This window comes from Felis catus, chromosome B1, assembly GCF_018350175.1.
Source record: "Felis catus isolate Fca126 chromosome B1, F.catus_Fca126_mat1.0, whole genome shotgun sequence".
NCBI classification, from domain to species: Eukaryota; Metazoa; Chordata; class Mammalia; order Carnivora; family Felidae; genus Felis; species Felis catus.
In genome coordinates, this window is record NC_058371.1 from 72,086,005 (window position 1) to 72,158,093 (window position 72,089).

At 38.0% G+C, this 72,089-nt stretch overlaps 1 protein-coding gene and 1 long non-coding RNA gene across 6 annotated transcripts; both read left to right on the plus strand.

The window, feature by feature from the left end:
* Nucleotides 1-20,221: 20,221 nt before the first annotated feature.
* On the plus strand, nucleotides 20,222-58,373 carry MAP9 (microtubule associated protein 9). Of its 5 annotated transcripts, none has more exons than XM_023252747.2 (14): nucleotides 20,222-20,354; nucleotides 21,217-21,368; nucleotides 22,117-22,201; nucleotides 23,343-23,663; nucleotides 29,813-30,042; nucleotides 38,240-38,333; nucleotides 40,104-40,348; nucleotides 42,202-42,272; nucleotides 43,295-43,463; nucleotides 44,513-44,602; nucleotides 46,491-46,652; nucleotides 46,783-46,928; nucleotides 47,108-47,240; nucleotides 54,265-58,373. In XM_023252747.2, exons 2-14 carry the CDS (start codon nucleotides 21,294-21,296, stop codon nucleotides 54,385-54,387), a joined length of 1,944 nt encoding a protein of 647 aa, XP_023108515.1. In that variant the 5' UTR covers nucleotides 20,222-20,354; nucleotides 21,217-21,293; the 3' UTR covers nucleotides 54,388-58,373. The 5 variants fall into 5 exon arrangements, with proteins under 5 accessions (XP_023108515.1, XP_023108516.1, XP_023108517.1 ...); XM_023252748.2 differs by having other exon boundaries at nucleotides 40,179-40,348; XM_023252749.2 differs by having other exon boundaries at nucleotides 23,421-23,663.
* Nucleotides 58,374-64,412: 6,039 nt separating this feature from the next.
* LOC123385217 lies at nucleotides 64,413-66,621 on the plus strand. Its single transcript, XR_006597414.1, has 2 exons — nucleotides 64,413-64,881; nucleotides 66,367-66,621. It is a non-coding gene; the product is annotated as an uncharacterized LOC123385217 (long non-coding RNA).
* Nucleotides 66,622-72,089: the final 5,468 nt, after the last annotated feature.

Here is a 72,089-nt window from a genome sequence, read left to right on the forward strand (position 1 = left end):
AAAGACATTTCATGGTTGAAGTAATTCCTTTGGAGCATATTATTTGAAGTACCAGACAGTACGTGGAAAAGAACACTGCCTGCCTGACATGCTTTTGGGAACCTCCAGTGAATCAGCCATTATCAAGCTGTGGGCAGCACAGAGCATTCACAGTTGTTCCTGGTGATTCTCACACTACTTGATTTCCTTAACATTTATGGTAGCTTCCCTGCTCTTCTGGAACAAAGGTCTTTCTGTAGTTTTTAACCCCCTAATGGTCTATATTCCATCCCTTCTGGCTTTAAATACTTGGAACGGTTTCTACTCCTCTTACTGCACTCTGGCTGATGCAATTTTTGCTACCAGATATCGTTCTGGGCGCATCAGAGAGCTTCCATGACTACCCAAGAATATCTTCTCCCTCCTAGACTCCAGGCCACAGTCTGACTAAAGCAAATCTAAATTTTATCCTTCTACTTATAAAGACAGCTCAAACTGAATTATAGAGCTACTTGAATTCATAGTCTGAGCAGGTCTTCTTTATAAAAGTCAGGACATGGTTGAGAAAGTGTGAGTCCTAAAGGCTGGACTTGAGAAATATGGGGAGATTCGGAATAATCTAGTGACGTTTCTCCTTTAAATTCCACTGGGACTGTTCAGGAGCAAGCGCTTCATTTTCTTAGTCTCAGGGCATTAGATATCCTTTCTTGGAAATCCTTTATTACCTTTATTTGAGGTATTTTTCTTATTCCTCAAAATGTGTTCTCCATACTTCTTAATAGCTTTAGATCCATAACTAGAGTTGAGTCCTACATGCTCTATGTGAACAAATAAAAAGTATGGAAAAGGGAAAGGGAGCATGAAGACCAAAATAATCACAATATCTTTCTATGTATTTCAGCACAAACCTGGAGAATATTTATTAAAATAGATTCTATAGGTGTTAAACCAGGGAGGGACTAGACTAACACAGGTGTAATTTTTTGATTGCATATTTATCAGAGGGTCTTTATTTAATTTGCTGGCTCAAACCCTAGGAGTAGCTTTAATTGTTGGTTGTCTGATGGAAATCTAGACTCGGTGGTATTATATATTTAATGAACTTGAGATTCCAGAACTTTTTTGTGTGTAATCCCAAGAAGAAATATAAAGAATAAGAAGATGGAAATGTTGGAGTAGCTTTATTATGTGTAGCTGATTCAACCAGTCTCTACCAGATGCCTTGAAGAGCCCTGAAGGACACTCCTCTGAAGCATTGACATATGTCGGTGAGGGGACCTCCAGCATCCTTGAAGAGCTCTAATGCAGTTCTTTGTGGGCCAGAGTTGATGGTAGATATTATACCATGGAACATATTCCTTAATTTTACTGGGGAGGGAGTAAGATCTGAGAATGCTAGAAGCCAAGTAACAGCACTTAATTTCTAGTAATGAGGTGGGACTGATTCTGTAATAGGTAGGAACGCTGGAGCAGTAACGAGAATGAAGTAACCTGTAGAGATCTTTAGAGGCAGCTAATTGATGATGCCAATTAGACAGTTGGGCAGCCTACAGAAGTCTCACTTGATCTCTACAATTACAAAAAAAAAAACCATAAACATGCAGACCTCCAGGTTTTCGAAGATATGTCATTCCACAATATCCCCTAAGTCAATTCCCAGACCTGACTCAGTTCACGGATTCAAATTCACTTGAGGGGAAGACGAATATCGTTGTGGATCAGGCAAAAGGGTCACAAGTATGAACTCTAAATTTCCCTTTAATTTTAAGGGATCTATAGCCATTTTATGAGGCACTGGGGGAAGATAAACACAGAACACTGGCTCTGAGGTAAAGTTAAAATCTGGGGATCCAAAATGTCATGGTGTTCCATCAGTAAGAGAGGTTTGCTCTGTGAATATTTGTCAGCCTTTCTTTAGCTACCCCAGTGTATACTCAAAGCGGCATCTACAGCAAGGATGGAGGTTATACATGAGCTCAAAATAAATGAATGTTTTACCCAGGTCAGTTTTACTTTGGTCCATTTGGCTTGAGAATCAACCCTCCGCTAATTTGTGAATTGGCAATTGACATAGGCATTCCCTGCAACTTTTAGAAGCCACCTTGGCTCACTGAAACTAGCTTGTGGATGATTGTGGTAGGAAGGGTTAAGAGGTAACCCTGGAACAGATCTTCCTTTTCGAATAATACATTTAAAAAAAAAGTACCGCCTGGGGCGCCTGGGTGGCGCAGTCGGTTAAGCGTCCGACTTCAGCCAGGTCACGATCTCGCGGTCCGGAGTTCGAGCCCCGCGTCGGGCTCTGGGCTGATGGCTCGGAGCCTGGAGCCTGTTTCCAATTCTGTGTCTCCCTCTCTCTCTGCCCCTCCCCCGTTCATGCTCTGTCTCTCTCTGTCCCAAAAATAAATAAACATTGAAAAAAAAAAAAAAAATTTAAAAAAAAAAAAAAAAAAAGTACCGCCTATCTGAGGTGATTATAAATATCATGGCATCCCCCCAAGACTAGAAGGGTACAGGAGTAGTGAGTCCTGTTGAGTCTTCAGTTAACTCACCTATTAAGTCTGTGTGGAAGACAGATTTGTCTCAAAATAATAATAATAATAATAATAACAACAACAACAGTGGTCTATTATAGCTATATCAAGTGGTGACTCCAACTGCAGCTTCTGTTTCAGATGTGATCTCATTATAGACAGAAGTCCACAGAGCTCATGAGGCATTGTTTGAAGCTACTGAGTATCAAGAACCTTGTTTTAAAGATTTTTTTAAATGTTTATTTATTTTTGAGGGAGAGAGAAATGGAGCACTAGCAAAGGAAGGGGCAGAGAGAAATTGAGACAAAATATGAAGCAGGCTCCTGGCTCCAGCTGACAGCACAGAGCCTGATGCAGGGCTCAAACCCACAAACTGAGAGATCATGACCTGAGCCAAACATGACCGGACCCTTAACCAACTGACCCACCCAGATGCCCCTAGAACCCTTTTTTGTCTTTGAAAGGGAAAGAGAAAAATAAAGCGCATGTGTGAGTGGGGGAGGAGAAGGTGGGGGGAGAGAATCCTAAGCGGAATCCATGCTCAGCAGAATCCACCATGGGGCTCTAGCCCACGACCCCAGCATCATGACTTGAACCGAAATCAAGGGTCAGTCTCTCAACCGACTGAGTTACCCAGCTGCCCCACATTAAGAACCTTTTTAAAAATACATATTGTTTAGCAAAAACCACTGGGGAACACTAATTTGCACATGGTAGAGAGCACACCATGCCTTCTCTGTTTCAACTTAAGGATATATGATCTATTTCTGTCGTAATCTTGTCCTCAAAATAATTGATAGGCTTCCCTTCTTACAAATTATCCACTACTGTCCACCATATTGGTAAATCCATGCTGTTTGTACCTTGTGAACAGGAAGGGGCAAATATCCTAGATATCTTGGTAAGACTTGTGCATACAAGAGGATAAGTGGTAGGTCTCCAGGAATACCACTCTATCTCCATACATGCTAGACATATTGAGATGTTACCTTCAAACATAAAGATATGTTGCTGGATCCTGTAACCCTTACCACCAAAAAAAAAAAAAAAAAGGTATTGTTTGGTGGGTCTCTGTGTATTTTTGGAAGCAACGTGTGAAACAAGTGAGTTTGCTGCTCCAATCTGAGGCAAATAGATAGGTTATATGGAGCTTCTGGCAAGTCTTGATAAAGAACCCATGGCAAAGACCCCATAACCATGCTTACTTCTGCAAATAATTAATCTCTTTGAGAAAGAGCCCCTGACCTGGCTGCTGATCAAAACTTACCATCTTAGAAAACATGAATTGTTGTCAAAACTGCCAAGTTATGAAGTCGAAGCTACATAACAACACTCAATTATCAAGCGGAAGCAGTTCGTGCAAGATTGGGGCTCACGCAAGCCCTGAAGGCAGAAGTAAATTTACATAAGCTGCATATTTTTGTGGCATCTACTCCAACTGCATTTAACCTCGTCCTCAACCTAAACAAAAACCACTTGGGGAATTCCCTATGACCAGTTACTGAGAGAAAATAACCAGGCAATATGCCGATGTTGGTCAGCAGAAGACCTGCAGTATTATAGCTCCTGAAGGAGAGTGAGAGGAAAAAATCCTCCAGTGGGCAGAACTTGGGCAGTCAATCCACTTATTCACTTTTGGTGCAATAAAGGGGGGATGGCAATTCCACTACAAGGAGCTAATGAAATGCCTGATGATTTCTTGGAAATAAAAAAAATAGAGAATTGATGACAAGAAGGTTTGTGGATAGACCATTGGAATGGGACCCAATTTTTAGTATATTGTTCTTTTTTTTTTTTTAATTTTTTTTTCAACGTTTTTTATTTATTTTTGGGACAGAGAGAGACAGAGCATGAACGGGGGAGGGGCAGAGAGAGAGGGAGACACAGAATCGGAAACAGGCTCCAGGCTCTGAGCCATCAGCCCAGAGCCCGACGCAGGGCTCGAACTCACGGACCGCGAGATCGTGACCTGGCTGAAGTCGGACGCTTAACCGACTGCGCCACCCAGGCGCCCCAGTATATTGTTGTTCTAACAGAATGCTACAAATAAAGCCAGGAGGACTATATTAATAACCAGGTGGACAAGAATAGCTGATGTCCTGTGAATGTTAGTCAGCTTTCTTCAGCTATCCCAGTGCTCACTCAAAGTGGCATCCACACAATGATGGAGGTTATACATGAGCTCATCGAATTAAATTTATCCTCACCCAAGCTGATTTGACTACTGTTAATGTTGAATGCCTAACCTTCCAACAGGTGACACCAACTCAAGCCCCTGCTAGGGCACCATAGGCAGAGAGAACCAACCAGCCATTTTTATACAGTTTGATTCTATTAGACTGTACCTATCATGGAAGAGGTTGAGATCTGTGATCACTAAAATATACATAGTTACTCTGTATATGGCTTTGTTTTCTCTGTTTAGCTTGCCCTGCCAGAGACACCACCCAGAGGTTTATGGAATGCCGTATTTACCATCATAGTATCCATCAGAGCACTACATTTGACTGAAGAACACTTTTTACAGAAGACAGATGTGATGTGCTAGGCTGATCCCATGGGACCACTGATTGTATCATGTTTCTCACCCCCCCCCCCCCCCTTACTCAAAAGCGACTGGCCTCATATTATAGTTGAAAGGATTATTGAAGCCTCAGTTATTGTACTGGTCAGAATAGGATACTCTCCCACATGATGCAGTACATGAATTAAACTGATATAGATACTATGACTGGCTCTCCCATAGGTACCCAGTTTCAAGAACCAAGAGAGGAAGTAGAAAAGCCTTGTCTTACTATTATTCCTAATGAATTACCTGAAGACTCTGTGTTTCTCATCCCTGAAATGGTAGGTTCTTTTCGTTGTGAAGGTGTTGTTTCCCAAAAGATGAATGCTTCCATCAGGAGATGAAACAATGGTCTCATTTAGAAGTTGAGACTGTGGCCTGGCCATTTGTGGCTTCTTTTGCCACCACGCCAACATGAGAGTAATTGATCTTGATTATTAAGGAGCAGTTGGATTGTGTCTATAAAATAGGGACAGGAGGAGTTTATATGGAACATATAGCATGTATTATACAATACCTAATATGTGATGGAATATGTAATATAAAACACGGAAGGTTTATCACATACAAACATATATTCACAGCTCCGTTATTGACTTTTTACCATGTGCTAACATTAGGATAAAAGTATTACATGTTTATCTTTATTAATCTTCTCAATAGCAGTCAGAGATAGGTATTTCCATTTTTTTCTCTGTTTGCAGAGGACACTGAGACTTAGAAACATTGAGTAATTTACCCAAAGTCACAAAGTGATTAAGTGGAAGAGGCAAGATTTTAACACAGAGTTATGATTCCGAAGCCCAAACTCAATTGACACATTAAAACAAGCAAAATGCCACTATGCAAGACACATGAATGTAGTGCCCACTTGCAACATCTACTTTCAACATTTCCACTGAAATTGAAGATGTAAAGGAAAGTAAAAGCATGAAACAAATGTTTAACTAAAAAATCATAAAAAGAGAAAACAAAGAATACAGATTCAAATTTAATAAGCAAATGGAGGAAATTAATGAATAACGACACAAAAATGGCACATAAATCTAAGAGGTACTCATATGAATGACTAAAACGTGATAGGTTTATATCTAGTGTTAACAGGCATGGAGAATATTTATAAGATTGAAAAATTGATATACCCATTGATAAATTGACTGCCCATTGATAGACAAGAGTTGAGGAGCACAGTCACAGGTGCAAGTGTGGTTCTGTACAGCATTATTCTTGTTAATTAATCAACATTCTTGCCCCACTGAATTGATTTTCAACCTTGCCTATTACCTTGTTTCCGATCTTTTCCTGTCTAAAATATATTTTGATTCCTTTTTTCAAAGACTTATTTTCCTCTATTTACCTGCCATTTATACATATCCAATAACAAGAATATTCTAAACTTAAAGGAAACATCAGCAATTAACCCCATCCCTGAATCACAAATGTTCAATTTAGTCTTGTAAAACCTCTTGGCCTACTGAAAGAGTAATATTCCACCATAAATCAATAAGAAAAAGCCAGGGATAAGAAATAAGCAGAGGTGAGTTCACAGATTTATTCTAACACACACGTAAGCAATTGTTGAAACAGTCCTCTTTACTGTTTTTGAATATAATTTTTGCATGCACTTTTAATATACTACAAAGCTGTCTAAGTTTGCAGTATTTGAGGAGCATATTACGGCAGCTGATTCACGAAACAATATATTCTTCAGGACAAAATTAGCATCATTACTATCATTACCAGAATCTAAAAGTAGATAAGCTGTTATGTTTATTGCACTGTCCTTTCAAAAGACTGTTAAGCAAATTTCCTCCCTCTCCACTAAAAAATACAAAAATGGAAATTCATGCAACCCTTACCTGATGTAATATTTAACTAAAAAAAACCCTTATAATTGTATAAGATCCATATCATATCTACACACACACAGCACACAATATCCCTAACTTTGCATGTCTGTAAGTTACATACAAGAATCATTTTTACTTTATTCTGTAACTGCCCACATATAACAGAGATTAAATGATGGAATCTCTCTATTTTAACATCTGGCCAGTGAGGAATAAAGGTGAATACACAGGGAGAAATGATCACATTGCATTTGCTTAATTATGAAAGTTTTTGTGGAGGATGTAAATGTGGGAAAGAGTTTTGAATGATGGTACGTGGGAGGATCAGAAGAAAGGACATTTCTATTTAAAAGGTGGTTTCAAAACACAGTGTGTGTGTGTAACAATAAAACATAGGTTTGCCTGAATAGAGTGAGAAGGCAGGCTTGGAGGCAGGTGTACATTCATGGCATTCTGTATTTCTCTAACTTTTGTTCACATTTTTGTTGCTATTCATTATATCGACCCCTGCAAGATTATTTAGAGGGCTTAGTCCATTTCCAATTGTAAAGCTGTCATACAAGTTGGAGCTGTCTTCCAGTAATGGTGGATAAATTAAGTATTATGGTTTGGGAAACTGGTTTTCAGGTTGCACAAGAACTAGGAGATTCTTATCTTTCTCCTCCCTTCTCTTTCTTAAAATAGCAGTCTATATTCAGCACTTCAGTGGCTGTCAGAAATTTTTGCCACTACCTACTCTAAAAAAGATATTTTATTCTATAATCTCAACATATGTGTGTTTACAATATAAATATATTTATATCTTATGTAATATATTACACATATGTGTGATGTATTTCCCATATATAATTACTCATTATGTATATGGGAACACAGACTTTCTGAAATAGCACATACTTTTTCAGTTGGTAATGTCTGTGTATTTTTGTACCATTCTAGTCTAGTTTATGTCAGGAATTTCTTTGTAATCTTGATCACAGTCAAATTAATGCGATGACTCATTAAGTGGGTCACACTCACAGTTTGGAAAATGCGGCCCCTCCTCGCACACACTCAGGGATATAGCTTGAAGCAGTTCCTGCCCCGGGCACACCACCCACTCCTTCGTCCCGTCCTGTGCAGCGTTCCCTGGTTTTCATGTTCTTTCACTCCACATATATTCCTAGCACCTCCATTTTAGAAATGGACACAAATACGGTATCTGATTTGCAACTCCTTTGTTGAACCGGGGAGGTAAGTATCCGTTCCTGTGTATTGTTCCCTGCGCGGGCTCTCACCGCCCTGCGGGTTCCACCAGTTCTCTGTGAACTTCCTGCGGGTTCCACCAGTTCTCTGTGAACTTCCGGAGAGCTGTGGCGGCAACCGCCCTGGAGTCCTCCTTGCACGCCCCTCGACTCTATGCACACTGAAAATGGTAACATCATCATCATCATCATCATCATCATCATCATAATTAAAGCACCACTACAGTCCCTCTTTTTCAAGATTTACCCTTATACTGACATGGATACAGAAAGTAGGATTGAAATTTCATAGAAATAACTAAGGTGAGAGTGGTGTGATAGAAATAGGGCAAAATGTCGCTTGGGTGGCTCAGTGGGTTGAGCGTCTGACGGGGCTCAAGTCATGATCTCATCGGTCCTGAGTTTGAACCCCGAGTTGGGCAATGTGCTGACAGCTCAGAACATGGAGCCTGCTTGAGATTCTGTGTCTTCCTCTCTCTCTGCCCCTCCCCCTCTCACGCTCTGTCACTCTCAAAATGAATAAACATAGAAAGAAAGAAAGAAATTAAGAAAGAAAGAAATTAGAAAGAAAGAAAGAAAGAAAGAAAGAAAGAAAGAAAGAAAGAAAGAAAGAAATTAAGAAAGAAAAAGAAAAAGGAAGGAAGGAAGGAAGAGGGCAAAATCTACCTCCAAAACATAAAAACGATGCCCAAAGTGACAAAAGACCTTATTCAACAATCATTTGAATCCTATTCCAAAACTATGAAAGCCTGAATGTTTTTACGTGTGTATGCAACAAAAGTCTAACCATAAAATCAAGCAGAAATAGTCTCATCAATAATTCAATGTCTGAAATTAAAAATAAAATAAAATAAATGGAAGTATGTCTATTAATGTTTCCTGTAATAGAAATGTAGCTTATCCTAGGATTTTGGGTACTTCATATGTAAAACTCAAAAAAAATAAATAAATAAAAGAAGAAATTCTTCCATTTTTTAAATTTAGTCAGCCTAGTCTATCAAAGTCTCCTAATTAAGACTATTTCTCTTTTCACTTTGACTTTATGCTTGAATTCATTATTTGCTAAAATAAAAAGAAAATTATTAATATCTCTTTTGGTTTTTTTTTTAATGTTTATTTATTTATTTTGAGAGAGAGAGCACAAGCAGGAGAGGTGCAGAGAGAGGGGGAGAGAGAGAGAGAATCCCAAGCAGCTCTGGGCTGTCAGTGCAGATCCCAACATGGGGCTGGAACTCAGGACCCACAAAGTCATGACCCGATCTAAAATGAAAAGTCAAATGCTTAATCACCTGAGCCACCCAGGTGCCCCATAATATCTCTTTTAATATTTCAATACTTGAAGTGTCTGATAATAGTAATTTTTATAGTGTAATTCTGCCCCCCAAAACCATCTTAAGTTCAATATAATTTAATTATGCATAATTAAATTAATTAAGTATTGATTATTAATTATGTATATATTTATGTAAAATGTATAATTATATAACTATTATTATTTATTAAATATAATAGTGTTGAGGAGGTTTTTTCCTTCAAGCTTTTATTTATATTCCAGTTAGTTAACATAAGCATAATATTTGTTTCAGGTATACAGTATAGTGATTCAACACTTCCATACAATATCCAGTGCTCATCCCAACAAATGCCCTCCTTAGTTCCAATCAGCCATTTAACCCATGTCCCAGCCTACCTCTCCTCCAGCAACCCTCAGTTTGTTCTCTATAGTTGAGAGTCCGTTTTATGGTTTGCCTTTCTCTCCCTCGTTTTGTTTCCTCCATGTTATCGTTTTGTTTCTTAAATTCCACATATAAGTGAAATCACATGTGTTTATCTTTCTCTGACTGACTTATTTTGCTTAGATAATACTCCCTACCTCAATCCATGTCATTGCAAATAGCAAGATTTCATTTCCTTTTTGATGGCTGAGTAACATTCCATTGTATATATGTATATACCACATCTTCTTTATCCATTCATCAGTTGATGGACATTTGGACTCTTTCCATATTTTGGCTATTGTTTGTAAGACTGCTATAAATATTGGGGTGCATGTGCCCCTTCGAACCAGTACTTTTGTATCCTTTGGGTGGTAATTGCTAGATCTGAGGGTAGTTCTATTTTTAACTTTTTGAGGAACCTCCATACTGTTTTCCACAGTGGCTTCACCAGTTTGCATTCCCACCAACAGTGCAAGAGCGTCTCCCTTTTTCGGCATCCTTGCCAACAATGGTTTCCTGTGTTGTTAATTTTAGCCATTCTGACAAGTATGAGGTGATATCTCACTTTGGTTTTGATTTGTATTTCCTTGAAGATTAATGATGTTAAGCATCTTTTTCATACGTCTGTTTGCCATCTGTATGTCTTCTTTGGAAAAATATCTATTCATGTCTTCTGCCCCCTTTTGAACTGGATTATTTGGTTTTTTAGTGTTGACTTTGATAAGTTCTTTATAGATTTTGGATACTAACCCTTTATCAGCTATGTCACTGACAAACATCTTCTCCCATTCTGAAGGCTGCCTTTTAGTTTTGTTGATTGTTTCCTTCGCTGTGCAGAAGCTTTGTATCTTGAGAAAGTCCCGATAGTTTATTTTTGCTTTCGTTTCCCTTGTCTCAGGAGACAAAGCAAAAAAGAACATCCAATGGAAAAAAGGAGACCGCCAACAAATAGTGTTGAGAAAACTGGACAGCAACATCCAAAAGAATGAAAGTGAACCACAAATTCGGAATGTATGAAAAATCTAAATGTGAGACAGAAAACCATCAAAATCCTGGAGGACAACACAGGCAGTAACGTCTTTGACATCAGCCATAGCAACTTCTTACTACATAGTGTTGAGGAGTTTTTAGAAAGGAAAAGCAATTCTCAAGAAATCACAACACAAAGAAATAATAAACTACATGTTATAGTAAATACATGGGGCATTAATTTCTACTGGGGCTTCATTCAGTTAAACATTTATTGGACATTTATGATTTTCTATATAATGTTTTAGGTTTCAATCACATTGCTTGACTACTGAACCTATTAACAGACTATCACATAAATACTATAATGCTACTGAAGGACAAGAGAACCAAATGTAAGAGAGCTCTGATGTTGCTATTGCTGCCTTGGGAATGAGAAAGAAGATTGTGGCTCAGAAGTAGGTTCCGTTTCTCTAAACCACTGCCAAATGGGAAATAGCAAAATCTACTTGCATTAGCCCTGATTAAAAAGACATCCATGAGGGGCGCCTGGGTGGCGCAGTCGGTTAAGCGTCCGACTTCAGCCAGGTCACGATCCCACGGTCCTTGAGTTCGAGCCCCGCCTCAGGCTCTGGGCTGATGGCTCGGAGCCTGGAGCCTGTTTCCGATGCTGTGTCTCCCTCTCTCTCTGCCCCTCCCCCGTTCATGCTCTGTTTCTCTCTGTCCCAAAAATAAATAAAAAACGTTGAAAAAAAATTAAAAAAAAAAGACATCCATGAATATGGATAAATTAAATGTTCCAATGATATTTTTAATAATGACTTGTATGGACACGTGACATGTACATATCCTTATTAAATTGAAAGATAATACAGAAGTGAAAACTTGTATGCTGGGTGACAAAATAAGAACTCAAGAAATTTTCTATAGATTGAACGATTGAAAAAATATGCCCCAAACCAGACAATGTGATTTAACACATTAAAATATCAAATCCCACATTTAGGTTCAAAGAATCTTTTGAATCATATGGTATCTAGAAAACCACAGCATCTGGTTGAATACAAGTCTATAACATGTACCAATGTGGAACCCTGGAAAGATGTTAACGTAAGCTCAGACTGTTATGCAATGTTCAGACCTTAAAAAGGAATCATTTCTTTGCATAGGTTAAGCCACATCTATGTTATTCTGTTTATCTTTAGACACAACTCTTTTTTAAAAAAGAATTAATTTTTTTAAATTATTTTTGAGAGAGAGAGAGAGCACACTAGCAGGGGAGTGGCAGACAGAGAGAGAGAGACAGACTCTGAAGCATGCTCCAGGCTCTGAGCTGTTGGCAAAAAGCCCAACGTGGCACTTGAACTCATGAACCATGAGATTATGACCCGAGCCAAAGTCGGACACTTAACCGACTAAGCCACCCAGGAGCACCTGGACACAAGTCTTAATGGACAAAATTGAATTATATTGCCCAGAAAAGAACAACCAGGATGGTAATGGGTTTTTGCAACTACGGGAAATAGCAGTAAAGGGAAATGGAGAAGGGGGTGGGGGGGAGTATGCTAAATCTTTCCAACATGGAAGTTTTATCATATGAATGAAGGATTGTATTTATTCTCTGAAACTCTGCAGAATAGGACTAGAATCAATGTAAAGAAAGTGGGGAAGCACATTTTGATTAAGTATGAAGAATAAAATTGTGACAAAGCTGCCCAACAATGGAAAACACGTATCATATGTTGATGTATTTCACCTATGTCATTGGGAGTATTCCAGCAGCTGTTTTCCCTTAATATTGTCAAAGGCATTCATATAGCAAAATTATTTTATTATTTCTATGGCATTCTGGGATTCAAGTTCCATTCTTGCGGGATAGCACAGCTTCATTTAGAGACGAGAGCTCTCTAAGTGAGACATAATGTTCTTGAATTGCTTTGTCTAAAAGAATCTAAAACATACTCAAATATAAACTTTAAAACTGATGTTCATATAACCATATGCAAAATCATATCTGATTACTTTATTGTCTCACTCCATCTAAAACAGCAAGATTTCCTTTTTAAAAAGGTGAGTCCAAATTTGCAAAAGATTTAGATTTTGCAACATAAGCACTCAAACAAGAAAGAAAGAAAGAAAGAAAGAAAGAAAGAAAGAAAGAAGAAAAGAAAAATAAAAAGCACGAGAAAAAAAGAATCCAAAGTCTGTACTATCTGTAACTTTTCAGACATCACAAAATTTTACCAACCCCAAGCACACAACACTTGAAAATGCAAAACAATGGGGTGCCTGGATGGCTCAGTCAGTTAAGCTTCAGGTCATGAGCTCACAGTTTAGGAGTTTGAGCCCTGCATCAGGCTCTGTGCTGACAGCTCAGAGCCTGGAGCCTGCTTTGGATTCTGTGTCTCCCTCTCTCTCTGCCCCTCCCCAACTCATGCTCTGTCTCTCTCTGTCTCTCAAAAATGAATACAAATTTTTAAAAAATGTAAAATAAAACAAACACAATAAAAACAGAAAGAAAAAAAACAGATTCACTGACAAGCTAATACAGAAAATTTGTCTTATTAACAAGTATAGTACTGGCTTTTCTAAAAGGAAAATTTTGTGGGCCTTAATTATAGAAAGAAAAGCGACATTGTAATATATAATGCAGAAAAAAGAAGTCTGGGGGCACCCGGACTTTAAGCACACTTAAAATAAGAAAATGCCCCAGGGGTGCCTGGGTGGCTCATTTGGTTAAGCATCTGACTCTTGGTTTCCACTCAGGTCATGATCTCATGGTTCATGAGATCGAGCCTGGCATCAGGCTCCATGCTGACAGTGTGGAGCCTGCTTGGGATTCTCTCTCTCCCTCTCTCTGTGCCTCCCTTGCTTGCTTGCTCTCTCTGTTATTAAATAAATAAACATTTTATAAAAAAGAAGCCTGCACCAGATTTTTATAGAGTACATTCTTTATTCTTTCTACATAATAGAGAAAAAATCAGTTGATTATGCGTTGCATGGACATGCTGTTTAAAACAAAAAGTTGACATCTGGATCCAGCCCAAGGAATAAAAGCATCACCTTATATATTTACTCAGGAGTCACAAAAGTTCATTTTAAGGTTAAGAAACTTGCATAGTAGAAAGTTTTTATGAAAGTTTATTCTAAGTTTGGCTACAGCATATGTATATAAAATGCCTAAAACTGAATCCTTGATTGGGCAAATATAGTGCCTTTGAAGTTACATAAACTATTTAGTAATACCTTAGCATTCATCATTGCCTTTTTTAAACATGAAGAGATTTAATTTATGTTATTTTTAGTGCCTGTGACCTAATGGATTTCCTTAAGGGCACTATATTAAATAGTGCCTTCCTAATGCTAGGAATAATAGTTATAGAATTAAGGAAATTTGAAATGTTTTACTTTGACTCACATAAGAATATTTTTCCTTTTACATTTTAAAACAATTTCTCCTTTCTTTAACCCTTAATGTTTCTTTTTAAACACTGAAGAAAATATTTTATGTTCATGTTTTTACTGGATATGTAGTTTTTAAGTTTCTGCCAATATCTGAAATTTATTAAAAAAAAAGATACATGGATAAAGAAATTGTGGTTTATATACACAATGGAGTACTACATGGCAATGAGAAAGAACGAAATATGGCCCTTTGTAGCAACGTGGATGGAACTGGAGAGTGTGATGCTAAGTGAAATAAGCCATACAGAGAAAGACAGATACCATATGTTTTCACTCTTATGTGGATCCTGAGAAACTTAACAGAAACCCATGGAGGAGGGGAAGGAAAAAAAAAAGAGGTTAGAGTGAGAGAGAGCCAAAGCATAAGAGACTCTTAAAGACTGAGAACAAACTGAGGGTTGATGGGGGGTGGGAGGGAGGAGAGGGTGGGTGATGTGTATTGAGGAGGGCACCTTTTGGGATGAGCACTGGGTGTTGTATGGAAACCAATTTGACAATAAATTTCATATATTGAAAAAAAAAGATACAATAAAGTTGCACCGAATAAAATGAGAAGCAAAATTTAGCAAGCCAAATCGCATCTTATAAAGGAGCAATAAGGGTACCCAACTAATGAATAAATCTAGGTGAAAACTGTTCTTATGCCTTTATGTTTTTATACATATGCTGTAAAAACTTTTCTGGAAGGCATTTTGGCAATAACTACAAAGCCAGTTAAGGTACATATACTTTGAACCAGTGATTCCACCCCTAGGAGTTTACCCAAAGTAAATAACTAAGGGGGCGCCTAGGTGACTCAGTTGGCTGAGCGGCCAACTCTCGATTTCAGCTCAGTTCATGCTCCTAAGGTAGGGGGATGGAGCCCTGTGTCAGGCTCTGTGGTGAGTGTGGGGTCTGCTTAAGACTCTTTCTGTCTCTCTCTGCCCCTCTCTCCCGCTCGTGCTCTCGCTCTCTCTCTAACATAAATAAATAAATAAATAAATAAATAAGACCCAATGTTTATTCAAAGTTGCTCATAAAAATTGGGAACAGTCTAAAGGACTATCAGTAATAATTTTAGAATATACATAATTGTATAACTATAAAGTAATGCACAATTCAAATTGTAATTAACATGAAAGGATTTTCAAGTGAAAAGGTCAGGTTCTAGAAGCATACATGTAACCTGGACATTTTCATGTGAATAGAAAAAACAGTATGGAAAAGAAGGCTAACTATTAACAATGACCATGGCTGAGTTTGGGAGAGTCAGGAATAGTTTGGGGTATGAGCAGTTATGCAAAGTCTTTTAAAAATATTTATTAAAATTATATTTCTTGTCACATTAAACTACTAAATTTCTAACATTCTAATATAAGGAAAAAGCTGATCATTCAATAAGCCTCATGAAAATTATTTTAAAAGTGGTTTATTTTTCAATGTAATTTTTAATCACTCTAAGCAAAATAAAATAGCTCCAAAATATTAACGGTTATGTTCCTGTTGTATTCCCTGGTGCTAAATCCTTTGCTGCCATCTTTTGGAAGTAGGTTTCTAATGCATGCCATGGGATTTCTCTTCCCTTCTGGAAAAGACTTCCCAAAGGAGAAAAACAAAGAAAAATTACATTCTTGCAGGAGTGCAACGCTAAAGCAAAATTAGCTTTTCTGTATAGTGTGAAGAATTTGTCTTACATTATCCCCAGCTGGATTCTGGCCTCTCTTTCTTTGAAAATCCTGAAAGGGGTGATCTTTTACAAGGAGACTCTGACTGAGCAATGCCTGGGCTTTCCTCAATGCCGCGTCTTAATTCTACAAAAACTCACAAAATTTTTGTGCAAAATTTTTTTTGTCTTTTCTACCCCTAAACCAGATTTGTCTTAGAGAGAAGGTGCACAAAGCAGGAAGGTTTTGAGCAGTTCCGAAAACGTAGATGAAAAGGGAGCTACTGTTGGAAGATGACATGTAAAACTACCTTACACCTTGTGGGCTAACAGATCAGGAAAGAAGGAACATACTAGCTCAACTTCGGAAGTAGGAATAATTGAGTCCTGTCTTTGAAACGTTACCAAAACTGAAGATTTCTTAAAACTTCAGGAACATCGTAAGATGTATAAGTAAGTAAGATGTATAAGTAACATGGTAAGCATGTATAATGCTGGTATATTTGACTAAAAATGGCCAGCTTCCCTCACTCATCAGAAGCTGATAAGCACTTTTAATCAATTTTAATCACTTAAAATCACTTTTAATCAGCGTAAAAGTCTTGGCTGTCTTTCGTCAAGATTCGAATACTTCCCTTCTGTTAAGTTCTCACCCCACAAGCTGCATTTTGAGAAATGCACTTGTATCTGGGTGCTTCCTCTCATTCCTTTCTGCCCTGCGCACTCAGTGTTTAATGTAAATATAGTCTTTTATCAATTGACGTGGAAGGGGATTTGCTTTTTGTAGCACACTTCTCAGAATGCCAGACAGGTGCTTTATTTATTCACCCAGGGCCAGCTGTGAGTATACAAGATCCTTTGTCTCTTTCTAAGTTGTGCTGCTAGTCCCAAGACAATAAATAATTTGCCTGCTGAGGAGAGGGCAGGGAACTTTTGAAAAAAGAGTCACTCCTCAGATGCTTCTTGATTGAAATAGATCTCATTCTCTTTGTCACCCAAAAGGGGGCACACTATCACTTTGTTCAAACGCTTGAATCTACAATGAGATAGACTCCATATTCAGTGACCATTTCTTCTGCTTAAAATATACTTCTGATCCTTCCTTTTCTCCTAAACTCATTAATCAACTCACGCTTAATTTCTCTTTGAAAACTTTGTGTCTCCAGGAAGAATTCTTTGCTCTTTCCGGACAGCATCTCTCTTGGTACTTCTACAGAGAAATTAGCATGATGTAAAATCACCACTGTTTGCCCAACCTTCCAGCTATCTCTGGTCTGTAAGATCCCTAGGCAGAGCTCCAGTCTGGTTTACATTTGAACTTCCAAAATCTGACCAAGAATGTTATTGACATGGGTGTACCTACTGAATACATGAATGGATGAGTGAAGGCAAGGCTGAGCAATGAAAAGGGCATAAACTCAAAAAATATTTGCAAAGCAAATATGTCTGAGATCAAATGTATTTTGGAAAATGAAAAAAAATGTTACATGTGCTACGGAAGTTTTGTGTGTTGCAGTGCTGTATTTATTTTTTTTTAATTGAATATGTGATCTTGTTTTGGAATGCTTCAAAAATTATTTTATCTAACTGTGTTAGATAAAAATAATAGTATTAATTCAGGTATCATATGTTGTTATTAACATATTATACTGAAGCTACCTGAAAATATTGATAAAGTACATAATATTCTGCAGCTTAAGGTAATAGAAAAATACTGTCCTTTACGTCTTGTGTACAATAAGTTCAGGTTAACTGTCTTTGTTTGCTGTAGCTTTGTAAAGGATAGCTTAATATTGTTTATTAATTATTTTGTACTAAGTTGAAAATAAAAATCTAGTGGGTACTGTGGAAAGGATAGGATCTTTTCTTTTTTTTAAATTTTTTAAAACATTTATTTATTTTTTGAGAGACAGAGGAGACCGTGTTAGCGGGTGAGGGGCAGAGAAAGAGGGACTCACAGATTCTGAAACAGGTTGCAGGCTCTGAGCTGTCAGCACAGAGCCCGATGCGGGGCTCGAGCTCACGAACTGCAAGATCATGACCCGAGCCAAAGCCAAATGCATAACTGACTGAGCCACCCAGTAGCCCCAATGATCTTTTCTTAAAGGTTATTTTCACTAATATTTTTCATGAATTTTCTTTTCTTTTTCTTTTTTTAAGTTTATTTATTTATTTTTGAGGGGAGGGGAAGGGACAGAGAGAGAGGGAGAGAGAGAATCCCAGGCAGACTCTGTGCACAGAGCCTGATGCAGGGCTCTGATCCCACAAACAGTGAGATCATGACCTGAGCAGAAATCAAGAGTCAGATACTTAACCGACTGAGCCACCCAGGTGCCACATGAATTTTGTTTTCTTAAATTACATCTAAGTGAAAACTATACATTAGCTCAATGCATAAAAAATGAGCAGAGTTTTTTTGAATGAATATAAATATATAACATGAAAAATTAGGACTTTGCATAGTAGGACAGTGTGGACGCTGTCTTCTTACTATGGGCACGGGTACCATGATGGAATCATATTTGTTTATCCATAACTTCTATGAAATAGAAAGTTAACAGTAACTGGTAAGAATGGATAATATTTCTCTTATGCAAAGACACAAAAATGTTTGAAAACATCAAACTTAAAGAAATATTGATCAAACTGAGTTTTCCACACAAGTAGACTATGAACAGAGCACAATATTTTTAAAGTTGCGTTGTAAATATTGTTAAAAGTATAGTTTTTAAACTAAATTTCCTAGTTCTTGTGATGTACATTAAGCTTTCAATACATTAATTTATTAAATACATATCTGGGGGGCACCTGGGTGGTTCTGTCGGTTCAGCACCTGACTCTTGATTTCGGCTCAGGTCATGGTCCCAAGGTCATGGGATCAACCCCTGCCCACCCCTGTCATGCTCTGTACTGAGTGTAGAGCCTGCTTGGGATTTTCTCTCTCTTTCTCTGTCTGCTCTTCTCCCCCATTCTATCTAAGATAAATAAATAAATAAATAAATAAATAAATAAATAAATAAAATCTCAATGTGATTTATTTGTAAATAATTGTTGCATAAGTTAAAAATTAATAAACCTTAGAGATATGGGGAAAATACCAGGAACAAGTTTAATTTCTAGTCAGGGAATTCATTTGGACAATTTAGCAAGGACTAAGTCTTTTTTAAGTTAAAAATAGTAGAGGGGCGCCTAGGTCGCTCAGTCACTTAAGTGGCTGACTTTGGCTCAGGTCATGATCTCAATGGAAGAGTTGGAGCCCCAAGTCAGGCTCTTTGCTGCTGCTTCAGATTCTGTGTCTCCCTCACTCTCTGTCCCTACCCCCACTCACATTCTGTCTCTCTCAAAGATAAATAAACACTAAATATTTTTAAAAAAAATAAAAAATAGTAGAAATCATGTTGTTTCGAAGTCTTTAAAGAATTGCTTCTGTCTTTCGTTTGTTTAAGGATTTGCTGTACTAAGTGATGTCTATATTGGTTACTTCAGCAGAATGTGGTCCCCCAGTCCATGAGACTATTTTGTTCATTGTCTGGCTTGATTTTAACCAGATTATCCATCCATTTCGTATACAAAGGGGGGGAGGGACTTTCCATGAAAGAAACACTTGGAATGGGTTTTCAGCTGTGTGGACAAGGGACTTTGTGACTGTTGCATAAAAAGTGTATCTAATATTGACTGAAGGCCATCTCAGGCCTCTTGCAGGTGTTCCACCTACATTATTTCATTCAATACTCACAGCAACCCTCTAAAGTGGCTTTTTTTTTTTTTCAGAAGAGGAAACGGGGTGGGGGGGGGCGGCAAAATTTGCATGACATCTCACGGGTATAGAGAAGGAGTGCCAGGATTCAATGGGGGCAGTTGGTCTCAGTCTGCAAATGTCTCTCTGTAGCTATTCTGTCCCATCAGTACACTACTCCGATTCGCAAAACTTCAAATCCTAACTCTGACAAACCGGTGACTGTGCTTTGACTTAAACAGGTGGAGGTAAGGGCTCTCAGTCCTCTAGCAAGCGCAAGGCTTGGTCCCGGGTGGGAGCCTGGGGGTCCTGTCTCCTAGGCAACTGCAGTAGCACTGTAGGCTTTAATGCACCCTTTCCCCAGGACCCAAAGGGGTGACGTCATTTCCTCCGTCTGGGCGGTTGCCACAGCGACGCGTCAGGCGGAAGAGCGGTGTCGGGTACCCGAGAGACCTGGCGGTGAGGAAGTCACTTCCTCCCAGAGACGCTGTTTCCTAGCAACCTCCTCCCATCTCCGCTTTTAGTCCCTCCTCTTTGCTCAGACCTGTGACAGTCTCCTAGAGCCGGCAGGCCCAGGCCGTGGCGAGAGGCTCTTGCCCAAGGCCAGGCGCTCAGTCCCTAGGGTAGCGGGGAGCTCACCGCAGGATCGGCTGGGTGGGTACAGAACACGGGTCCCGGGGTCTCGGAGGAAGGGGACTGGGACAGCGTTCGGTGTGCACGGGCCGGTCGAGTGCTGGGACCTGGGCTGTCTGTCGGCGCGGTGCAGTGCGGAGCCGGCGGGGACCCGGGTGCCACCTGGCCTGGCAAGAGCGGTCCCCGGCCGCGCGCTGCAGTGGATGGCGGGGTGACGGAGGCCCGAACCTCCACTCCTAGCACGAGAAAGGTTCACGGGCCCACTTGTGCAGTGATTTTAATGCTGCCTATCACGGAGGCTTCGTTTTGTTTTTAGCTCGCCCTATTAGCACTTCTGTGGGAAGGAAGAGCGACTGGAAAAAAATATCGCTATGGCAGTTTAGCATTATGATCTTTGTCTTTCACTAGAACTGTACGCAAGGTTTTTTTGTTTTTGTTTTGTTTTGTTTTGCTTTTTTGGTAGCGCTCTTGGGTGTATCTGTTATGCTGCCAGTCTCCTTGGTAGTTTTCTAAATAAGGTATGGCTCTTTCTTGGACAATGTTATACTTTGGGGATGGAAGGGAGGTGAATAAGATACTGTATTTTAATTGGCAACATTTTATCATATTAACCTGTTGCAGTCATTTATTTGATCATCCTTAAGATAATTGCAAAACAATTTTAGGATAACTTCAATTTGACTTTTCTTTGATAACAAACTGGTGAGAATTTTATATTTCTTTAGAAGAACTCTACATATTTAAGTGATTATTAGCTTAATATTCATATGAGATGCTTTTCTCAATTGTTTTTTGTTGGCTCTTTTTTTCTCTTTACACTAAAGGGTAGTAATAGAAATTCTCAAATGTGCAAAAAAGTCTGATTTCTTTTTGTACATTTCAGGCACCATCAGAATTTGAATTATTTCCCTTGCCTATTAGCCATTTTATAAAGATTTAAAAAAGAAAAAAAGAAACACTATGTCTGATGAAGTTTTTAGCACAACTTTGGCTTATACAAAGAGTCCAAAAGTCACGAAAAGGACTACTTTCCAGGTAAAGTATTTCAAAACATTTTTATTTTGAGTGACTTGACAAGGTTAACTCTGTATTTGTAATGATGGACTCAAAATGATTCTAGGAATGACCCTGTAAAATGCAGGAGTAAATCCTACCTTCCTCTGGAGATTTTGCATTTCCTTTGGAGATCATATGTGGGCTCCAGTGTTACCAACTCTTCTGTGTGGCTTTCAGACTAGTACACTAGCTTTCGAAATTTTAAATCAGCTTTTAAAAGTTAAGTTATATAGCAACTTTAAATTTGCATGTAATTTTTTTTTTCTGTTGTGACATAACACCATTTCAGTTTTCTCTGTCTAGTCACTACAATTTTGAACTCAGCTTCTAAGTTTGCCGTATGGATTACATGTATTACCACAATATGCTAAAACAAAAGATCACAAAAAGGACCAGTTTCTTCCGAAATGCCAGTGTGTAATAAATCCTGTATAAATTGAGTCCTGCCTTGTTTATTATTCTCCCACCCTGATTACAGCCTGTAATTCATTTATTTGATATTGCCTGTTTCCTCCAATTCAACTGTAGGCTCCATGAGGAGAGGGATCTTGACGGTGGTGTTACAATGGAGTCTGAGGGTTTGGGTGCATGGCATAAGGATTATGTGTTATATGAGTGAACCCTGGGTTTGAAAGCAGTTAATCAAGCATTATTTGTTTAAAGAACTAATTCTAAATATGAGACCTCTCTGTTTGGGTGGAAATTAATCTTAATTGTCTCGTTTCAGGATGAGCTAATAAAAGCAATTACGGCCCGCTCAGCCAGGCAAAGAAGTTCTGAATACTCTGATGACTTTGACAGCGATGAGATTGGTATGTGTGAATATGGAAAAGTAAACCACTTGTCCTTTTTTTTGCTTCTTTAGGTGCATTTAGCCCATCCCTACAAAAACAATCACTTACGTTAAAATAATACCTACAAATACACTGGTTTTAAATTTCCAACTTTTTAATGAGTAAAAAGCCATTCATAACTTTTAAGAAGTTGTATGATTGTCTTTGTTTATTTCTGAGCGTGTATACTGAAAATGTAAATTAATTGATAGGTTTGCAGTGAAAGGATGTCTGTCAGTTGTAAACCATGTTGGACACAAGTGTCGACCCTATGAGACCCTCCAGCGAATTGAAAACTAGGGCCTGTGGAGCTAAACTTTGGTGCACATCAGAATCACTTTTGTAATGGTTTTTATAAGTCAGATTTTTTGGCTATAATAGGGGCTCCGTTTTAAAAGCCTAGCATATCGGCACTGGTATTTTAATTTGGTTCTTTGATCATATAAAAATATTAGCATTTTAGGTTTCAAGTGTAAAGACACATAATTCCAACCTCGCAAGTCAGTGTATTATACTTTAATATTCGGTGAATAGCTCTTGATATTGTCTTTAAAAATAATCAGAACAATAGTTAAATCATTGCTATATAGTTAAGTTAGCATTCTTTATCAACCTTCTCATAGTAGTAAAAGCTAATACTCTGGTATGCATGAAATTGTAGTTCTGAAATTTTTATGGAAAAAATATATAATTAGCAAATAACCAGTAAAATTCTTCCACTTATCGATGTTCTTGATTTTATATAATGAAGTCATTTGCAGATAAAAGCTTTACAGTCCAAAACCCAGCTTAAATATCCCATGTCATTGTTATTTTGCGGGACCTTTGGATGATTCTCAGAGCAAGTGTAGGGCTTGGCACACTCTTCATACTCAGTAAGTATGTTTTGAATAAATTAATGAAATTGAAATTTTTATTTCATAAATACCGACAAAAACTCCCTAAGTTAGCTGTGTCTTAGAACTGCAGACCTGTTGGTAAAACAGACTTGCATCCATTCTAGTTGTAAGTTCATTTTACAACCTTAAAGATCAGTTTTTAAGGTTGTCTTTTTGATTAATGTAAACTTCACAGCTTTAAAAAAGACTGTGGAAAACATTTTTTCTCTCCCATTTTTCAGTTTCCTTAGGTGATTTTTCTGATACCTCAGTAGATGAAAATTCAGATAAGAAAAAAATGAATGATTTCCATTTATCAGATGATGAAGAAAAGAATTCCCCAAAACTATCTTTTTTGAAAACCAAGAAATCAAACATTGACATGACAAAAGATGAGCCAGCTTTCTCTGCCAAAAATGATGAGGACGTGGCACCTGATGGTTGTGGACACGTGGTTGGAGCTCCCTTATCTGAATCTCAAAGTGAAGACCAGGAAATCGAAAAAGACAAAATTAAAATGAAACCTAAACCCAGGATTCTCCCAGTCAAAAGCACATCTTCAGGTAATTTGTTAGGTTGGTGTAATCGCAGTTCTTGTAAACTTATTTTCAGATAATCACAAAATATCTTTATATGGTAGCTAGTAAATATTTAAGAAATAGACTTACCTTTGTAATTTCAATTTTTTTTTTAACTTTCATTCAGTCTTGAGAGACAGAGAGACAGAGTATGAGCGGGGGAGGGACAGAGAGAGAGGGAGACACAGAATCCAAAACGGGCTCCAGGCTCTGAGCTGTCAGCATGGAGCCCAACGCAGGCCTGGAACTCACGAATGGTGGGATCATGACCTGAGCCGAAGTCAGTTGCATAACTGGCTGAGCCACCCAGGCTCTCCTGTAACTTTAGACTTATAAATCAAAGTAATGGATTTATAAAACACATAGTTCTGGCATCCAGTTGTATGTCAGTCTTGCATCTATGCTGGTGCCTTTTAGCAGGTCAGACAGAGTACCTTGTCATTCACAACGGTGGCTCCCAAAACTTCTCGAGCCTTGCGAGGCCTTTGGGCTTCAGTTTTGTTTTCAGGGGTGGACTGCAATGCAGTCCTTTCTAATCCATTTTACACTCCAGAAATTAGTATTACAGCAGCATTAGAACTAATCCTTCAAACAATCATTTCCATGCCATCATTTGCCAGAAGATTTTCTGACATTTGAGTATTTGAAGGGAGAGAGTTTTGTTGTTGGTGTTGTTATTTAAGCCTCCAACTTTCCTTCAGAAAAGAGAATCTCTATTTAGTTTCTCTGTTCCCTGGGAAAATCCACTGAAACTCAGTTTCCTGAAGGGAAGTTCCTGGTGCGATTGGGAATGTAGTAGTTTCTCCACAATTCTACTGAGCTCTAGGCACAGTGAAGTGAAGATGATGTGAAGCAAGAACCAGACTCTCTGAGGCCCCCTGAGCCACCACACAAAAATATGGGCATAGAAGATTAAGGCTTTGGTGTCAGTTATTTAGCCCTGTTTTCCTGTTTTATAGAAAAAATATTCGTTGATACTTAGCTTCATAAAAGTCTATTTCCTTTATATCATTAAATACTGTACTGGTAAATATTTCCTACTTCACCTGTTAGGTAACATCAGGCAGAACTTTATTTCAGACATATCCCATTAACCTTCAAATAAGAAGATATGAACAGAGCAGGAAAAAAGCCACCGTGTGTTAATTACAGGTGACCTTGGCAAATAGGGTAAGCCTTATTGTCTTTATGAGGAGGAGGATGAAACCTGTTCTTCTTGTTCTACAGAATCATTTTGAGACTCTATGGAAGTGTGTCTGAGAAACTATATAAGTCTACAAAAATATAAGCACAAGGCCTAATGAAACAGAATTAAAGTGCTGAAATGTACCTTCCCAGCGTACTGAATAGCACCAAAAATGAAGAGAAAGGGAACATAAGGGAACTTGGCAAATATCCAGTAGTTCACCATTTCCCAAAACACAGTCTACAGTTTGTTCATTTGTATCATTGGAAAAACACAGAAATATGGAAGTTTTAAAGTAATTTCTTTATGAGAGAACTTGTTGGAGCCATTCAGAAAGAAATATGCATGAGAGATCTTTAAGAAGGATAGAGTAGACAGTGTTTCCTAGTCCTAGTGAATTTGGAAGTCTATTTTTATGGATTATATTTATCCTATTTGTCTTGATTCTGCAAAGCTTTTCATTAGGTAAATAAGAAAGTATAAACACACAGAAGCTAAAATTTGGTCTGATGTAGATAGAAGCATATAATTAGAACTTTATGGTAGATAATCATCAATAATCCACCTATTTAATACCTTTTTTAAAAAACCTGTGACAAGCTAAAATGAATAAAGAAATACTTCTCTTAAACCACAAGATGGCACCAGGATTCTAAACACTATACACAAATGTGCAATACCTTATTTTTAAAGTCATTAGCCAGCCATTTGCAATTCACTACATGTAATGTAAAACTAGTTACCAAAAACAGGTAATCATTTACATTTAGTTATAAAAGAAAGCATTTTGAAAACGTATAGAAGTATTTTTTTCCTTCTGAATTGACAATACTTCTAGAAGTGGAATTGTGGTATAAAGTATATTAAAGTCATTCCTAGCCTCTTCAGATTGAAGAAAAAAATTGAGGCTAGTGGTCAGTGCCTGGCATATACAATTCAGTGAGTATTTTAACGTATAAATGAATAAATGAATGACTCATTCCTGAAAGAAAGAATGTGGTTCACGGGTTAAGCTTTATCCCTCTCTAAATTTTTAGACTCTTTTTCTTACAAATTTGGAACTTAATATTTAAAAAAAAATTTTTAACACTTCATTTTTGAGAAACAGAAAGAGACAGAGTGTGAGTGGGGGAGGGACAGAGAGAGAGAGGGAGACACAGAATCCAGAGGAGGCTCCAGGCTCTGAGCTGTCAGCACAGAGCCCGATGCGGGGCTTGAACTCCCGGACCACGAGATCATGACCTGAGCTGAAGTTGGACACTTAACCGACTGAGCCACCCAAGCACCCCTAGAGCTTAATATTTTTAATGTGGTGAGACATTGCTAAGTAGCAATTAATGCTTTATAAAAATATTAGAATCTGAAAGTTTCCTTTGCTCTTGCTTGGCTTTTGGAAAAAGTAGACTCTCATTTCTTCAAGCAAATGTCACATGGGCAGTGATTGTAGAAAGTAGTTTTTACAGGGTATGTTGTTTTTATTTTAACATTAAAATGTCTACAGGCATGAACTTCAGAGTCAGGGTACTCTTGCTTTAATCCCACAAGCTAGAGTTTATGATCATGGGTGTACAACCTCTTTGTTCCTCATTTATTTGTCTGTGAATTGGGCAGAATAGTTGAACCTGTGCTAGAGGTTTGAGACAATTAAGTGGGTTTATATTTTTGAAGTGTTTAGAACAATCTGGTGGAAATTCAGCACTTTTCTAAGTGCTTTTATTATTTATTTTATTATTTAGCATTTGCTCTTAAGCAGATCAATTTATTTCTCCACACATATTTATTGTAAATATAGTTTTATTTCCATAATGTTACAAGTGCTGTGATGATAACTGAGAATACGACATTATAAAGACCTAATACCAATCCTCCAAGACTGTCATAGTCCGTTTGGACCACTGTATCAAAGCACCATAGACTGGATGGGTTTTAAATGACAGAAACCTATTTCTCACAGTTCTGGAAGCTAGCAGTCTGAGATCACAGTACCAGCATGGTCAGATGAGACAGAGCCCTCTTCTGGGTCTCAGACTTCTGATCGTATCTCTGTGTGGTAGAAGGGGTGAGGGAGCTCTCTGGAGCCTCTTTTATAAGGGCACTAATCCCATTCATGAAAGTTCCACTCTCATGGTCTGATCACCTCCCAAAGGCCCCACCTCCTAATGCCATCAACTCTGTGGTTAGGATTTCAACCTAAGAATTTGAGGGGAGGGTGGAGACACAAACATTTAAGCCATAGCAAGGACTTTACAATTCAATGGCAAAGTATATAAAAGGTACCTAAGGAAAGTAAGCACCTAAGTTTACTTGAGGGCATCAGGGAAGTCTTCCTGAAAATGGCAATAATAGTAATAACTGACAAATAATAGTACCCATAGTCAGAAGTCTTGGTTGCAAATGACTCAGTTCAGACTTCAGTGGAAAGAGGAATTTATCACTTAATTGAGCGTGGATGTCAGAAGACCTCTCTTTAGGTGTGATTAAGTTTAGAGAGAGTCCTTTTATGTCATCTGGATTCTCTCCACTTCTGTCTTTCCTCCCTGACTCCGAGACCTTCTCACTCTCTCCTCCCACCCCTGTCACTGGCCCAGTTACTCCATCCCTTGGTCCAATTGTTTTTTGTCTGTCTGTTTGTTTGTTTGTTTGTTTGTTTGTTTTTTAATCATTTGGTCTCTTTGTCTCAGCCATCCCTTCACTTGGCAGGAAAGAATGCCACTAGCAGTCTCCAAATCGTATCCTCACAGATGCATGTGATCTTAAAGGTATATTCTCCAACTCTAAATAGAAAAGTACTGACCTCCTGACCGCCTGCTGTGGATGGGGGAGATGAAGTTTCTGTGATATGCTGGGAGGGTGGGGTGCATTGCGGACCCCCCCCCCTCACTGAGGTACAGAGGAGGTATTTGTTAATCCACTAGAATCACAAGGTTGGAGAAGAGGAGAGACTACCCCAAAGAAAACAGGAGTGATGGACACACCAAGACCAAAACCAAAAAACAAAGAAAGAAAGAAAAAGGAAGGGAATAGTTTACCAGAGTTATCGATGTTCATTGAGTACCATACACTTTATATGTATTTTCTTACTCAGGTCCCACAGGTGCCTTAGGAATTCTTAACTCATGTTACCGACGGGAAAACTGAGGTATGTGGAGGTTATATGATTGTATAAGAGTATGGTGCCAATGACTGTCAGAGCCAAGGTTCAAACATGAAATATCTTAAATAGACAAACTCATCCAGAGAGCAGGTAGAACGGTAGTGGCCACGGCCTTTGGGGAGAGGAAAAGGGCATTTGCTACTCAACAGGTGTAAAGTTTCCCTCAGGCAAGATGAAACGTTCTAGAGGGCTGCTGTACGACACGGATCCTTTAGTTGACAATACTGTATTAGGCACTTAAAATTTGCTAAGAGGGTAAGATCCCTTGTTAAGTGTTCTTATCACAGTAAGAAAACTGACTCAGCCCCTTCTTTCAGGCATTATACAATATTCCGCTTACACTGAGGCTCGAATGGCATGCAAGCATTTGTCAGGAGAAGCAGCAGCAGGCGGACATTCTAGGCAGAGGGATCAGCTTGGGTAAAGGTATGGTAGCAGGAGGGTCTGTGGCGCAGCCCCAAGAGAGCAGTGAGCCGAGTATTTCAGGAACACAGACTACAAAGTGGGTGTACCAGGAGACAAGGCAGCGCTGGTAGCCAGGCAGAAGACCATGAGACCTTTTATACCGTTCAGAGGCAATTAAGCTTCTATTCGGTAGGATTGGGTGCTGGGGAGCCATTGGGGAATTTTGTGGGGAAGAGTGATGTGATCTGATTTGCATTTTGTAAATATCTCTGAGGCGGTAATCTAGGAGAGAGCAAATGAGTTGCTGATGGCGGGGATGTGGAAAGTGGGGTAAAAGAGAGATTTAGCAAGAAGACTCAACAGGGGGTCCTGAAGCTTCGGACATAAGGGGAACATGAGGAGGAATCCAGGATGGCTTGAACATTTGGCCCGAGTTGAGAACATAGCTAAAATTGGCAATAAAACATTTATAGTGGTGCCAGCTTGGTATGGTGACGGAATCTTCTAGCAGCATTCATAAGCCCATTTATAGCTAACGAGGAGGAAGGTGTTGATTACTTCAGTTTTGAAGTTTGTCAGAAGAAAGCACTGGTAGAACAATGGAGAAACGAATATGTATAACAGGTAACATTTAAGCAAGAAGTTTACGTAAAACGCTTTCTTACCTTTGAGGGCTGGAAGTATACCAGCGTTACATTGTCGTTTTAAACTTGGAAGTAAGGGAAATAGTAACTCAGACGCTTTAACAACTGTGGAGAAGTTTTATGGACTCAAAAGAACACAGTTCACAAATGTAGTTCTTCGTTTCTCTCTGCAATGAAAGTAGCGCTCCTGTCCCCGGTACCCACATCATCTCCATGCTTGTGACGCAACTTACCTTGCTCTTACAATTTCTTTTGTTTAGAATCATCTCCCCTCCAAATGTGTAAATCCTTGGACAGGGTCATTGTCACTGTCTTGATTATGAAGTCCAGCAATGTGAGTAATGTGTTCAGGGCCTGACAGCAGACATACAATCAAGGTTTATGCATGAACCCCCTCATGTTATAGAGGCAGAAACTGGGGCACCGTTGGTGTTTTGTTTTTTAGTTGTTATTTTTTTGACTATGAGAGTTCATAAACTTGAAGAGTCAACTTCTCACAAAACTAAACTAGTTACTTCCAGGATGGTAGCTACTTTGAAAAAAAAAAAAAATCGACCTTGAACTATGGCTCATTTGTGCTTCCTGGAGCTCTGTGTAGAGAAGGGTTGTGGGCTTCTGGACTGTCCAGGGAAGAGAGCCAAGGTGCATGGACACAGGAGGGAAGTATGGCGGCACCTTAGGGTGTAATTGAAGTCATGGTCATTTTTTTGGGATGCTCACCTTAAAACACTTTATTTTTTGGCAGAAAAAAACAGCAACCTTGAAGCAGACAACCACTTCAGGCCTTCACCTCGGCCACGGAGCATGTTGAAAACACACAGCCACAAGGAGGAGAAAGATGGGCCAGGAGAAGATAAAACAACTGCTCTCCGTGAAGAATTAGAGCCACATTCTGCACCTTCCCCCCTCCCAGCGCTAAATGACGGACAACTAGAAGCTGAGAAAAAAGCATTCTCGGAAAACCTAGATCCTGAGGTTAGTGCTACTGTGCAACTGCTGAATTTGTTCCTGAACTCAGGTCTTTGCATCTGATTATGAAGAAGAGAATGTGTGTGTGTGTGTGTGTGTGTGTGTGTGTGTGTGTGTGTTACATGTTCTTTTCAGCACTTGATAGAGAAATTACTTATTTTGATTTATTTTGACAAGGAAATAATTTAAAGATGTTTTTAATATACAGTATTCCATTGAATCTAAAGCTCCAACTGTAAGATATAACACAGATGTATGTAACATTATTTTATGTACTACGAAGAAAGAAGAAAACTCTGACAATGAATCTGTAATCCACCAGTAATTATAAGATGCACCATCCAATTTCAGGGAAAGTAAATGTGAAAAAAAGAAGTTGCCCTTTTGAGTCTATGCAATAATATCTGTCTTTAATTGTTCAGAATTTATAGTTTTAGGAGTGCCTGGGGTGGCTCAGTCGGTTAAGTGTCCCACTTCAACTCAGGTCATGCTCTCATGGTTTGTGGGCTCGAACCCCACGTCGGGCTTATGCTGACAGCTCAGAGCCTGGAGCCTGCTTCAGATTCTGTCTCCCTCTGTCTCTGTTTCTCCCCTGCTTGCACTCTGTCTCTCTCTTGCAAAAATAAATAAACATTAATTTTTTTTTAATTTATAGTTTTAGTCACATATCTTTGAATTATATAACTTATGGCTAAGAAGAGTATAGCCAGTGTCATTTTATTCATTTGGTTTTATTCACTCAACAAATATGTGTGTGTGTGTGTGTGTGTGTGTGTGTGTATTTTTAAAATGTTTATTTGTTTATTTTGAGAGAGAGAGAATGTGGTGGAGAGGCAGAGGGAGAGAGAGAGAGAATCAGAAGCAGGCTGTGCACTGACAGTGCCCCCAGTGCAAAGCTTGATCTCACGAACTGTGAGAATACTACCTGAGCCGAGATCAAGAGTCAGGCACTTAACCGACTGTGCCACCCAGGCACCCCTCAGCAAGTGTATATTGAATGATCATGGCAATGTCCCATATTTGGGGGGGATACGGTAAATGTGATCCTTCAGGATTTCATCAGAGAGTACACTAGGTATTGTTATTAGGGGAGAACACTTGGGCCCCTCTCTTCACCTTTCACTGTGGTTAGTGAACTTACACATAACAGTTCAGAAGGAGTAAGTATGGGAAGAATGTTTGCTCTCCATAATCTGCTTTAGCAGATCAGGGAAAAGAACTAAATGGTACCTGGTTGAGCTTCTTTCTTTTTCTCCTCACTCCTCTGTGGTGGTGTGCGTGTAAGGATCCGGTCCCTTCGAGGCGGCACAAAGGGAGCTGGAGCACCTCCTTCATGTTAGGACTAAACAGATGGATCCTTCCAATTCGGAGGGGAAGTGTGAGCACAATAAGCTACTGATTCAAATCTGGCTTTGTAGCTTAGCTTTACCAGTAAAGCCGACAATTTGATAGAAATCTATCTGAGCTCAAGGTGCTATTTCCTAATTTGTTCTGAAATCAGGAGAAGAAAAGAGGGTGTAATCGAACTGTTATTTCTTTATATTTAGTAAAACTAATTGCCCACGTGGGTTTTGCGTCAGTTTACCGTAGCTATTGTAACAAATTGCCATGAACTGGATGACTTAAAACAACAGAAATTTACTGTCTCCATTCTGGAGGTCAGAAGTCCAAAATCAAGTTATGGGCAGGGCCGTGTTCCCTCCAGAGGCTCCAGGGAAGAACTCTTCCTTGTTTCTTCCAGCGTCTGTCGGTTGCCAGCAGTCTTTGGCGCTCCGTGGCTTAGAGCTGCCTCACTTCCATCCCTGCCGTCATCATCATGTGACCTTCTCTTCTTCCCTGTGTCTCAGTGTTTCCCTCTCTTTTCTCTTAAAAGGACACCAGTCATTGGATTTAGGGCCCACCTAATCCACTATGTTCTCATCTTCACTAATTCCTTTTGCAGACACCTTGTTTTCAAGTAAGATCACATTCTGAGGTTCTGGATGAAATTTTGAGGGAACACTCTTCAAAGTGGTACTGACACCTAACTTTAGATGCTCCCTGCTAGCATTTCTGCATCCCTTGCTTAAAAAAAAAAAAAAAAAAAAAAAAAAAAAAGAAGGTATTCCTAAAGTTTTTAAACTAACATCATATTATGACAAGATTTAATCAAATGAAATATCAACCCATAATCGCACCATTTAATAACAACTACATTCATCATTCTTATTCCCCTCTAGGCTACTTTCCTATACCTGTTTTAGCATACTTGTCATAACATAATTTGTGTCCTACTTTTTCTTTGTCTCTTAGCATTGGGTCATAAAGTATTTCCACATTGCTGGGTGATCTTGAGAAGACTACATTCACCTTACTGATTATAACGTAGCCCATAACATAAAACTCTTAGGTTATTTCTGGGTACGTTGGATACTTCTGTTTTTAATAATCCGAATATTCCCTATTTCTCATTATAAAGATCTTGCGGACTATGCTCTGAATCTTCTTTAAGCCTCAGGGATTTCTCATCTATTTTTTGTTCAGCTCTTCTCTCTTCTATGTCTATAACCTTTGGCTCTTCACTGGAAGTCAAAGACTGGAGGGGTCTGTGTCTATCCGCGTTCTACTATGCTCAAGTCTCTTTAATTGTGTATACATTCTCGCTTGATACCACACCTCTTCCCCCCCCCCACCTTACCTTCCTGCAAATGTCTCAGCTAGATTTTGAAAGGTGACATTTACTTTCTTACCATCCTCACCTCCTACCTTTCGTGTGTGTGTGTGTGTGTGTGTGTGTGTGTGTGTGTGAGAGAGAGAGAGAGAGAGAGAAAGGGGAGATGATACGTATGTATGTATATATGTCAAACTTAGCATTCCTGGGATAAGATCTGGTTGATCACAGTAGAATATTTCATTGTGGGATTTGATTTGTTAATATTTTGTTAAGATTTCCACATCCATACTTATAGAGGCTATTTGTCTATATTTTTTTCCTTATAATGTTATTATCAGGCTTGGGTATCCTATGAGTTGGGGAGTATCTCTTCCTCTTTTATTCCTAAAAGTTTGGTACCATTTTTTTTTCTTTAATTAAGAGAATTCACTAGTGAAATTGTCTGCGATTTTTTTTGTGGAGAGGTATTTGATAGTAAAGTGTATTTTTTTTTAATTTTTTTTTTAACGTTTATTTATTTTTGAGACAGAGAGAGACAGAGCATGAACAGGGGAGGGGCAGAGAGAGAGGCAGACACAGAATCTGAAACGGGCTCTAGGCTCTGAGCTGTCAGCACAGAGCCCGATGCGGGGCTCAAACTCACGGACCGTGAGATCGTGACCTGAGCCGAAGTCGGGCGCTTAACCGACTGAGCCACCCAGGCGCCCCTAAAGTGTATTTTTTGATAGATATTTTGGTATTCAGGTTTTCTATTTCATCAATTTGGTAATTTAGGTCTATTAAGAAATTTGTCCATTTCATCTGAAATGTTGAATCTATAAACATGAGGTTGTGATAATTCCTTTATTCTTTTGATGACAGTGAGATTATCATAACATTCCATCTTTTATTTCTAATATATAGATTATGTTTTCTGTCTTTCTTGTAATATCTTGATAAGCATCATCCAGTTTTATTAACTTTTCTAAGAACCAACTTTGGCTTTGTCAGTTTTCTCTGTTGTTTGTTTCCAATTTCACTGATTTTCACTCTTCCATTTTTTTCTTCCTTTTTTTTTTCTTTTACTTTGTTTTGGTTTAATTTGCATACCCGTAAGTTGGAAAATGAATTCATTGATTTTAAGCCTTTCATCCTTTCTATTAAAACCTTTGAATGCTATAAATTTCCCTCTCTGCACTGCTTTAGCAGCACCCAATTTTTCATGCCTTTTATTTTCATTATCATTTCTTTTAAATATATTTTCTAATTTCCTTTGTGATTTCATTTTTGGCTGATTGGTTAATTTGTGGTGAGTGATTTTACTTTCAAATATCTGGATTTTTCTCTATACGTAATTTTGTATTGATTTGTAATTTAGTTTTGTTATGATCAGAGACTATATCTTACATGATTTCACATTTCACAGATTTTTTTAGATTTTTTTTATGGATCAGCCTAAGTGTATCTTGTGAAAATTCCATTTGCATTTACAGAAGATGTAAGTTTTGCAGCTGTTGGATATACTGTTCTATAATTTCTGTTTGGTCAAGGTGGCTGGTGGTGTCACTGAGATCTTCTCTATCCTCACTGATTTTTTTGTCTGGCTGGTTTACCAAGTACCAACAGTGTTAAAATCTCCAGTTATGTTTGTGAATTTATCTGTTCTTCCCTTTAGTTCTATCAGTATTTTATGACTCTATTAGGCGCATACACATTTATCATTATTATGTCTTGACCCTATTTACATTATGAAATGTTTCTTCCTCTGGTACTTCTCCTTATCTTGCAGTTTGATTTGTCTAATATTTCAGCTTTGTTACTACTGGGGTTTGCATGGTTTATCTTCTTGTATCATTCTCTGCAAACTATTTGTGACTTTTTCTTTTTTATATAATTTTTATAATAATTCTTTTATAATAACTGTTAGGTTATAAAAAACTGTCACTTTTTTTTTTTTTAATCAAACCTGACAGTCTTCTTTTTAATTATTGTCCATTTGGGAGTGCTTAGTCCATTTACTTTTAATTTAGGACCAATTTGTTGCTGTGTGTTTTCTATTTATCTGTTTTGTTTTGTTTTTTAAGTTAGTGCTGTCATTGTCGTTCCTCGGTAACATTTTCCCTGACTTTTTTTTCTTTTTTTTCCTTGAGAGTTAATCGCATAGGTTTTAGTTTCCAATTTTGATTCCTCTATTGCCTTTTTAACTGCACCTATTTGTGTTATATTTTTAGTAGTTGCTCTGTGGATTACAAGATGCAGATATAAATTCTCACAATCTACCTAGTGTCAATACTGTACTATTTCATATTTAATATAGAAATCTTGTCATAGTGTAGTTCCATGTATTCCCTCATCCATCCTGTTATTGTTGTCATAAACACTGCATTTACATATCATATAATTCCCACAATACAGTGTTACAATTTTCCTTTAAAAAAACTTTTTTGTCTTTGACTTTTAAGGAATTAAAAGAAAAAAAAGAATAAATATTTATAGTTTTCTTAAATGTGTCTACCATTTCTAAGGATCTTTATTCCTTCCTATAGATCCAGATTACTTTCTGGTATTATTTCCCTTCAATTTTAAGAACTTATTTTTATATTTCTTGTAATGAGGTTTGCTAGTGATGGGTTCTCTCAATCCTACTTATCTAAAAAATATTTATTTCATTTTCATTTAAAAACAATTTTAATATTTATTTATTTTTGAGAGAGAGAGAGAGCATGAGCAGGGGAGGGCAGAGAAAGAGGGAGCCACAGAATCCAAAGCAGGCTCCAGGTTTAGCTGTCAGCACAGAGCCCAAAGTGGGGCTCAAACCCAGGAACTGTGAGTCAGCTTAGCTGAGTATATACATCTAGGCTGATGACAGTTTCTTTCTCATCAACCCCATTCCCCCAGCTCTTTATTAGTTTCCATTGTTCCTGGCCGGTATTATTTCCGGTATTATGGCCGGTATTATTGAAATCAGCAATAATTCATTTTGTTGTCTTCCCATGTATGTTTTCTTTTTTCAGGCAAAATGTTTTCAAGATTTTTTTTAAAAAAGTTTTTTATTACAGTAGTTTGACTGCAAGGTAACTAGATATGTGTTGTTGTTTTTTTTTAATTTTTATCCATTTATTTACTTTGAGAGAGAGAGAGAGACAGCACAAGTGAGGGAGGGGCAGAGAGAGAAAGGGAGAGAGAGAATTCCAAGCAGGCTCTGCACTGCCAGCACAGAGCCCGATGTGGGGCTCAATCCCACGAAACTGTGAGATCATGACTTGAGCTGAAACCAAGAGTTGGACGCTTAACCGACTGAGCCACCGAGGTGCCCAATGTGTGTTTTGTTTTTTAATATTTATTCTGTTTGGGTTTCACTGAGCTTTCAGGATCTATAAACTGATACTTTCTTTGAAAATGGGAAGTTTTTATGTATTGTTTTTCCTGCCCTAGTTTTCTTTTCTTCCTTTTAGTATTGGAATCTTTGATATGTCTCATTCAGTCTCTAAAATTCTGTTCATGTTTCTTCAGTCTTTCTTCCCTTTGTTATTCAGATTGAACAATGTATTGGTCTGTCGTTGAGTACACTGCCCATTTTTGCCATCCCTGATCTGCTGTTGTCTACCCAGCAGATGTTTTATTTTAGTACTATAGTTTCCAACTCTATAGTGTCCATTGGTATTTTTTTTATTTTTCATATATTTAATAAGATCCCCATCTAGTCAACTTCCATGCATGCATTTCCTCTAAGTGCTTGAAAATATTTTTAATACCTATTTAAAGTCCTCATTTGTTAATTGCAACATCTGGGTCATCTCTAGCTTGACTCCTAAGGACTGTTTTGCTTGTTCGTTTGTTTTTAATGTTTTTTTTTGTTTGTTTTTTTTTTTTTAAAGACAGAGAGAGACAGAGTGTGAGCAGGGGAGGGACAGAGAGAGGGAGACACAGAATCTGAAGCAGGTTCCAGGCTCTGAGCTGGCAGCACTGAACCCCATGCGTGGCTCTAACTCATGAACCATGAGATCATGACCTGAGCTGAAGTCAGACACTTAAACGAATGAGATACCCAGGTGCCCCCCCAAGGGCTGTTTTTATTATTTTTGTTTTTGTTTTCATAAATATGAGTCACCATTTTCCATTTCTTCACCTATCTAGAAACTTTTTGACTGAATACAGTATATTATGAACAATATGTTATAGAGATTCTAGAGTCTGTTATGTTCCTCTGAACATGTGTTTTAGTGTACAGATATTGTGGCTGGACTCAAATTGCCAAGTCTGGGGGCGCCTGGGTGGCTCAGTCGGTTAGGCGGCTGACTTCGGCTCAGGTCATGATCTCGCGGTCCGTGAGTTCGAGCCCCGCATCGGGCTCTGTGCTGACAGCTCAGAGCCTGGAGCCTGTTTCCGATTCTGTGTCTCCCTCTCTCTGACCCTGCCCCATTCATGCTCTGTCTCTCTCTGTCTCAAAAATAAATAAACGTCAAATTGCCAAGTCTGTCTCCCTTGCCATGGATATCAACAGAAATCTCTGCTTAGTTCTTTTGGCTTCTAATTGCTCTGATTTTACAGGATCTTCCGATGTCTTCCCTGTGCCATGCATAGATGAACCAAGGGTTTGGGATGAATTTTATAAACAAATGTTGGGGTTCGTGCCACTGCAGCTCTTCCTCAAATTTACTGGCTGACTTTATAGTCCCAAACTCCATGCCCTGACCCTTTAAGCCAGCCTGGTGAGGCTGCAACCTTCTACCACTTGGGCTGCAAGGATGGGTGAATGAACTCAGGCAAAAATCTACTAACTTGCCAGTCTCCTCTGGCAGAGCTTTGTCTCTCAAAGTAGATTGCCGTGTGTCAGCCCTTCTGCCATTTTCTCAGATAGTTTCTACTTCTTGCTTGTGGTAAATAATTGTCTTTGTTCCCATAAAATATTGTGGGAAAGAAAAATAGAATTTGTTACTTATGCAGTAAAGTCAAACTCTTACATTATGATGCCATCAACTTTAGGCTAGATTATTATTCTGTAAAGAGATGTTTGGCGCAGACATACAAATATTAATTATTTCACTTCAGATATCATTTTCAGAATTGTGAGGAAAACTCAAGTGCGTGGAATCTATGTACTTTTTCTATCTAAATATTTGGTAGTAGTTGTCTACTTGGTTTTATAAATGGCTTTTATTTGGACATTTGATACCAAGGGTTTTTGTTCTACTCTCTTCATACCTTCTTAGAAATAAGAATTAGAGAAAAAGATATCAAATCTTTGTCTCAAATATTTATGAGATCTGATTTGAGAGCAAGAGTTTTGAAAATTGCTAAAAACAAATATCGAGATGCCCATGAAAGAGCTAGAAAAACTCTTTAGTGACCCCTGTTAATGATCAAGACATCAATGTTTGAAAGTAAAGCATATTAGCCTCCACAGGCTTAATGCTTTTGGTGTTCATCTGCAAACTCCTCATAAGGCCGATTTCAGAGTTATGAAATAGTCTTAATAATGCTATTGTCCCACACAAATCTTAAGAACTAAACTTACATAGTAAATACTCTTTTTCTTTTTTTTTTTTTTTTTTTTTTTTTTTTGAACAGGATCCATGGTTAACAAGTCTATCATCGTCATCTCTTAAAGAAAGTCTTGGAGATTCCTTATCACCAGGATCTGGGGAAAAAGCATCCATACAAGGTAGTTATATCAAATTGTTACATCGTATTTTATGTTTGAACTCCATATTGCTAAGAATCTTGTTTGCAAAAGACATACTTTTCAGACTGATACATGTTTGTATTTGCCTTAGTTTTAACCCCCCATGTGCTGTTTACTAACCATGTGATTTTAGATGCAGAACTAGACAAGGTTACGAGAGCAAAGTTACCTAATCTCTCTGGCCCTGTATACTGATCTTGCAAAGGGGGATCTAAGAGCAGGCTACCTCATCTCTCATGGCTGTGAGAATTAAATGAGCAAATAATACCTATAAAGCCCTTAGAACAATGCCACGGTAAGCACGTAAGTAAGTGTGAGGTGTGACTTACTAATGCATTTCTTTCCTTAGTCCTGTGACATATAGCTTGATGGGAGCTAAAAGGCGTAGCTATTTCTAGGAGCAGGATGTGTGCATTTATTAAGTGCTTGCCATGTAGTATAATTTTTGTCATTTTACAGATGAGAAAAACTGAAGTGCAAAGATATTGGGAAACATACCCAAAAGTCAGTGCTAAAACCATAATTTGAATCTTTGGCTCCAAAGTCCTTGTTCTTTTTACTGAATACATTAATTAGCAGTTCTAAAGAATTCATTAATGATACTTGGAGTCGTGAGTGCTCCCCAAATGAAAATGTATAACTATAATTGCAAAATTATTTTAAATCCGGCTTAGTTCAAAACCAGTTCCAAAAAATGGCTGTAATAATGAAAGCAGCAGAATTAAGACTTTGACAATAAAAATACAAAGTTGGCCAGTAGGTGGATCCTAGTAGAACTGAAAATTGGTGATCACGGACTTCTTTCTGTTGAACATTCCAAAGTGGGGCAGACAGAATAATAGGACAAGTTCTGTAATAATGAAGCAGAATCTTGTCATGCCACTGCTTGAGGCTGTCCCTTAGAGCATGGAGATGAGTAATAGGCCAGCTTTTAGTGCCCTGTTGGTATCATAGGCAACATTTCTTCATCTTGGCAGAAATAAAACTGTCTAGATGGGGGCACCTGGGTGGCCCAGTCAGTGAAGCTTCCGACTTCAGCTCAGGTCATGATCTCGCGGTTCATGAGTTTGAGCCCTGCATCGGGCTCTGTGCTGACAGCTCAGACAGAACCTGGAGCCTGCTTCGGATTCTGTGTCTCCTACTCTCTCTGCCCCTCCCCTGCTCACACTCTGTCTCTCAAAAATAAATAATAAACATTAAAATAAAATTAAAAAAAAAAAAACAACCTGTCTAGAAGAAGGCTTTATTCCCTGTGTGGTGGACTCTTCTAAAATTTCATGAATTCTTGGTTCTCCTGCCGCTCAGCAATTTTACTCCTGTACCTCTTGTACCTATAGTAGCATAGAGATGTGTACCTCCTGCCCGCACAGCTTCTTGTTCCAGCTAAGAAACACAGGCTTTCAAATAGAATAGATAGTGCCCTCTCACTTACTTGGTTTATCATCAACAGGAACTTTTGGTGTGCCTTTGGTTTAGGGTAGTTATTCCATTCTACTTACTAATATGATTTTTTTTTTCCTAAGTATTAGGTAAGTCAAATGCTTTAGTACATTAAGTAGCCACTTTCTCTTTTGTACATCACTTTGGAGAAAAGTTTATTCAAGTTGAATACAATAGCTCTCTTCACATTTTATTTTGCATGACAAAGCCATCCTAGGCAATCCTCATTTAGTAGAAAGCCAATGAATCTGTTATCTACCTTATTAGTTCAGAAGAGAGTTTTAGTTTTGTGACTCTGTCTCAAAATAGATCAGAATGAAGAACTTACTGAAAACCACAATTCCTTGAAATCAAATGAAAATGAAGAGAATTCATTTTTGATAGACTTTGTTACTACTCCACATGAGAAATCCAAGGAAAGTCAAGTGATTGCTGATGACCTTGAAGAAGAAAAGGAGAAAGCTGAACTGATCATGAATGAGTTGACAGCTGATCCACCGCTATTGAAATCTCAGAGTATCGTAATATCCACTGATGCAACTGCATCTTCAAAGGTATTTATATAAAATTATACCTTTTATACTACAGCAAAACTCAAAATAGATCTGTTAAATATTTTACCTGCCGTATTATGTACTCTTGAATTATCTGTAGAAAACTCATCTTTTGATACTGGTATATTATCAAGTGGTTCTTATTTAATTCAATACTGTTTTACTTCAGGGAAGATTTGCAGTGAATATAATAAAATTCAATATTTCATTAAAAATTATCAAAGGTATATGATCATAGTATACTTTTAAATATCTAGAAACATAAACCCATAAGTGGGTAGGTTTCTATAGGTCTTCGTGTTACAAAAATGCATCTATCTGGAACAATTTCTAAGGTTTTGAATTAGTGAATTTTTAAACATTTTGGGTATCATTTTTAAACATTTTATACATTTTGAAGGAAATCCTTAAGAAATGTTTACCAACATCTTTCTTGTTTAAATGGATGGACAGTATCATTATTAGAAACATTATTATTATTATAACCTTGAGAACCAGATTTATGGTGTGTAGGATTACTTGAAACTATGCCAGAGTAGTATACTTTTAAAATTTATGGTATAGCATTTTTAGTCTTTATTTCTCTTAAAGCTAGTCTTTATTTCTCATAGCTATAGTCAGCTGGTGACTATGTGTATTTACTATTGGGGAAGGTAACAGTGCTAGTTGAAGACTTGTGGCTGAATAGGACTTTTATAACACAGAATACTAATGCTTTGTATTAAAATTTACAGAGAAGGTTCATTAAACCATGTTCCAGGCATATTGTTCGTAACCACTTTCCTTAGGAAAAATCACTCATGCCAAGTAAGCCATGTAGGTTTCTATCCGTGTTCTCACTTGAATGCTAGCAACCTTCTGTGTAAAGGAGAGAAGTTAGTCCTTAAAAAGAAGAAGGGTATTTGGAATTTATAGATGGGATCCTAGAAATGTCAAACAGAGGCAGTTCTAAATTACGACAGGCAATTTATATATAATAAGTAAGACCATGACATTTCTTTTGACTGAATCCTTGGCTTTATCCTTACTCCCCTTAAAGGACCTTCCTTAAGTCTGAATCACATCATTCCCCTGCTAAGGTCTCTTTGTTGGATTGTCATCATAAGAATAAAATGCAGAGGGGCACCTGGGTGGCTCAGTTGGTTAAGCGTCTGACTCTTGATTTCTGCTCAGGTCATGATCTCACCGTTCATAAGATTGAGCCCCAGGTCTGGCTCTGTGCCAACAGCACGGAACCTGCTTTGGATTCTCTCTCTCTCTCTCTCTCTCTCTCCCTCCCTCCCTCCCTCCCTCCCTCAAAATAAATAAATCAACTTAAAAAAAAATAAAATAAAATGCAAACATTTTACCACTTCCTAAGGACCTCACACATTCTTCTCTGACCATCTGTTCCTCCACTCTCCCTGTCATTCACTGTGCTTCAGCATCTTTCACCTTTTTCTGTTTCTCAACATTATCAAGTTCTTTCCCTTCTCGAGTTCTTAGCCCTTACTACGTCTTTCTTTCCGTAGACCTTCCTTCATGTGGCCCCTTTCTTCTCGTCATTTATCTTAGCACTGATGTCAAGACCTCAGGGAGGCCTTTCCTGATCACTGTCGTTAACATAATCCCTCACTCTAGTCACTGTCACAGGGCCCTAGCTTATCTTATCCCCTTCTTGACTCACATTTGTTTTTGTGTTTCATGTCCATCAGCCCTCCCTAAAGTGTAGTATCCTTATTAGTTCCCAGGGACTGCTGTACTTGACACATAGTAGATGCTTCAAAAACATTGATTTCCTTGCAGCTTGGCCCCTAAGTCTAACTGTGATAGTTATGGGGAGTAATCCATCTATGGTATTTTCTATTTAATAGAAAACAATTGAAGACAGAAATATGAAGAATACAAAATCAACAAATAATAGAGCATCCAGTGCATCTGGCAGGTAATAAAGTTATTATTATCCCAAATTTATGAGTTTATTTCCAACAGAGCTAATTTTAGCTTAACTTCTGTAAAGTGAATTTCATTTGGTATTACTTGATTTTCTTTAAATTCCCATCTCATGAAATGAATGAAGTAGTTATTTCATGATAAGACTCCTCAGTTGATCATGTTCTTTTATGATGAGGAATTTATTAGGGATTCTCTATACTCTACATTATTCCTGGGTTAGAGTTTCTTTGCTGTATGGTAATAAAGCTAAAGTCCAGCATTAGACTTCTCTATTAAGTGTCTTTGTCTAACACATGACAATTATACTTAAAACCTTGAGGTTCTGTGGACTAAGGTGGTTTATTAAAATGACAAGATTCTATATTGCTTCATTCACGCTGATGATAATGAATGTCTAACTCATAAATGCTAATCAAAAGCTTCTGTCTTTTAAATTACCATTAATCAAATAAAGCAAGGGTCAGCAAACCTTAACTGTAAAATGCCAGTTAGTACATGGATTAGGATTTATGGGCCATACTCTCTTGTAACTACTCAGTTCTGCTGTTATAGCAGGGAAACAGCCTTAGGCAACATGTAAATGAATGATCTTTGCTGTGGTTCAGTAAACTTACAAAATAAGTAAACTGTACAAAACTGGGTAGTGGGCCATATTTTCCTGCCAACCCCTGAATAGAAAATGCTATTCTAACTATTTAGAATGTTTTTTCTGTAACAAAATGATACAGGAGACTTAAAATCTACTTTATTTATATTATTTTCTCCATGTAACTTGAGATGTAATCCATGTTTCTTAAAAATGTTCTAATTACAATTTTCTAGAAAGAGCAAGCACTTTGAAGCTCTAAGTAAGAAAAGACTATCATCGTTGTCTTTTTTTACATTTTCAAAGTACTTATAACTTATTAATTTATAATGTAATTTCAAATATAGTAGCTGTAAATTCTAATGTATTTTTCTCCTACCAAGTGCAATTGTAGTAACTGTGTTGATTTCTTTGGATCTTTTCAGATTAATGACCTCTGACTTTTTAAAGAAATCTAGTTCTATAAGGAGACCACCATCAGCATCTACCTCTTCTCACTATTTAGGGACTTTGAAAGTCTTGGACCAAAAGCCCCCACAGAAACAGAACCTAGAACCTGAACGAGCAGATAACATAAGGGCAGCTGTTTATCAGGTAAAAAGGAAAACATTCTTTAAAAATGAAGAGTCACCTAATAAGGTTACCCGTTTATCAAGGAATAAAATGACCCTGTCAGAAATGCTGGTTTAATACTTAATTTATTGGGAAAAATGTTCCTTTATAATACCTGAGCAACCCAAAGTTTTTTTTTTTTTTTTTTTACTAAATTATTTCTTTCTAAGCTTTGCTTAACCAATCATAGCTGTTTTTTTTTATTTTGTAAGTTTCTTTTCTTTTTTTTTTTTTACATTCATTTATTTTTGAGAAACAGAGTGAGACAAAGCATGAGTGGGGGAGGGGCAGAGAGAGAAGGAGACACAGAATCCAAAGCAGCTTCCAGGCTCTAAGCAAGCGGTCAGCACAGAGCCTGATGTGGGGCTCGAACCCACAAACTGTGAGATCACGACCTGAGCCTAAGTCGGATGCTCAACCGACTGAGCCACCCAGGCGCCCCCATAGCTGTTTTTAAAGAAAGAGAATATGCCATGAAAATTTATAAAATTCCAGCCAAAGCAAAAATATGGTTAAAGTCTATATACATTTTTATGCTTTTTCTTCTTAAAATGTATGAACAAATGAACAAATGTATGAACAAATTTATGAACAAAAAGTTTTAATTTTTTTCTTCCCTAAGAATTTGTATTTGAAGTAAGCTTGCATAGCAAAAGACTTTCCTGATTTTTCCTCATTTCCAAAAAGGTCCTTTTTTTTTTTTTTCTTGTTTATTACACTACATAGTACACTTTAGAAAATTGTACTTGAGAAATTTGGAGAAAAATGTGAACTTCCATGGAGCCATTATATTCAATCTTTGAATTCTGTTGCTAAATCTAAGAAAGATGACAGACATATTTTTTATTCATACTTATCTTTATATATTACAATCTTATTAGAAAAAGAAAAATGATACTAGTGTATATAGAATTTCTCAATTTTGTGTTTTGCCTTTTTAAAATTTTAATCAAATATTTCAGAAATGGATAAGAATTCTAATTCATTTGGGAAACTTTGAATATCATATAGTTTCTTTCTTATTCTCACAGGAGTGGTTAGAAAAGAAAAATGTGTATTTACATGAAATGCACAGAATTAAAAGGATTGAAAGTGAAAACCTAAGGATCCAAAACGAACAGGTATTCTGAAATATAGAAGTGGAAAATACTGTGGATTTTTAAGTCAGTAAAATATCTCTAAATATTTAACATTGCTAAATCTACTGTTGTTTAATGGCAAAATAACATGCATAAGAGAATTGATTTCTGATTTTATTTCTCTGGTACTTTATACATTTTTAGTTTGATATGAATATAACCGTTTTACATGAAAACAGATACACAGAGATTTCTGTTTTTCGTACTCATTTGACCGTACTCATCGTGAACTTATTGTTGCTTGTGGACACCTGTTCACTCTTACTTCATTTTTCCCTGTGAAAAATTGACTTCAATCTTACAACTTAGCCAAGAATGTAAAGGGTCGTCAGACATTGACCTCTAGTTTTCCTCTTTTCCACCTTGAATTTTTTTTTTTAATTTTTTTTTAACGTTTATTTATTTTTGAGAGAGAGAGAGAGAGAGACAAAGCATGAACGGGGCAGGGTCAGAGAGAGGGAGACACAGAATCTGAAACAGTCTCCAGGCTCTGAGCTGTCAGCACAGAGCCCAACGCGGGGCTCGAACTCACGGACCGTGAGATCATGACCTGGGCCGAAGTCGGCCGCTTAATGAACTGAGCCACCCAGGCGCCCCTCCACCTTGAATTTTATATGTATCTTCAAGACCAACCCCTACGTGAACTCTTGAGCCATATCCTTCCCGCTGTCCAGAGGTAGGCTCTTATTTCAATACTTGAGTCTCTACCTCTAACTCCTGCCTGGTCGTCTCCGACATGCTTAGTTCCTTCGCATCTTCTAAACTAAAAGCCCTCTACTGTGCTGTGCAATACTTCAATGGGTTCAGAGAGGAACCTATTTCCCAAGTGCAGGGTACTGCATGGAGCAGCCCTGCAGGGGTGTGCCACATCCCCGTCACCACTTTTGCAGCGTTTCTCTGCTGTGCTCAGTGCCAGACACCTTCTCGTGTGATCTGTGCAACTCGGGGAGGTGCGTCGTGCCTTCCCTTCTGAATCATGTTTTCTCTAAGGCTTTCTGTCGTTTAATGGTAAGCAATATTTTAGAGCAAGCCAAGAATATGGGACTAGATGGAGGTAAGTAAAGTCGTAACATACTTACCATACACTCACCTACATATTTCCCCGTCTGCGCATAGTTTCAACATGTGGGCTCTGTTGTTTAGGAACAATTTTATGCTTTGATGTCAGTCAGAACTCCGGTTCAAAGCAAAAATCTGTGTGACTTGGCCAATCTACCTCACTCTGACTTACTTTATAAGCCTATAACTTTCCTGATATCTTTCTTTTAATGGAATGTGGGTTTTTTTGAAGTTTATTTATTTATTTTGAGAGAGAGAGAGAGAGCAGGGAAAGGGCAGAGAGAGAGGAAAGGAGGGAATCCCAAGGAGGCTGTCAGCACAGAGCCCAACGGCGGGACTGTATCTCATGACCCTGAGATCGTGACCTGAGCCGAAATGAAGAGTAGGTTGCTTAACCGACTGAGCCACCCTGGTGCCCCCTTAATAGAATGTTTTATTATTAGTATTTTGCAGTAGTACTTGGCCTATTAGTTTGTTTTGACAACATTTGTTCAGTACACTTCCAAAAAACAGTTCTTTCCCATGAATAGCAGATCAATATCAGATAAATGGTTTAAGAAAAGGACATTTTAAAATGCAATGAGTAAAAATAAAATTAAAATGCAATGAAAAAAATCAGATGACTTTTTTTTTTGTAAATCAACTTGTCTAAACTATCCTAAATAAATTATCTTCTTTGAAAAACAATTTCTAGAAACGATGACTATGTAGGGAATGAAATACAATCTGTATGTGTATATCGGCATCTCCCGATACTTGGCCATCTCTTTACCCGCACACATCTAACTGTCTCTTATTTTTTCTGAAATAGAAAAGAGCTGCTAAGAGAGAAGAAGCATTAGCATCATTTGAGGCCTGGAAGGCCATGAAAGAAAAGGAAGCAAAGAAAATCGCCGCCAAAAAAAGACTTGAGGAAAAAAACAAGAAAAAAACCGAGGAAGAAAATGCTGTGAGAAAAGGAGAGGCACTACAGGTATGCAGGGGCTTCGGACATCTGCCTTCCTTATCCTCCCTCGCTCAGCACCTATGGTACTGATTGACTGGGCTTCTCCTTACCTGGTCACATCCACGGTCAGTAAGAAACTCGTTGTGAACTCTTTCAGGCGTTTGAACGATGGAAAGAGAAAAAGATGGAGTATCTTAGAGAGAAAAATAAAAAGGAGAAAGAATACGAAAGAGCGAAGAAGCAGAAAGAGGAGGAAACTATTGCTGAGAAAAGGAAAGATAACTTAACAGCTGTAGAGAAATGGTAATCCCAAATGAGAACTGTTTTGCTCCATTTCAAATGAATAACGCTCTAGGCTTTTAAAACATTGTTTGCTTGAAATTTACTAATGTATCGGCATCTCATTACCACAAAGATGTACTGGGAAATCTTTATTATAGCCTCTCCTTTAACCACCCAGTGTTTTGTACTGTCCTACATAGGAATGAAAAGAAGGACGCCTTTTTCAAAGAAAAGGAGAAAGAGAGAATAAATGAGAAAAGAAGAGAAGAACTGAAAAAAGCAGAGAAGAAAGATAAAGACAAGCAAGCTATTGATGAATATGAAAAATGGCTGGTAGGTATTGTTTGTTAATGAACCTGTGTCTTATTAATGTACTTTATTCATGACTTTTCTGTGCCTAATTCCAGTTCTTTTTGCCCCTGCCTGCTGGCCATTTCTACTCAAAGCTGCCTTGTTGAATCTGTTCTCTCCCTATGTCTATCATATTGTCTTTGATTTACTCATTTCTGTTAACGCTTCTACTATTCCTTCAAGCACTCAGGCTTAAGCCTTCAGGCATGATACTCTTCCTTCCCCGCATTCCCAGGGTTAGTCACTTACCAGTCGTGCCTACTCTTCCTTTGCAATGACTCTTAGGTGTAAAATCACGGAAAGCTGACAAGTGCACTGCTGAAGGACTTGTCAGCTTTTAGGTGGGACTTGTCATGACACATAGTAATACTGAATTGCACGGTGAGAAAGTTATTCCACTTTTTAAATTCTCTTTTGCTCTTTCCAATGACCTCAAGGAGAAAGTCTCATTTTGGTGCTTTTTAACGAAAGAAAGCAAATAAGAAGTTCGGGAGGAAAATGTCTAGCTGGACTTAACATGTTTCTGTTTTTTAAATATTTTTCTTCTGTTTTAGTCTACTTATGTTTATAGTTCCTTGTCATTGATGTTAAGCAAAATACTGTTTTCTGTTTTAAAATATCATCATATATATACGTGTTTATCAATTTTTGACTAAGTAACATGTTCATATGAAAAGCACTTTACATCGGTAGGTGGCACATTCACGCGGGTAGTTAGCACCCCCATAGGTGGCACATTCATGTGGGTAGTTAGCACTCCGCCTGGGGCAGCAATCACAAAGTGTAAAAGTTGCTCCACAGGGGCATAGCATCCGGTAGGGCTCTCTCCAGTAAGATTTCTTATAAACTTTTTGAATTCATGTCAATGTGCTAGTTAAAAATACTGTTCAGGGTATTTTGTGGTTGTATTTCTCTGGTTAGGACTGACTTAGCATCTTTTCATTTGTGGAAGGGTCACTTGTCATTTTTTTTGTAAACTGTTAATCCATAGGCTTTGCACATTTTTCTTTTGGTCTTTTTCATATTAATTTTCAGAAGCTTTTTTATACACTAGGGAAATAAGCCTATTTCTGGTAGGAGTTACAACCATTTTTTCCCATGGTTTTGTTGATCTCTCAACTTTGCATATAGTATTTTATGCGATGGACAATTTTGTTTTATCTTCTGGTGTCAAATTTATCAGTCTTTTGAGTTCTATTTTCAGGCATAGTTGAAAAGACTTTCTTCATAACTTGAAGTGAAATAAAGTGCTCTCATTTTTCTTCTAGTAACTTTATGATTTTAATATCTTGACATTTTAACATTTGACCAGCTTATAATTTATCTTACTCGTGATGGGATATATGATTCCAACTTTATTTTTTCCAAACACATCTCCTACAAAAAAGCCTTTTACCCAATGATTTGAGGTACTGCCTTTGTTATCTGATACATTCCCAGAATTTAGGATCTGTTTCTTCTCTTCTTTTTTTTTTTTTTTTTAATGTTTATTTATTTCTGAGGGAGAGAGAGAGAGAGAGAGAGAGAGAGAGAGAAAGAAACAGAATATAAGTGGGGGAGGGACAGAGAGAGAAGGAGACACAGAATCCGAAGCAGGCTCCAGACTACGAGCTGTCAGCACAGAGCCTGACGCGGGGCTCAGACTCACAAACCATGAGATCATGACCTGAGCTGACGTTGGACGCCCAACTGACTGAGCCACCCAGGTGCCCCAGGATCTGTTTCTTGACTTTCTGTTCCATGGGTCAATCTCAGATCTCACTGTACATATTCCATATACTGTTTCATTATCAGGACTTTATATCTGTTTTGTTTAATCTTCCTTCATAGCTCCACTTTCAAGTATCTATTATTATTTACTTTTTCACATAAACTTTAGAATCAACAGTAGCTAGAGAAACATTCAGGACACAAGGCAGACTATGTAAAGATAAGATAAAAACATGAAGCATTTAGGAATAAACTTAAGAAATGTACAAGACAAAGACAACTATGAAGAAAATTTTAGAACACTCCTAAAGGACACAAATGAAGAGAACATGGATCAAAACTGCTCTTGGATAGAAACAGTCTTATAATGATGTTATAGATGTCAGTTCTCCCTGCAGTACTTTACAAATTTAATTCAATCCTAATAAATATAGCAACAGAATTTATTATTGTTTATGTGTTGACTTTAGTGCTGCTTTATGCCAATTTCAGGCAGAAAAACAGTAAGGAATAAGGTGATCAAAATTGGTTTAATGGTTTGAATGAGGGAAGGTAGTGTTCCATGATGGCTTTCTTAAACTTTTTAAAAAAATTTTTTAATGTTTATTTTTGAGAGAGAGAGGGGGGTGGGTGGGGCAGAGAGAGAAGGAGACACAGAATCCGAAGCAGGCTCCAGGCTCTGAGCTGTCAGCACAGAGCCCTATGCAGGGCTCAAACCTACGAACTGTGAGACCACGACCTGAGCCGAAGTTGGATGTTTAACTGACTGAGCCACCCAGGAGCCCCTTCCTTAAACTCTTAAATAGTGCTTGGTTCTAAGAAAAATGAAAACTCTTCGTAGATCAAGGAGACATATACTGTGTGCTAGTATCACTTATAGCAACTAAATGTACGTGTTTAAGTTTTCAGTTTTATTTTCACTTATTCTTGAAAATGGAATAGAATCTCCTTAATGACTAAGCCACAGTTAGGTACATTGTGTTTTATTACAGTACTTAGTCACTTTCTCATCCTGATCAGTCCTCTAGAGAACAAAAACTCATCAATCAAAGATCTACGATGAAAATGACTTGTTTTGATGTCTGTATAACCTCAACAAATATAATGCTACTTATAAAAACATCCATATACAATATGTTACAGAACTACTCCTCCATTTTACCAATCTCTTATTAAAATTTGTTTGCAGATAGTTTGGAAAAATACCCCTATTTAGAAGTCTAAGGACTTTCATTTTAATGTAAAGTTACATGTCAAAATTTTGTTATAGAATCTAATTTGAGTAGTGAGCATTGGATGAGTTATTCTTTTAGGGGAAAGTTATAGCCAAAGATCAGTAAGACTCTCTTCTTCACGCTGGTTCCCAGATTAATTAATAGTTGCCTTTAGTAAGAAAATGAATAAAAAGTTCAGTCTCCAACAGACAACAGTCAGAAGGACTTTATAACAAGGTTCTTTTAATTTTTAATTATTGCTTGAGTAATATTACCAATAATTAATTATTACTCAAGATAACATTGTAGATCATCTGAATTGACATTAAGGTTGATAGTTGCTTATTTCCTATTCTGACCTTTTTAGTATCTACCAGTAAGAACAAACTTGTTTCATGTTTCCCTCTCTCTCCCCATGTTAAATGGAACAGACAAAAAGAGGTTTGTTTGGTCAGTTTCTGTGGACACAGCCTAGTCTTTGCTTTTCTGCTACCTAGCAAGAGGGTCTGCCTCCCTCTGAGATACTAAAATGATTGACTGTGACTCAATTATAGTTTTTTTTTTTTTTGTTTTCTCAATTAAGATTCTGAAAGGAGATTCCCTCTTTGCTTTAGTAGGACTAGCAGGCATGCAAACATTTTCATGATCTGGAGCAAGGTGTTAAAATAATTTCATACCTCTCTATTCCTTTCGTTTTATGTGAATAATTGTATGTCGATGGAAACCTTGCGTTATCGTATTCTCCTTGTGACATCTATCAGTTCCACACAGGTACGGGTAAAAGAACTGTAGACACCTAATAATTTACCAAAAATGCTGTCCCTCCCAAGCCGCCCAGTCTGCAGAGGCAGTGTTGTTTAAGGGTTCCTGGGTACTGCTGCTCTTTGAGAAAATCACCAAGGTGAGGAAACCACCCAACTTGCAGGTGTTAGAAATGGAGAAATGGAAAGACAATCTGAGCTGCAGGGTGAAAGGACCGAGAGCTGTTAACATTTCAGGTAGTCCTAGATTAATGTCTAGATTTCACGGTACTTCCCACATACTCAGTCATCTCTTTGGCGGGAATGTGTATGGGGAAACAGAATGGTTCGAAAATTCATCTGCTTTCATGAAAATGTGAGGTTCTGGAAGATAATATTTTCAAATAAGATGAAGGTCAGAACTGTTCCCATCAGGCAGTAAAATAAAAACTTACCATTCCATTCACCCAGAAGCCAGCGTTCTCGCCTGGATTATTCCCACCACTTTCCAGGATATGTAGCCCTTAATTCCTCATTGGCCCCCAGAGGTGGTCCCACATTTCACTGCTTTTTCTACAGCTAAACGTCTACAGGTTTATTTACACTTCTTAGTTCTCCATACCCTTTTCACCCTCCACACACTCCGAGCTTGTCTCTTGCCATTGGGTTACAGAAACTACGCTTTGACAGTTTTGTCAGACCATGTAGCCATCCAATGTGTTGTTTTCTGCCACATTCCCCGGACCTCTCAAACATTCTAGATAGTCGCATCCTCCTTCTTGCAACTATCTTCTCCCCTGGGTGCCCTGTTCCCCTGGTTTCTCTCACTTCCCGGCCTCCCTTCCCAGTGTCACTTGTTGACTTCTCGTCTCTTACATATGTTCCAGTTGTTACTGTGGCCTGTGGGCCCCCCCGCACCTCACTGCCCTGTCTTTTTATTCTCACCTGGCACCCCCTTCCCATCTTCCCAGTTTGAGTCACGCTGGCTCTCTCGTTTCTCCTCACATCCCATGGTTCTCTGACTTGTCAGAGCCCTGACATATACTGCTCCCTCTGCTTGAAATGCTCTCTCCCCATCGCGTATCACAAGTGGCTTCTCTTACCCATCTTGTCTCACTCACAGTGACATTCCTGAGTCCACTTTTCTTTGCAAGGAAGTACTCCCTTTTGCTCTTTAACAATCACAACAATTTTTTCATGATATTCCATAGAAATTCTCACAACTCGAAATGATCTGTGGTTTATTTGATTGTTTATTAACTGTCTATTTTGAAAATCCCCTGAGGGACAGGGACCAAATCGGTGTTTGGATTTTAGAATCACTTTATGCATGGCCCTCACTATGCTACTTGACCCAGAGTAGGATCTCAGTGCTTAAGAGGTGAATGAATAAACACAAATTAAAGCAATATAGTACCAGTAAAATATTAGACCCCCCAGGGCCCCTCAGAACATGTTACAAGTAAGGATATGCTATATAATAAAGTAACGCAAATTAACACATGCAGGGAAATTATAATTTGGTTATTTGTGTGTTATTTGGACATAAAATCCCTTCAGAAAATTACCCTACAACAATAGAAACTCCAAAAGAACTAAAGCAATGAATATAAAATGCCAAACAATAGAAGAACCAAAAGAAAATAAAACAGTATCAAGTCTCACAAGATAAGATGCTTTTCTAAACCTAGAAGTGCTGTGGAAATAACAAAGGAAAACATGAACAGATATGAAATTTAAAATCATTAATGCATTAATATAAAAAGTCAGTGTAGGTGCTGCTTGGTGAATTCCTACAGCAGCTTTGAAAAATAAATTATTTCCCAGTAAAGTTGAACTTAGTCAAACCCTACAAACCAATTTTACTCCAAGCATATACATGGAGAGAAAATCTTGACTTATAAGTACAAGGAATCAAACAAGGATGTTTATAACATGGTCGTTGCATGGAAAAAAAAAAAATAACATCATTCTTTCACAACAACAACAACAAAAATTGATCAGTTGTGATAAGTTGCTATGCTGGAATTCTATGAGTATTCTATGGAATATCAAGGAACTAGAGTTATACCTCATATAGCTGGATCTTAGAAATATTAAGATGAATAAAAGAGGATGTTGCAAAAAATATATAGTGTGTTCCCTTTTATTATAAATTGTAAAAACATGCAAAAAAGTTACTTATTGGGGGATTAATACATATATGATAAAAGTATTAAATATTATAATATTACAATAAAATTAAGAGATACACTTGAATGATAAGCATCGAATTCAGAGCAATGGATACCTCAGTGGGGTGGAGAGGAAGGACAGTGATAAGAGAATGAACACCGAGAGCTTCAAAAGTATTGGTCATGTTTTCTTTTAGAAGGCAGATAGTGGTTCACAGGTTTTGACCATATTACTCTTTAAACAGTTGTCACGGCTGAAATATTTCTTATTTTTTGTTTTATTTATTTATTTATTTATTTATTTATTTATTTATTTATTTATTTTGGTAAAAAGGACTAAAAGTAACATAGATAAAATGTTTGCTGCAAAGATAGTATTTACTGTATGAAACTCTGCAGGGGGCGCCTGAATGACTCAGTAGGTTAAGTGTCTAACTCTTGATTTCGGCTCAGGTCATGATTTCATCATTCACGGGTTCGAGCCCCGCATTGGGCTCTGTGCTGGCAGCACGGAGCCTGATTTTCTGTCTCCCTCTCTCTCTGCCCCTCCCCGACTCATGCTCTATGTCTCTCAAGATAAATAAATAAATAAATTCTGAAAAAGGTGTTTAAGAAAAATATGCAAATTGCTAAAAATTAAAAGCACTGATATCCATATCGATGAGCCAAATAATTGAGAAAAAAATTCACTTAAAAGTGCTAAAGAAATCAAAATGTGCTCAAACTCAATAATAAGCAAAGAAACATGAAACTTAGCTTTCAACTATTTATGAAAATTTTGAAGTATCCCTGCTGCTATGGCAGATTCAACCTTTGCACCCAGTAAATTTAGTTCTGAGAATTTGTTCTCAGAAAGTCATCCACTGACCTCTAATAATTATTCTCTTTGAGTTATGGAATTTTAGGGTTTTTTCCCATTTTTCACAATTTTATTTAAATATTATCACTTTTAATATTAAAAAATAAGTGATTAAGTGGTGTATTAGTTCCTGTTGGTAGTATTCTTTATAAGCAATGTTCTCTAGCTACTATTCCTTTATAAACAATTAAATCGGAAATGACATTTAAATCTCCTGTAATGGATTATTTAGTTCTTCAATGAGCAACTTGATTTGACAATAATGTTCATATATGTATGTAAATTTACAGTTTTCTGTTTTCTCTTTAGGAAAAGAAAGAAAGGCAGGAAAGAATTGAACGAAAACAGAAGAAACGTCATTCCTTTCTTGAAAATGAGGCACTTCCTCCCTGGAGCCCTCCAAGTCGAACTGTGTTCTCAAAAGTGTTTTGATAATTCTCATTCTTACGTGAGATGTAGTTATTTATCAATTCACTAATTTTAGCCGTGAGTTTAAAACTATTTATTCGGTTAGTTATAGTTAGAAGAGTTCTATGTTATTAAACGCCAGCCATTTCCACTGACTGTGGATAAGATGCTTTGGAGTTTAATCAATGAAATAATTGAAGGCATTTTTTTTGGACCGTAGATAAGCTGCCTCAAATGAGAAGCTAATAATCAGATCGCTCTTACCGTTAAAAGAACCCTTTATCATGTCTTTGCAATTGTTACAATCAGGTGACCCATGACCACTTTCAGCCGTGCCCGGTATTGAAGTGTGTGTATTCCCCAGAATAAAGGAAACCATTTAGGTATGACAATCATAGAAATAATTGAATCATTCTGTGAATGATTGTCCACCTAGATTCAGGTTTTAAAAGGAATCATTGCTGGCAGTACGCATGTATTATTTTTTCCAAAACTTATCTTTAACTTGAGTGGTTGCACTTGCACTGTACAAGTTACAGTTTTGGTCAGGTGAGGCAGTAAGTAGTTCAGTAGAACTCTAATCCTCCAGGGATTCTATTTAAGGAGTATGCCTTATGTTTTAATATGAGTGTATCTGTCCCAGATTTCCATGACAATCATAGACACAGGCATTTGAGTATACCTCTCAAATTTGTCCTCTAAATTCTATCTCACTTTATTATTTCGGTGATATCAAAAGATATCCGTTTCTTGGCAGTGAAATACTCACACGATTGAGATGGAAATTCCACAAGAGTTCAAGGTCATTATCACTATTATTATTTTCCAGATTTAAGCCATATAGGTGATAAAGGCAATTTTTGACCTCTTAACCTACTCTAGAGTCTTATAGCTTATATTTAGAAGACAGCTGTATAGGAAGGTAACTTGTAGAAAATGCCCAAAGAATCTTTATTTATTTATTTGATCTGTGCATATCTTTATATTAATTGGACTCATACTTGAACTGGTCAGCTAATTTATCACAGACCAAATGTATGCTCTCAGAGTTGTGATACTACTTTAGCCAATGATGGGATGCAATGATGGGTGAGAATATAATTACTATTTATTAAGCACCTATTGTATGGTCTCTTCTGGGTCTTTACAAATGTTAATTCTTTGCAACAAGTATTCAACACAGGTATTATTTTTCAGATTAAAAATACTGAGACTCAGAGAAGTAACTTGCCATACATTTAGCATGTGACATTTGAGATTAGAATTGAGTAAGTCTTCCTCCCCCCAGAATCAATAGGCTCATTTTTATGCTCTGTATTATATCAACTTTATAAACATATTTTACCTCTCAGATCCTAAAATCGTGCATTGTTACTTAGAGCTTGTATTTCCTTTTAAGAAATATCTGTTTGTTATTAGAGATGGTGAACTTTATTAGATCTATAAAATGAAAGAAGATTTCATAATATGTAAAGAATTAGTCAAATGCCTTGTATGTAGTATTAGAATATCAGGAAACCCAGCAGGTAGTGGAACATAGGCTTTTGAGATAGTCACTCAGAGGGTCCCACTCTGAGGATTAGGCTGGCTGCAGTGCGTTCAAGATAAGAGACATCACGGATCACTAGATCACATCAGTGCTACAGGTAGTTGTGTTTTTTTTGTTTTGTTTTGTTTTGTTTTTTAATTATAAACAAAACTAGAAGCCTTTTTATACTGCCAGGAACCAGGAGAATACTTCATGAAATTGAAACTATTATCACCAATGTGTATTATCAATATGGGATTTAGCTCCTCTGTTTTTCACCAAATAGATATATATAGTGCCTACCAGGATGAATCGTTGTTTATGGTATCTAATTAGCTATTCAGAGCTAAGAAGGTATTTGCAAATTCCAGGAAAGTTAAAGGAAAAAAGGTCAGGGATATGAGATCATAAATGCATATGTCATAAATTTCACATTAAATATTTACACTTCCCAATTATTTTCTTCTTCATTATCATTTAGTGGCATGCTATCATCGCTTCTTAGTTGCAGGAGCACTGAATGAAGTTAGTAATTAATGTAAAGCATATGGCACATAATAAGGACTTAATAAATGTTCATTTTCACTTACTTACTTCCATAAGCCCTGCATTTCCCCACTTCATGTATGTGAGGAGAAGGTCAACACAGATGGGATTGATAATGGTTATTTGACTTACACGTTCTTAGCATGCAAGAAGAAATCTCCACTTTCCTGGCCAGTCTGGCCATCAAAAGAGAATATGGAGGTGAGTTGGATTAGAGACCTCCTAAAAAGAAATCTAAAGAAATCTAAACCTTAGCACTGCTTGTGAAGTAGAATGAAATGGGAAATTGAGGTGTTTGCGAAGACCCAGCAATTCATCTCCCTCAGTGGGGAATTTTGTCTTAACTACGATAAATAATAAATTACTTCCTGTTTACAGTAACACCTGCTGATCAGTTATCTAGTTGAATGAAATCCTCTCTTCTTCCCGTAGCAAAAATAAAGCTGAGTTTTAAGAGCTGGATGAAAGTAAAGTACTGTTGACTTTCTGAGATCCAAAGGAGAGAATCCAACCTGGTAATATTCTCTTGAATGCATTTATCTATTTAAGGGGTATGATTTTCCAATATATCCTTTAAAGTATCAAATGTCAATACATTTGCTCATCAAGTTTTCATTAATTTATAATAGGGAATTCAAATTCAAATTAAAGACACTAAAAGCGTATAGATTTTCAGACTAAAATTCTACTTTTGTAAACTGTATTGATCACTTGAATGCTAACACTTCAAAGTACAGAAAATAAGAATTTAATGAATATTTTGCAATATGACTGAAAACAATTTCCCTAGAAATTGTCAGATTAATACAAAAATAAAATTGTATGCAGAATGTATTTTCCCCGTAACAAGCAAGAAAACAGTAGTGCGTTCTATAAATAGAGAAAAACTATATGGCATTTTAGATCAGTAGGAAGTGGCAGTTTTCTTAAAGAAAATAAGAACCATTCAGGGATAACAATTTTCCAGTGGTTTGTATTGCATCCTGTTTTGAAAATGTTAGTAGTTCATTTATTGTTCTAAATAGTATTGAAACTGATGTCTCACTGTTGCCAAAGTGGTAGCTGAAAATAGTTAAGTGTTCCCAGTTGTATATACCTTGGAGTGATAAAACTATGGATCTGGAAGGGTTTTAATAATTTCATAAAGTTGGCCCAAACACTATTTCTAAGTTGAATGACTACTTTGACTTTCCCAAGCTCAGATCACTAACCATAAGAATCCAAAGTTAGAAATCAGGTGTCCAGTTTTCCGGTTGTAATCAGCCCGCCATTCCACAATTTTGAGATCTGATAAAACTTTCACACTAACTTTTGTAGCCATGGTCATTACCAACTTAGCTCGTTTCGATTCTCTCCAATGGTCCCTTATTCTTCCAGTGCCTTCTCCATAACTCCACCAGATCAAAGCTCTTTGGGCACCTCCACCACTATTTCATGGGTGGGGGGAGTACTGAAGTTTCTTAAGCTCTGGGTCACAGGCTACAGTAAAATGGAAAAAAAGGAATTTCTCAAAATGGGAGAAATTGCATGTTAGCCAAAGTAGTTCCCGAGAATAAACTAGTACAGAAAACAAATTTTCCTGAGGTAATCTTGGCTCTAATTTCAATAGTGCTGTAATAAAAGGTATTTAAACCCATATGCTTCCATTCTACACAAAGCAAAGATATTACCAATTGTCCTGCTTCTTAGGTACATTGGCTGACAGAATAACGAATGCTATGTAAATGCTTAACTAGAGACTTCCCTGAATTCTTCTCATTTTAAAATTTCTTGTGATTTGATTATTTTGGAACATATTACATGTAATTGTATAATGTTAAATTATTGGCACTAAATTTAGGATATTTAAGAATTACTTGAGGAGATGTATTTAATGTCTGCTTTTTAGTAGCATACTTCATGTTCTGCTTAATTAAAGTTAATCATTAAAGATTTATTTTATTGGGTCCTCTTATTTATTGATTGTGCCAAATTTCATTTCATAACGTTGGAAAATGTGGTGTGAGTTTTATTTGTGGGCTAAAGGTGAAATGATCATTGTCATTTGCAGCAACATGGATGGATCTAGAGAGTATAATACTAAGAGTAATAAGCCAGAGACAGACAAATAGCATATGATTTCACTCATATGTGGAATTTAAGAAAGAGAACGAATTGAACAAAGAAAAGAAAAAAAAAAAAAAAGACAAACCAAAAAACCAGACTCTTAACTATAGAGATCAAACAGATGGTTACCAGAAGGGAGGTGGGGGGCGGGGGCGAAGATGGTTACCAGAAGGGAGGTGGGAGGCGGGGGCGAGGATGGGGGAAATTGGTGAGGGGGATTAAGAGTACACTTATGATGAGCACTGAGTAATGTATAGAATGGTTGAATCACTATATTGTACACCTAAAATTAATATAACACTATGTTAACCACACTAAAGTTTTTTTAAAGATGAAATAATTATATTATGCTGATATACCTTTTATTAGAAATGACTGAAATTTTGTTTTTGTTTTTTTTTTTAGTTTTTTTTTTCCAACTTTTTTTTTTTTTTATTTTGGGACAGAGAGAGACAGAGCATGAACGGGGGAGGGGCAGAGAGAGAGGGAGACACAGAATCGGAAACAGGCTCCAGGCTCTGAGCCATCAGCCCAGAGCCCGACGCGGGGCTGGAACTCACGGACCGCGAGATCGTGACCTGGCTGAAGTCGGACGCTTAACCGACTGCGCCACCCAGGCGCCCCAGAAATGACTGAAATTTTGAAAAAAAAAAAAATTTGGATATAAACTTTTTTTTTTACTTGAAATACTACACAAATTACAAAGGTAATGTAATTATAAAATTATCAAATAATTAGAAAGTGCAGCATCACCTGGCTGGCTTAGTCGGTTGAGCATCTAACTCTTGATTTCAGCTCAGGTTATCATCCTAGGGTGGTAGGATTGAGCCCCACATCGGGCTCTGCCCTGAGCGTGGAGTGGAGCCTGTTTGGGATTCTCTCTCTTTTTCCCTCTGCCCTCTGACTTGTGCATGCTCTCTCTCTCTCTTAAAATAATAATAATAATAATAATAAGTGCAAATAGCAAAAATAACCCACATTCCCATCTCCCCGAAACATTCATAGTTAACATATTCTGTACTCTCCCAGCTTTTAATTTCCAGTGCATTTTTTCTTGTAGTTGAAATTAAGCTGAGAATGAAGAAGGTAGAGATATAGTTCCCTCTATCTCTGTTTTCCTCCGTGTCTCTCTATCTCTGTCTCTGTCTCTCCCATGCTACCTATATGTGTTGTATTTCTATATTTTCTCTCTCTCTACATATAGAAATAGAACACATACACATAACATGCATATATACAAACTTTTTTTTTTTATTCCTTAAAATAGAGATCAAACTGTGTATTTGGTTACCAGAATTTACCGCTCAACAATATATAATGAACATATGAACATATTTCCATAAGACATATGTCCATATGACATCTCAAGATGTCACGGATCACTTAGATCCCATCAAATTACCAATAAATAAAGGAAATTTCATAAATAAAACTAGAAACCTTTTTATATTGCCAGAACTACAAGACATGGAACGAAGTTACTTAATGGGTATGGAAATTCAGTTTTGCAAGATGAAAGGACTTCTGGAAATTGGCTTCATGACAATTCGAGTGTGCTTAATGCTACTGAACTGTGCATTTAAAAATGGTTAAGACAGTAAGTCTTGTGTCCATTTTACTACAATTTTTAAAACACTGCACAGCAAAACAAAACAGTGACTCATTCATCTATATGAATATAGATATAGAGAGATAGAGAAAACTTCTCATTACAGATATGTCTTTTCTTTTGGTCTGATCAGATCGACTTACTCATCCCAGACGACTCATCCTTGATTCAATTACAGTTTTGAGGACTGTCCTAGCTGCTAGGCTTAAACCGAGATTGAACACTGAGTAGAAAAGCAACATTTCCACCACACCTTCTAATAACTCCTTTCAGATATTTTGTCTTGGATATTCTTCTTGCCCACTTCATTTTTGAGATAAGCTTTAGGGTTCTTTCTAAGCTTTTAAAACAAAATTATTATCGGTAGAATTGCGATAAGCACGCACGAGTAAGAAAATCTTTTGGTTTGAAAAAAAAAAAATAGAATGAAACCAATCCCTTTCTGAGACTGATTAATGTTCACTCACATTTTTGTATGTGAGCCATTTAACTCTTAAAATTAACGAACTCTATGGTGCTCATGGATTCCCTTTAGGGAAAATCCACTGTGATCCTACACACACCCAGAGTACCTCAGTTACTTTCTTTTCTACACTGTTTCCCTGCCTTAAATAACTCTTATTGAAGGTCTCACCTTTGTACTTATATATGTATATGTAATTCCCCAACTTAAATGAGAGCTTTAGGAGGACGGAACTATATCTTACACATCTTGGTATTTCTACTTTTTCAGTGGTGCCTGGATGAATATTTCTTGGCTGATTAAAGGGCAAGTTAAAAACAGAGTATAAAAGGGGCGCCTGGATGGCTCAGTCTGTTAAACATCCAACTCTTGATTTCAGCTTAGGTCATGATCTCACAGTGGTGAGATCAAGCCCTGCATAGGGCTCTGTGCTTGGCATGGAGCTTTCTTAGGATTATCTTTCCATCCGTCTCTGCCCTCACCACCCCCCCCAAATAAAAACAGAATATAAAACATTGCATATGTTTTTCGTAATGTATATATATATATATATGTGCATATATGTATATAGTACATATGCGAGCTAGGACCCTATTATTTGATGCAATTATATAAATTATTTTATATATAATTAAAATGGCTGAACATCTGGATGGCTCAGTCAGTTGAGCATCTGACTTCGGCTCAGGTCATGATGTCATGGTTTGTGAGTTCAAGCCCCGTGTTGGGCTCTGTGCTGACAGCTCAGAGCCTGAAGCCTGCTTTGGATCCTGTGTCTCCCTCTCTTTTCTGTCCCTCCCCTGCTCATGCTCTGACTCTCTCTCTCTCTCAAAAATAAACAATAAACATTATTTTTTTTATTAAAATGGCATTAAAAATGAGTGTTATAATGACTATTGCAAATAGTTTAAAATTTTATTTTAGATACGACATAATTTTTTCAGCCCCAAACAAAACAAAAATTTTAAAAATGGAAGCTCTGTGTGTGCATATATGTGTATGTGACTGCATTAAGTTGGAAAAGTTCATATATATTCTAATATTTACAATTAAATAGGCTGAGCCCTATCAAGAGAACTCTTCTTTCCTTCTTGCTATCCTTCCTATGGTAATATTAAGCAACAACAATGAAAAGGGAAGGAAGGAAGGAAGGAAGGAAGGAAGGAAGGAAGGAAGGAAGGAAGGAAAGGGAGAGAGAAGGGAAGGAAGGAAGGGAGGAAAGAAGGAAGGGAGGGAGGAAAGAAGGAAGGGAGGGAGGAAAGAAGGAAGGGAGGGAGGAAAGAAGGAAGGGAGGGAGGAGAGAGGGAAGGAAGGAAGCAAGCAAGAAGGAAGGAAGGAAGGAAAGGAAAGGAGGGAGGAAGGAAAGAAGGAAGGAAGGAAGGAAGGAAGGAAGGAAGGAAGGAAGAAGGAAAGAAGGAAAGATAGCAAGCAAGTCCCGGGCTCACTAGCTCATTCAGGCTGAAGGATGAATCTTGGTAGAATAATCTCTTAACTAAAGCTTAAATTCAGATATGCCAAGTGTGGGTGCTTAACCACACTCTGCAGAGAGGTCTCAGTCCTGGTGAGTGGAGTGCATGGTCACTCTTTGGCTACACTGAGTGTCATTACTAGATTTAGAACTCAGAGCTACACCTTTAAAGCTTGTGAGTATGATCACAAGGCTACCAGATGTTGATTGCTCCATATCAAAGCTGCTGGTTTATCAAGCAGTGAACAAGCTGCCAGTGTGTGAGACTCTTCTATGAACCTTAGGGATTGGGCAGTAATTGCCCCTGCTTTCAAGTAATTTACAGTGAGGTAAGGAGGAGGTGAACAGAAATCACATGAACAAATATACAAATGAAATAATTCCAGTCTCTGATAAACTCTATGAAGAAGGTAAAATAGTTTAATGTGATAGAGCGTGACCGAGAGGTGGAAGGTTGCTTTTCAGCAGGAAGGTTAGAGGAGGCATCTCTGAAGAAAAAGATATTTGAGTCATAACCTGAAATGAGAAGAAAGCAACTCTGGGATGACTTGGAAAAACAGCCCAAGCATCAGGTGCATTGAGTGTAGAGGCTTTGAGGAGGGTAAATGCCAACATGGTGGGTGATGAACAAGAAGCAGAGAGGAAGGAAATGAGGCCAGAGAGGAAGGAAGGTTCTAGATTAGGTAGAGAGTCTGAGGCCATTTTAAGAAGTCTGTATTCTATTCCAAGTGCAATGGAAGAGTGTTAGTTGGGGGCTGAAGAGATGTGACATTGTTCTAAGTGCAATAGACGCACTCTCAGTTTCGTGGAGGAAAGCTATTAATTATAAGGGAAAGGGAATATAAAGAATTAAACAATTATAGTCAACATAAAGGGAGAGAAGTATAGAGAAAAACAAAGAAGGCTTAAAACATCAACTGGGGCACTTACAACCTCCAACCTTCTGTATGAGGAAGCCCCACAGTGAAGAGCCTGGTTGGAGTCCCAACTGAGGGTCCTGGGTGGAGCATCCTGTCCTCAGGTGAGGCTTCCAGCTAGCTATTCCTGCCAGGGCGATATATATACTACCCGTGTGTGATTTATGGTTAGTCATTATGTGTGCCGAAGTGCAGTCCCAAATGAGCTGGTTTTGTTGTTTCTGAAATCTTAGGAGCCTGGGCGTCCTCCCTGATTTATTCCAGGGGGCGGGCCTCATCTGGCTCAAGGAGGTGAAGCACATTAATCCTTCTTGGCATCAGGAACCAAGAGCCAGTTCTGATCCCAAGGCCAGATACGGAGTATAAGCCAACACACACACACACACACACACACACACACACACCCCGCCATGATAGTGTATGTGCAGCTCTGGGCAGAAATACATGACAAGTCGCACAAACAGCTTCTATACAGAACAGGCATACACTTACAAAAGTTCTTGGGCCTCCTGGGTGGCTCAGTTGGTTGGGTGTCTGACTTTAGCTCAGGTCATGATCTCACAGTATGTGGGTTCAAGCCCCATGTCGGGCTCTGTGCTGACAGCTCAGAGCCTGGAGCTTGCTTTGGATTCTCTCTCTCTCTCTCTCTCTCTCTCTCTCTCAAAAATAAATAAACATTGAAAAAAAAATTCTCTTAGGCTACTATGAGGGGTAACGCACTGGGAGGTTTCCTTACCAGCCCAAATAAGGATTAATGGAGACTTGGTCTGGTGTTGTAGCAGTGGAGGTAATAAAAAGTGGTTGGACAAATTTGGGCATGCAGGATATGGGAAGTGGCTCATAGATTTGTAAGGATTGATGCCAGAAGTCTCTGAGCCTAGTGAAGAGATTAGGGAATGGAGAGCTGATTGATCCCAGTTTGTGTCTGGCCCTAGATGCTCTTTAATTAGCACGTACCATACAGAACCCCATGGCACACTCAAAGTTCCAGAAGGTTTCTGTAGTTCAGGTGGGCTGATTTACTTCAAGCATGGGCCGTGATCTGTACCAGGAAGCAACCATATCCCAAGAAAACCCATGCCCGGTGTTGACCCCAGACGCAAGGCCTATCACCACTTCTCTTGCTATTTGGAAAGCCTTTTTTGCTTTCTCCTACCAGGCTGAGCAGCAGCCACTTCAGTACATCGTGACAAGGGGTAATTAAAAAAGAAGTATCTCTGTGTCTGTACTTCAGGAAGTTGTTTGGCTCTTTGCCACTTTCCTCCCCTTTTTTCGACAACTTTCCAATGTTGCATACTAATAAATATGTATGAAGGTCACTGTTTGTCAAGCAAAACACAAACACAAACTTAATAATGTATTCCAGAGCGAATAGCTGATAGATTCACAAAGTACTAAACTCACAAGTGTGGTGTTGTGGTAATGAGAAATAAATATTTGGTATTCATTTCTGGCACAGAGCTCCTAAAACTCTTGGAATTACTTAAGAGAGCAACATAGGTGTCTTTTGTTATGCTAATGAGGTGACTGTACTTTAGAATGCGGGCTGGTTGCTAGGAGACCCAACCTCATGATTAGAGGGTTGGAACTTTCAGGTGTACTCCAGGGAGGGGAGAGGGGCTGAAGGTTGAGTCAACGAACTGCCAGCAACTGAAGATTTAATCAGTCATGTCTTAGGTAATGAAGCGTCCATAAAACCCCAAATGAATGGGGCTTGGAGAGGTTCCAGGCTGGTGAACGCATGGAGATTTGGAGAGAGTAGTACGCTGGGATAGAACATGGAAACTCGGCGCTCCTTCCCCATACCTTACCCTATGGATCTCTTTCTGAATCCTCAGGCGGTTCCTGAATTACAGCTGTTTATAATACACCAGTAATCTAGTAAGCAAAATGTTTTTCTGAGTTCTGTGAGCCACTCTGGCAAATTAATCAAACCCAAGGAGGGGGTCATGGGAACCTCCAATCAGAAGCACAGATGATAAATAACCGGGGTTTGCAACTGCCTTCTGAAGTGATGGTATGGTGGTTGGGGGAAGGTGGGGAGAGTCATGTGGGACTGAGCTCTTAACCTGTGGAACCTGATGCTCAATGGGTATATGATGTCAGAATTGAGTTAAATTGTAGAACACTCAGGTGGTGTTACAGAATTGCTTACTGATGGTGTGGAAAAACCTCCACACAATGGAATTAAGGTACCGAATCCATTTAACAAGGTATAAAAGAGTATACAGTCAAAAATGTCTCCCCTTGGGGAGGTTAGGTGGCTCAGTCGGTTGAGCGTCTGACTTTGGCTCAGGTCATGATTTTACAACTTGGGAGTTCAGGTCTTGTGTCAGGGTTGCTGCCATCAGCATAGATCCTGCTTTGGATTCTCAATCTCTCTCTCTCTCTCTGCCCCTCCCCCCCTCACGTGTGCACTTTCTCTGTCTCTCAAAAATAAAATAAACATTAAAAAACAATGTCTCCCTGGGTGCCTTGGTGGCTTAGTCGGTTAAGCATCCGGTTTTGGCTCAGGTTATGATCTTGTGGTTTGTGAGTTCAAGCCCTGCCGTTGGGCTCTGTGCTGACAGCTTGGAGCCTGGAGCCTGCGTTGGGATTCTGTGTCTCCTTCTCTTCCTTCTCTCTGCCTCCACTGCCCCCACCCCACCTGGCACTCACGCTCTTGCTCTCTCTCTCTCTCTCTCAAATAAATAGTTTAAAAAAATGTCTCCCTTTGCTGTTCTTCACCACCAAGGTCCCTTTCCAAAAGGCAACTGTTATTACCAGTTTTTGTTTGTCCTCCTAAAGATATTGTATATATTAAAAGCATAGAATTATTTGTTCTTTTTAGCAGCTTCAAATAATATTTTACTACATGTAGTTTGCTGCACAGTGCTTATATCTTGGAAAACTTTCCAGGTTATTGCACATAGAAATATTTTGTTCTTATTTATAGTTATATGCTATTACAAAGTATGGATATTTGATGAGTTACTTGGATAGTTCCCTTTTAAAAGACAAGTTCCGGGGCGCCTGGGTGGCGCAGTCGGTTAAGCGTCCGACTTCAGCCAGGTCACGATCTCGCGGTCCCTGAGTTCGAGCCCCGCGTCAGGCTCTGGGCTGATGGCTTGGAGCCTGTTTCCGATTCTGTGTCTCCCTCTCTCTCTGCCCCTCCCCCGTTCATGCTGTGTCTCTCTCTGTCCCAAAAGTAAATAAACGTTGAAAAAATAAATTAATTAATTAATTAATAAATAAAAGACAAGTTCCAATCCTTTAGCAGTATTACAGTGTCAATAATAAATCATACAGTTACATTAAGATTAACATGCTATTTTACTTGCATACAAGGGAAGCCAGTCAACAAATTTATTTTGTCATTTAAAAAAGCCAACAGGATTTATATAAGAGGAAAAGAAGAAAAAAGGAAGAAGGAGAAAACACCAACTACATGGAAATGTGACCTGTTTTCATGTCCTTGGGTAAATTGGTGATTGGCTGGCAACTCTCTGGAACTGGTTGGGGTCTTCTGCCTTGGACAGCTGGATAGATCATTGGAGAAGACAATTTCAGTTATGATGGAGTCTTTGAAAAACCTCAAGATTTTTTAACCATAAAATATACCTGCCAGGCTATTCCTCAAAATTCTCTCTGTCTTTGTTTAACACTTTGTCTTCATCAGGTCAAGTCTGTGCCCTTTCCTTCACCTACCTTTCACTCAGATGATATGTGGTAGAGAAGAATCTTGTCCGCATCATTTTACATGAGGGTAAGTACCATCATAGCAACAACGCTGACGGCTGGAATTGCTGGATGAAAAGATACATGCATTTTAACTACGAAGGATATCGCCATATTGCCCTGCACAGAGGGCAGGAATGGAATTTCTAGTTTTTCAATACACACAGACTTGGTTTAGAACACATAGGGGTAATTTCACTTCCACCAAGAAATGTGACTGCTTCTGTTTTTCTTAAAACTTAAAGCCATCTCTGTCTTCAGATTTTCCATTTTAACAGATGTGATTAAAAGAAACATTTGGAGGCATCTGGGTGGCTCACTCAGTTAAGTATCTGACTCTTGGTTTTGGCTCAGGTCATGATCTCCTAGGTTCATGAGTTCGAGCCCTGCATTGGGCTCCACGGTGACAGTGGAGAGCCTGCCTGGGATTCTCTTTCTCCCTCTCTCTCTGCCCTTCCCCTGCTTTGTCTCTCTCTCTCAAAATAAATCAATAAACTTAAAACAAAAGAAACATTAGCTTTCTTTCTCTACAAGAAAGCTGATGAGTGCAATTGTCACATGATCTCTGTATTGAACAGACCAAAAAAAAAAAAAAAAAAAAAAAAGAAAAACAAAAAAGGAGGGATAAGGATAATGATAAACTAGGGATACAGAGCCTAGCTCTTTCTCAGCAACAAAATTCATATTTTTACATATTTAATAAATTTCTGTATGACCAACTACATCAACTAAACAAACAAGACTCTTAGCATTAACACTGTGAGATCCAAATGAAATGGCTCCACAAGTCTTCCTAGTTATATTTTCTTTCCCCTAAACTCCAAACTGGCGTGTCAAGGCACAAGAAAGAACGAAAGCACGCTGATGTGGTGTGGATGCTACAATTATGTGTCTCTCTGTCAGGGCGGTCAGAAAAGGCTTGGCGCGGGGCCCCGGTCAAGGCAATCACCACCAGTTACGAACTGCTTGATATGTGTTTCTAGAAGGGTGCTACAAGGAGCCCTTGCAGGTAAATCGCGCTGAACTTGCAGATTGCTACACAGTGAGGAACAGTGCAAGCCACTGCTCTACGTTGACTTTAAAGATCCTTAACTGTATGCAATTTCTTTCAGTGGCTAACTGTAGGGTAGACCACAGGGGTCCAGGGGCTGCTGGGGGAGTTTGTTTCTTGGGTCCCCAAGAATCACAACTATGGTGGGCAGCCCAGGTAGAACCAATGGAAGTTGGAGAGCTCCTGGAGGTCAGATGGAGTCACCCAGAGGGCACAGTTCTGTCTTCAAGCATATGCTGACTTCATAGTTTGTGTGAGATTTTAGTAACACCCATGGCTAGCTGCAGGGTCACTGCTCTCACCATCCTAACCATGCGGTGCCATTTGTCAAACCAGAGTTCCATGATTATCTTGATATACTGTATTTAACATGAAAATAGTCAACATGATTGGAAGTTAATTTGCTTTGCCACAAGAAATTTTGACTTTATAATCATTAATGAAAGAAAAAAAGTCTGTTTAGTTCTTTAAATATAATTGCAGTTGTAACATTTTGACTTATACCCATCAAATTGGCATAAATTACAATTACCAATATGTAAGGTAGGAAATATCTTTTCAAACCTTTTATCATCAGGACGCCTGGGTGGTTCAGTCAGTTGAGTGTCTGACTTCTACTCAGGTCATGATCTTGTAGTTTGAGTTCGAGCCCCGTGTTGGGCTCTGTGCTGACAGCTCAGAGCGTGAAGCCTGCTTTGGATTCTGTGTCTCCCTCTCTCTCTGCTCCTCCCCCGCTCCCACTCTGTCTCTCTCTCAAAAATAAATAAACATAAACAAATTTTTTAAAATTATATCATCTATTGATGCTAATAATGTGTCTGGTCTACAGGGATTTTGGGAAATTTGATGAGATTATCTTTAAATATCCTGATCAGGATTACATATGGCATCTCATATATAAACCCTGACTTGAAAAAGTCATGTCTGTAAGAAAAATTCAAATTCGTCCTTTTAAATTTTAAAATACTTGATTTTGAAATGTTATATAAGTTCACTATTTAATTTGTTCTCTATGAATTTATGTTTTTAAATATATTTGGAAAATACAATTAATTTTATCAAGCCAAACTGAGATAGGCACCTTTAAACACTCAGAGTTGTCAGTAATAACATTGTTTTCCTGATGTTAGATGAAACATCTTGGGAAGCACAGCTCTACCTTTCCCCAAGAATGGATGTCTCATGTCTCAGATACACATAACCAAAGTTGTGACTCTTTCAGAACAAAATTTGTCCAGGTCAACTCATTTTCTCTATGCTGGTTAGAGAGGTAGGTGACAAATTTTTCAGTGCTGTCTCCTTTTGTTAAAAGAAGACAGAAAATATGTGTAATATTAATTTCAGTGGACTAGCTTAATAAAAAAACAAAGTGGGGGTGGGGAAGCAATGTTGTGAGATAGAGAAATTATTTTGGCAATATAATGATTCTATATAATATGGAAGCCCAGTAAGGAAATTGGCTCTGCCAAGTGTGATTCTAGGTATAGAGAATATTTGAGTGGATAAAGCAAAGTTCCTGCCCTCATGTAGTTTATATTCCAGTGGGAATGAGAAACACTGAACAAACAAGCACATATTTAATGTAATATCCATCAGTTCTTAGTATAATAACCTCTAAGCAAGGTAAGGAGATAGAGTAATAGAAACTGCTATGAAGATATATCAGAGGTCTATCTAAAGAGAATAATTCTAAGAAAAAGTCTAAAAGGAGTGTGGAGGTTCCTCAAAAAATTAAAAATAGATCTATCCCATGACCCAGCAATAGCACTGCTAGGAATTGACCCAAGAGATACAGGAGTGCTGATGCATAGGAGCACATGTACCCCAATGTTTATAGCAGCACTTTCAACAATAGCCAAATTATGGAAAGAGCCTAAATGTCCATCAACTGATGAATGGATAAAGAAGATGTGGTTTATATATACAATGGAATACTACCTGGCAACGAGAAAGAATGAAATTTGACCATTTGCAGCAACGTGGATGGAACTGGAGGATATTATGCTAAGTGAAATAAGTCAGTCAGAGAAAAACAGATATTATATATTTTCACTCCTATGTGGATCTTGAGAAACTTAACAGAAGACCATGAGGAGGGGAAGGGGGAAAAAAAAGTTACAGAGAGGGAGGGAGACAAGCCATAGAGACTCTTGGATACTAAGAACAAACTGAGGGTTGATGGGGGTAGGGGAGAGGGGAAAGTGGGTGATGGGCATTGAGGAGGCCACTTGTTGGGATGAGCACTGGGTGTTGTATGGAAGCCAATTTGACAAATTATATTTTAAAAAGAAGGAGTGCATAAGAAACCATGTTAGTACCTATAGAACAGCATTTGGACCTGTAGGATCTCATGGGGCATGATATAGACTTTGTTTTCATGCCGAGTGTCATAGTATGAAATTGGAGAATCAAGACCAGTGACCTCACAAGATCTTATGATATAGAAAATGTTCTTATATGGTGGGGTGGACAATACACTCTAGGGAGCAAGAGTACAGAACTGGGAAGCTATTGCAATTGTACAGGAGAAACATGGATAGTGGTTGAAGGAGGTGCTGCACCATCAAATTCCTGATGTGTTTGGAGGGAAAAGTTGCACAATTTCCTCATGGGCTAGATGAGGATGGGTAGAAAAACAGAAGAGTAATAAATGGGCTGAACCACTGGTTAAATGCCATTTATCAAGCTTGATGTCATTTATCCAATGGTGGTGCCATTTATCAAACTGGGGACTCTAGGAAATCAAGTTTGGAGGGAAGCAAAGAAGTTTTCTTGTTTGTTTTATTTTGGTTTTTTTTTCCTGTAAATATTAATTCCAAAAGGAGACATCATGGAGTTTGGATATTCAAATCAAAGGAGAGAAGCTACACAAATATAAATTTGGGCATTATTAGCATACAGACTGCATGGTATACAATCATGGGTTATATAAGATCACCTAGAGAATGAGTATAAAATGAAGAAGAAGGGGCGCCTGGGTGGCTCAGTTGGTTAAGCCTCCAACTTCGGCTCAGGTCACGATCTCGCAGTACATGAGTTCGAGCCCCATGTCGGGCTCTGTGCTGACAGCTCAGAGCCTGGAGCCTGCTTCACATTCTGTGTCTTCCTCTCTCTCTGCCCCTCCCCTGCTCACGGTCTGTCTCTGTCTCTCAATAATAAATAAACACTAAAAAAAATTTTTTTAATGAAGAAGAAAAGGGGATCCCAGACTAAACCCTAGGGTGACCCAACATTTGAAGGTCAGAAGGACGAGAGAACATGGCCTATAAGACTGAGAAAGATGGGTCAGTGTGGTAGGAGCAAATCCAAGAGAGGTGGGTTCCCTTGATATCAACAGAATAAAGTATTTCAAGAAGGGAAATGATGTAGAATGTCAAATCTTTCTGATAGATCAGGTGATCAGGAGACTGTTTAGTGACCTGTTTGGTAAAATGGAAGTCTGCGTACCCTGAAAATAAGATTTCAAGAGAGTGATGGGATGAAGACCTGGTTAGGAGGAAGAAGGAAGAAATGGAATAAAATTATAAGTATAAACCATGCTGTCAATACACTTTGCTGTAATCAGCATTAGAGAAACGGGAATGGGTATCATTGCTAAAGGGAACTGGGGTCAAGGCTGGGTTTATTTGTTTTTAAGATGGAGAATTTATAGCCTATTTGCAATAATTACTTAAAAAAATGAGAAATAATTATGCCTCATGTGCTTTTATAGGCAGTGCAGGAATCAACTAATCTAGATGAGAATTGGCTATGCCATTCACACAATGTTAGTACCCCCCCCCCCTCAGCGAGCACCAACTAATAAGGAAAAACTATCCTGAGTAATAAACTTCAGTGCCTACATATCATAAAGATTTGATACCCATCAAGGTTTTCAGGTCAATGTTACACATTTCTGCCCTTGCTTTAAAAAAAAAAAAGAGAGAGAGAGAGAGAGAGAGAGAGAAAATGTATTAACCAGTCGTAAAAGTTGGCAATGATGAATGAATGTTCATTTGGAATATCTGCAGACAAAAAAAGCATGCTTTTGGCTAAAATTCCCAATACATCTACTCTGAAATTCATTTAAATAATTATAATTCATGTAACTACATGTAACTACAGAAAAATACATGTAACTACAGAAAATATATTAAATAAACATATCCACACATAATTACTTTTTTTTATGTTGAAGGAAAACATTTGCAAGGAAAATTAACAGAATACTTAAGTACTGTGGATTCATGTACAGTACATCGAAATCTTCATTAGTTGCTGGATGTCTCAGCTTAGCCACCCCCACATCAAAAAAAGGAAGGAAATGTCAATATTCAAATAC

Coding starts and splice junctions, on each gene's coding strand:
- MAP9 (XM_023252747.2), top strand. CDS start 21,294: ATGTCTGATGAAGTTTTTAGCACAACTTTGGCTTATACAAAGAGTCCA. Junction 30,043..38,239: donor CGGAAAACCTAGATCCTGAG/GTTAGTGCTACT, acceptor TTTTTTGAACAG/GATCCATGGTTAACAAGTCT. Junction 44,603..46,490: donor TAAGGATCCAAAACGAACAG/GTATTCTGAAAT, acceptor TTTCTGAAATAG/AAAAGAGCTGCTAAGAGAGA.